Source organism: Gobio gobio (assembly GCF_949357685.1).
Source record: "Gobio gobio genome assembly, chromosome: 6".
Lineage (NCBI taxonomy): Eukaryota > Metazoa > Chordata > Actinopteri > Cypriniformes > Gobionidae > Gobio > Gobio gobio.
The window spans coordinates 37,761,094-37,812,263 of record NC_137102.1 but is presented as its reverse complement, the minus strand read 5'-3'; the positions used below and the strand labels follow the sequence as shown (position 1 = coordinate 37,812,263).

At 38.6% G+C, this 51,170-nt stretch overlaps 2 protein-coding genes across 3 annotated transcripts; both read right to left on the bottom strand.

Annotated features, from left to right (window-relative positions):
- Nucleotides 1-1,698: 1,698 nt before the first annotated feature.
- Nucleotides 1,699-37,749, bottom strand: abcf3 (ATP-binding cassette, sub-family F (GCN20), member 3). Of its 2 annotated transcripts, XM_079819533.1 has the most exons (21): nt 37,622-37,728; nt 33,338-33,479; nt 25,716-25,792; nt 25,233-25,288; nt 24,987-25,084; nt 24,040-24,162; nt 20,198-20,464; nt 19,085-19,165; nt 18,850-18,909; nt 17,409-17,465; nt 17,203-17,225; nt 17,060-17,115; nt 16,684-16,884; nt 12,185-12,261; nt 12,057-12,101; nt 11,837-11,969; nt 7,091-7,179; nt 6,922-7,013; nt 6,362-6,494; nt 4,465-4,552; nt 1,699-3,258 (listed from the first exon to the last, which is right to left on the bottom strand). In XM_079819533.1, the coding sequence occupies exons 1-21, from the start codon at nt 37,695-37,697 to the stop codon at nt 3,100-3,102; spliced, it is 2,133 nt and encodes a 710-aa protein (XP_079675659.1). In that variant the 5' UTR covers nt 37,698-37,728; the 3' UTR covers nt 1,699-3,099. The 2 variants fall into 2 exon arrangements, with proteins under 2 accessions (XP_079675659.1, XP_079675660.1); XM_079819534.1 differs by lacking the exons at nt 11,837-11,969; nt 12,057-12,101; nt 12,185-12,261 and having other exon boundaries at nt 7,091-7,140; nt 16,714-16,884; nt 37,622-37,749.
- Nucleotides 37,750-38,714: 965 nt separating this feature from the next.
- Nucleotides 38,715-46,851, bottom strand: polr2d (RNA polymerase II subunit D). The gene is made up of 4 exons (XM_079819570.1): nt 46,674-46,851; nt 45,378-45,558; nt 42,530-42,625; nt 38,715-39,612 (listed from the first exon to the last, which is right to left on the bottom strand). Exons 1-4 carry the CDS (start codon nt 46,741-46,743, stop codon nt 39,534-39,536), a joined length of 426 nt encoding a protein of 141 aa, XP_079675696.1. The 5' UTR covers nt 46,744-46,851; the 3' UTR covers nt 38,715-39,533.
- Nucleotides 46,852-51,170: the final 4,319 nt, after the last annotated feature.

Genomic DNA, 51,170 nt, shown 5'->3' with positions numbered 1-51,170 from the left:
AGCTTTGTGTTCAAGGCTGTTTAAACTGATTCTGGCTACTTTCCCCACAGCACAACCAGTGGAAGACCACCGTCATTACAATGCTCATTGGCTCCTATTCCGAGAAAATGTTCTGGAATCTAAATGAACGCAGGTGTATGCATGGATTGTATGGCACTTACGAAGGTATGAACCCGAAACGTTTTGCACTGGACACTCTTACTTTTTTGGTGGCCTTGATGGATGGTGATTTATGTGAGATTTTGCCAACATTTTTGTGTGCAGATCCTCTTTTTTTCCTTTAATTACATCTGGTTTGGATCTATGCACCTGTTGTTTAGGTTTTTGTATAGACTGATGTTCACCCTGCTGCTCTGATCAACTACTCTCTCCTCATTTGGAACTGTGACATGTATACATTTTGAACATCTAGCTTGATCCCTACTAAACCTAGACACTTCTCAATAATATAAAATGTGTAACATGCAGATAAAAGTATCACACTAATTTGTACAAGAAATTACAAAAATTCCAAGCCCTCCAAAGTTAATCAATTGCTTTGTGTGAGGAACCGACATAATAAGCTTAATCATCGTCCTTATCCAGCAAACAAAAATCCCAGATAAATCCCGGAAACATTAAAAAAAGGCAGCCCGATGAACCTTAACAATAGCCTTGATGTGAAATACCATTGGCTCTCATGTGTATTGTGACCGATTATGACATGTTAAAGTTTGCTCTATTTCCTTATATAAACTTTTCTGCATTTTACATTGACGTCATAATTTAGAAATATTTTTTAAGATTGAAAAATTCAAATGACAAGGAAGACTTGAGCCATCAAGTGTTATATAGTATTCTAGGTTATTACATGCAGAGGTTTATTGGCCCAACCATATTTTTTTAGCAGGATATTACTATTCATCCTATTTTTTATATTAATGCATTCCGGTAGTTTTGTTAATTGGTACGATATATCAGGGCGTGAAGAAGTTGAGCTGAGTATCGTCAGCATAACAATGAAAACTATCGCCATGCTTCCTAATGATATCTCCCAGTGGTAGCATGTACAGAGTGAAAAGCAACGGTCCTAGCACTGAGCCTTGCGGTACTCCATACCAAACTTGTGATCGATATGACACCTCTTCATTTACTGCTACAAACTGACAACAATCAGATAAGTATGATTTAAACCATGCTAATGCAATTCTACTAATGCCAACATCATTTTTGAGTCTATTCAAAAGAATGTTGTGGTGGATTGTATCAAATGCAGCACTAAAATCGAGTAACACTAATAGAGATACAGCCACGATCGGATGATAAGAGCAAATCATTTGTAACTCTAATGATAGCAGTCTCAGTACTATGATACGGTCTAAATCCTGACTGGAAATCCTCACAGATACCATTTCTTTCTAAGAAGGAACATAGTAGAATCAGACAATCTGGGTTTTTGTTTTTTTTGAAAGCCAGATTGTCTGCTCTTTCTTTCCCTCCATGATTGCTGGAGCTGAGTGATTACAGAGTGCTTTAAGAGCTTGGAGACCAAATCTGTCAATCTACTCGTACACTCTGTTCCAGAGTGGTTTTTAATATAAGTTGACATGCAAAAATTGTATGTTTCGGCTTCTTTTGGTACAATTTTTGTTGACAGATAAAGGATAATCAACCTTATTATTCAAAATTACGTATAATGATGACAGAATTTAAATTTTTGGGTGAACTATCCTTTTAATGCATGTTCAGATGTGCAAAATGTCAGATTAAAATCAATTTGAGGTAAATTACACACAACTACAGCATACACGTCAGTGAGTAAAACGGGCCATCTTCAACTTTATTTAATGTGTTAAGTGTGTCGACTATATTTAGTGCTCCTATTATGCTTTTTTGAATGACCTTTCATGTAGTGTGTAATAAAGGTGTTTGTGAATGTACAAAGGTCTGCAAAGTTTCAAAGATCAAAATGCAGATAAATGGAGTTAGTGTATACCAAAATAAAAGCGATTCTGAACTGCCTGAAACGAGTCTCGTCAGTAATTCCATTATCATTTCCTGTTCGAACCTACATTGGTTTGTGACTAATTTGTATAATGCCAGCCTATGGTCTTCATTGGCTGCCCCGCCCTCAAACACTGTAGTTGTAGCCGAGACTGGAAGTGTTTGATTTGTGTTGCCGACATGTAGAAAAAACAATCCACTTTGATGCGCTTTCAAAGGATCAGGACTTGTTCTGGAATTGATATGGTAAAACCGACACCATCGTTACTGTTCATATCACTGTGTATCAAGTGCTGATGAAGAAGAGCTGAAATTCAGATATGGTAATGGCCATTTCAATTCTGACACACTGTAAGCTATCGACCAATCACAACAGATTGGTCCATTTGACCAATCAGAGCAGAGTAGGCTCTCAAAAAAAGGCTGGGTTTAGAGAGAATGAATCCATTGCAGACACTGTGAGAAAAGAGATGATGCTGCAATGTATATTATGAGAATATCAAAGTGTTTTTTGACCTTGGATGCATGTAAACCTATTGTAGGAGAGTTATTAAACAAAATTAGGAGCATTTAAAATAATATAATAGGGGCACTTTAAAAGTTAGAAACTATCTCAGGAAGTATGATTGGTTTATATAAATAAATAGAACATTTGCCTAGTCAGTGAGAAGATACAAAATGCATTATTTTAAGCAAGTGAACTACATTTGATGGATCAGGTTATCAAATGAAGAAATACACTCAAATGAAACCATAAGTAATAGTGACCAGACACAAAATTAAAAATGTTGGAGAGTTATTTTTTTATTACTGTATTTTGAGTGATTTTTAAAAGCGGTATGGTGTATAACATCTGTTAGTGCATATGTCCACTTCGCCTTTCTTTATTCTTTAATATGTCGTTCTACATAAAAGTTCAGGAAGCGTCCAGCCATGAACCCGGGGAACGTGTCTGAGCCGCATGAGTTAGGGAGTTTGAATGGGTTTGAGAGAGAACATCCAACTGGAAAGTAAGAACATCCAACCTGCTGGCCACGAGACTATGGACGCTCTCATCAAATGGCAGTTTTGGTGTTTGTAATGCAGAGCAGGTAAACAGATGTCTCGAGGAGACCATCACAAGTATCCTTCCAGACGAAACTGTTCCTGTAAGATATCCTTGTACTCATCAAAGCCTCCGTCCACACGGTGCACTCGCCCGGCCTCACAAACCCAGAGCTCCTTACAGACTATCCGGATTAGACGCTCGTCGTGGGAAACCAGAACCACACCGCCCTGACAGAAAAACACACGTCAAGTTTCTGCAGACAACACTTAATTAGCTCCTGCTACTTCCTGCTGTTTTGTTTTACATCAAGTGATTACAATTACATAATAAAGCAGCTTTTGACAAATGCTGTAAACACCTCAGAACACATCGGGGGTCCGTTCTTCGTACCTCGCTTAATACATCTGAGATGATTTTACAGATCCCAGATCTTTTACTCGTGATAACTGATCTCTGGCTAATTTGGTTCTTCAAACTAATTTGCGGATTGGATTAAGTTATCTAAGATTACTGCACATTCCTGTGTTTCCTGAAGAGAGCAGATGTATCGATACTCAAAACCACAATCAGCAATGCAGCGATTGGCTGGCGTCAAGACAGCAACGTAATAACGTCATATAATTAAAAAAGCCACCTGGCAAAAAAAACTTGACAAATTAAACAAAAAAAACCCCACACAGCCAAACGACCAAACCAACATAAAAGTTATAATAGATAAATGTTTTTTTAATTTTTTTTAACATGATTCACAATTATTTATATTCACGATTTTATAGTATTTGTACATCCTTTGCATTTTTATTTCAATGTTGTACTTAGCAATTCATTTAATTTTTCATTAAATTTGAAGCACATTTGTTACGTGACAGTATTAAAGTTTCTTAAGGGTCAAGATCAAGTTATCTGCATCTCCTGCGCTACATCAAGCCAATCCCATAATATCTGTCATCACTGAAATTAATGCACGGCTCAGAGTAACTATACAGCATGTGTGTAAGACTGCAATAACATTATAAAGTAATTATTCTATCAAAAATAAATCTCTAAATCAAGTGGCTGTGTCTATAGTATTATACAAAACATTATAATATTATTTTCAAATACATTTTTATATTATTATTGCCCCTAGTTCAGTAAGGAACTCTTGTAATAAAGTAGCAGTGGTTGGGACAAATTTTAAGTATCAACGCCGCTTAAAAAGTTGCAATCTAATCCTGTTTACATGAAATAAACCTGCTTGCGAGCAGGTTTAAGCTTACAGACCTGTTGCTATGACAGCAAGTCTAGGATGAGCGTTGAAGAACCAAACAATCCAAGATCATGCCAAATCGTCAACAATCAAATCCGGCTAACTGAGTTAGCGAGGTACAAAGAACGGACCCTAGATCTGCTTGTTCAACATGGAGGACAACATTAGCAGATTCGGCACATACTTTGAAAATGTTGAGGGCTTTTGCCAAGGACTCAATCGTCTCCATGTCCAGATGATTTGTGGGTTCATCCAGAATGTAGAAGTTGGGGCTATAAAAGAAAGTCAGACTTGTTAAAATCTGAAAATGAGGGTCAGAATACAGTTGAGGCCAGAATTATTAGCCCCCTTGGTAAATATAAAATCAAAGATGGCTGTAAGATTAAATCTGCATTTTTTTATCCTTTTGATCTTTCATTTAAAAAATAAAAAAAAAACAGACCAGGGTAACTAGGAACATGAAATTGTCCAGCTATGACTTCTAAGGATCACAGATGGAGAATTGCAGAGATTAGTTGAGTCTTGGGGTCAGAAAGACTAAACAAATGATCAAACAACCCCTACATCACATGTTGTTTGGGAAAAATCCTCCTTGCTCATCCAAAAACAAAAACTCCAGCATATTGAGTTGTCAGACACGACTGGAACTTCAGACGGGACCTGGTTCTGTGGTCAGAAGAAACTAAAACAAAGAGCTTTTTGGCAGCAAACCCACCAGATGGCTTTGGTGCTAACAGGGATAAAAAGTGCCACATGCCTAGGGTTAAATAAACTACTGGATTTCTGAAATTTTTGCCCTATTTTGTTTGCTAGAGGTCCTGGACATCTTGTTCAGATACATGGCATCATGGATTCAGGCAAATACCAGCTTAAAAAAAAAATCTAAACTTCTGCTAGAAATCTTATAATGGGCCATGGTTGGATTTTCCACGCAAAAATGTGTCACTGAGCACAAAATTAAGCTTCTGCCATGACCATCCCAGTCCCCTGACCTGAAGAGAAGAGCTGGGAATTTGAGGGATCTGGAGAGATTCTGTATGAAGGAATGGTCTCTGATTTCCAAACTCAGCACTATAGAAGAAGACTCAGAGCGGTTAACTTGGTAAAAAGAGGTTGAAAGGTTGAAAAAGTATTAAATAAAAGGGTGCTAATTATGTCCAAAGTGTTTTGGAGAAAAACATTTATTTCATAATGTGATTTCCCCCCACATACAATTATTTTACTTCAATCAAAGGTTAGATTTTTGTGAATTTTCTGAATAAAAGATCAAAAGGATAAACAATGCAGATTTATTTTTACAGCCATCTTTGATCATATTTACCAAAGGGGCTAATAATTCTGAACTCAACTGGCATTAAGATGATCGGATCACAAGTAGATGATACAATTTTTTAGACCCTGTATACACCTGTATTTTGCGAGCTGGTCCACTTTTGACCACTTCCAGGAGGTAGTTGAAAACGCATCTGACCGGATTGCTTCTTAGTGTAAACGCTCATGTGGTCGAATGTGTTCAAACAGCCACTAAAGACCCCCTACTCTCCGCCTACTGACCTAATGCTTGAACATTATGAGAAGAGCGCTAGCCAGACGGAATTTAAACTTTGTCTAAACTTGTCCTAACTTAAAGTTTGTTCTGAAGATGAAAAACATACCAAGCACAATGTTCTCTCACCATTCCTGATTTCTAACACAAACTCACAGCCTTCGGCTGTCAGAACAGAAACGAAAGCTGCTGTTCTCCGTATGTTTTTGTTGTCTCCGGTCGCGTTCATATGTAAATTTTGTGAGCTTATTTCATTTATTAGATCAAGAGATCTGAAAAAACCCATACATTTACTCGCCCATAGACCCTCCCCTCGAAGAAATCAGGACAGAAGTGGTTGAAAGTGGACAAAAGAGACAGATTAAAACACCAGGTGTAAACAGGAATGTGTCTCCCTCATCTACTTGTGATTCGATCGACCAAAACACATCTTAATAGCAGTCGTAAACGGGGTCTGAGGGTCAGGTGTAAATGAGGGCTAGAGACAGGGTTATTGCAGGAGCAAAAACAAAGCCATGCGAGAGTAGAGTTTTACCAGGGCATGGTCATCTGAGCGAAAGCCACACGGCTCTTCTGTCCTCCTGACAGACTCGCCACCGGCCGCGTGGCCAGTTCCCCCGTGATGCCATACCGACCCAGCTGATGACGGTACTCTTCCTCTGTTTGACCTGATCACAGCAACACAGAGGAGACTTTTGAAAGTTCAGCTAAATGTACTTGATATTAGATTGTAAATTAAAGCATGAAACAAAAGAAGCATTATAAATTATTTTTGTAATATACAGAAAACACATCAAAACAGCATTCACCAAGTATTTAACTTCCATAATGTGGCATATTTCTTTGAGTTTTAATAAAGTCAAAGACAAAAAAAAACGTTTTTGTTCTAATATTGATTTCATGTTGACTGTGAAAATGCGGCTATCACACAGATGATGTGACACGAGTAACAAAGGCCTAGAAAAACTGCTCGACATTCTCAGAGTGGATATCTTCATTAAAGACACTTGAGCCATCAGAAGGGTCTCTGTAGGGGTCAGGGGTGTAATCCTGATGATTTTTGATGAGAATGTAAGTGCCAGTTTGAGTCAGTACCAGGAAATCTCTTCAGCAGCAGTTCTATTGAGCAGACATTGAGGTCCAGTTGATCCACGTGATGTTGACTGAAATAACCAATCTTCAAGTTTCTGTTCGAAAAGACACAAAAATGTGAGACAGAAAGACAGATGTGTTATAGTCTCTTCAGTGTCGCAGTGTAGCTCACCTGTGGGCGTATCTGACACCGTTGATAGGCGTCAACTCTCCCATTAGCAGCTTCAGTACAGTGGATTTACCCGCTCCATTCTCACCCACCTACAGAGACAAAGTCAATGAACGAATTAATGTGCTCTCTGTTAACTGATAAGAGTTACTAAAACATATACAAATATTGTTAGCGCTTTATTTTACAGGGTAACACATTTTAAGGTGATGTAGTTACATGGTACTACACGTACTTACTATAGTAATAACGGTAAATTATGCATAATTACAGGTAACACTAAACCAAACCTTAACCGTAACTCTAAAGTACATGTAGTTAATTAAATTTCACGCAGTTCTCTGAGTAAGTACAATGTAACTACGTCACCTTAAAATAAAGTGTAACCTTTTACAGTCCCGCATCTATTGTACATACTACGTACTAGGGATGAAACGATTACCGGTTTCACGATAAACCACGATAAAATGTAGTGACGGTTAGTAATATCGTATAAAATGTAATTATCATTAAAACCGCGTGTGATTATCACGATTTTAAAACTCGCGGTAAATCTTGTCCAGTCAGCGTCAGTCTGGCTGCAGCGCTGTTTTCTGAATGAGAAGAAATGGCAGAAGGCAGTGACAGCACCGGGAGATTTTTCAGATATCTAAAAGGACCAAATCTGAGGCGTTGTCATATTTTGGCTTTTACAAAAGTCCTGAGGGAAACTTAATCGAAGATGGTCACCCTGTCTGCAGAACATGCCAGAATAAAGTCGCTGTAATAGGGGAAACACTTCAAAACTACGAACGCAAGGCAAGTGGACTTTGACCTGAATACCAAAACTACGTCTGGGAAATAATAACGTGAAGCGAACGAACAAGTTCAGACAAGACTAGGGTGACATTTAAGGGATAATAATCAGGGTTTGCCATTAACAACCGCCATTTGCGGGTGTAAGTTAACGTTATTTCGGCTGCACACTAGCCACTCTGCTGTTGAACTTATTATAGTCTTCTCAAAATCCATCTGTTATAATCGCGTTGCGCATTATAACCACTCACACGTGTTTATATTGAGTTTATGAATGCAATGTCTCAATCAGAGGCGTTCAGATTATCCGGAATTTTGTTCAGAGCGCGCGCCGCTCTCACGCGCTGAAATCTACACTAAAAGCAGAGATGTGTGTGTGATGTACGCAAGAGATTCACTCATCATACAGTGGTTGACTGTTTTTATTCTATTTCAGCAGCGAAAATAGTTTCAAACAAACACAGCAGAACCACAGCGCGTCTGATGTGACTGGCATAAAGTTGGTGAATTTAGGGACCGTCTCTAAAGTTACACAACATTGGTAACGTTATACACGTTTGAAACTTTAATAGCATTTGAAGAGAATGAAAGTCATAAAACTGGCTGTAAAGTGATCATCTAGGTGTCAGGTATGATGCAGACATTTTGATATTTAATAAAATAAACTGTCAAATCATATGGAAATATGGATATGCATTATTTCACTAGGATACTGTTTGGGCTTTTACACAAAACATGCTAGATTTAAATGCATCATTGTTGAACACTGATGAGAATATTGCTTGAGAATATATTTACAGAGATAATATTAGAGATTATATTTACGATAAATTATTGTTATTTATGCGTTGATATTGACGACGGCCATTGTAAGGAAAAAAATCCCACAGAATCTTGCTTAAAAAAGTGCATAGAGCTGCTTTAGTTTGTTTGTTGATTTTCAAATATAAAACTTGAACAAAACCGTGATAATATTGATAACCGTGATAATTTGGGTCACTATAATCGTGATGTTAAATTTCCATACCGTTTCATCCCTACTACATACTTATTATAGTAATTACAACACAGGGATCCACACTGCAACCAAATGGTCAAATTTTGCATCCTTCTTTCTTGCCAGTGTGACTAAATTTCGTAATAGGACGCATTGGTGCCACCACCACATTGCCTGATAAGTGCTGCCACTTCTGTTGCTTATGAGAAACATCAAACGAAAGCGAAACAAAAGCGCGCTTCTCGTTTGATCTGCGCAGCGTGGACCGTTTATCAGCTAGGAGCAATAATACACAGCACAGCGAGCTCAGAACAGGTTTACACAAGGGCCAATCTCAATTATGCGTTACAACACAGGAGATCATGTGAGAAAGCGTTCAAATTTGCCACAAAATTAATAACAGCTGCAAGATCTAGTGGGAGGCGTTCAAATTCAGTGCAGAATTCTCTGTTAGAAACCATATCTGATCAAACAGGGCTGATGTGGAAACCAGGAGAAACATTGTGCCATGAACGAACAAGTTAAAGAAGGCTTTACAATCCACAAATCACCAACACTCACCATGGATTTAATGTAGTGACACTAACTGTAACCATGGTATTGTGGCGGAAATAGTGGAATATTTTTACATTATTCATCTCAGGGTTCATACAACATTTTGAGAGTGAAATTCGAGCACTTTTCAAGGGCTCCACACTTTTCCAGCTCCTCAAAGCTCTCAATATTATCCAATTTAAACATTATTTTTAATGTGATGATTTTTCACATTAGTTTTTTTTAAGTTTCATATTCACAGTAACGAATATGTGCTTTCTGTTAACTGATAGGAGTTACTATAACTAACCAGACCAAAAGGGGGAAAAAATCCTTTAAAATGAAGCATGGCGGCAACAGACAAATGTTGCATAACATATCCATTACATATATTTAAAGTACATAAACAACAGTATGATGGTTTAAAGCCATACTTTAGATTTCAAATGGATATTTTTTATTCAAACCTTTTAAAGGAAACTATTTCAGCATAGGTTTCGTGTTGACAATCAACTTGTTAAGTCTCTTGAATTAGTGACATTAATCAGGGACAATGACTTTAAATAAAATTAAATGAATACGTTTTCTTGGGGGGGGGGGAAACCCCAGCTAAATGTATATTTATAACCATCTAAGTTTTACTGTAAAAAAATAAATAAAAAAAAGAGGCTAAATTATAAAGAACGGTAATAGTGATCGCCTCAGAAAAAGACCAGTAAGCTCTGGAGTAGTGCTGGGCGGTAAACCGATTCATACCGAACACCGGTATTTATTTTTATTATACCACAATACCGGTGTATGTCGCTTAAACAATGTTTGGAACACGGCACAGCATGGAGCGCCGCGAGGAGTTTAAACAACGCTCACCATGTGGATCATAGATCAGATACAGACCGGAGTGATCGCGTTTAAGTTTTTTTTTATGGATATGTCATATACTCTAGTGCTCTAAACATGAACCGGCACAGTGGATGTGAAGCAGTGGATGTGAATAGTGTGAAGCTGCTTTGAATCAATTGGCATTGTAAAAAGCCCTATAAAAATAAAAGGTGACTTGACTTCACATATTTAACTTGACGTGCACATATTTAAATCACGTCGTCTTCAAATGAAATACATGTGCAAATAAGGACAATGATACAGCCGTACGTCTGATCATGAACGCGATGGCACGATGGATTATTCTAATACACAGAAGACAATGATGTAGACCGAAAATTAGAATTAAGAATTAAATAAGAATGGGCAAAAAAGTAACTATGTCTTTATTATTTCCGTGTTAAACTGACATGTGTAGTTTGTTCAGAGACTGTAGTGCTCTTAAATGTACTGAAAATATCATTAGACCTTCTAAATGTTATTCCGTGTTTCTCCCTCGTTTTGGCAGTTGGTTGTTATATAGGGTTAGATTTTTAAAATGCATCAAGGTGCTCTCAACGCTGTTTTTTTCTCTCTGTGGTCATATTTTAATATTTATGTGTCTGTAATGAGTGTGTTGCAGGTCTTGTGTTTTATTGGTTCTTGCCGTCTGCCCACAGCATCATTTTGTGGGGCCTTGCAAACCTGTATTAATTCTAGTGTGGAATTTTTCTACAATAAGGGCATTCTAAGTCAATCTACTGCAGTATTTCCTTTCTCAATCAGTAGAAAATGTGGTTACCACCCGGTCATGCATGGGGAAAAAAAAGCCCTATTTGGACATTAATTGTTTCTCACGTGGAAGTCTGTAAAAATGAATTTGCATGCCACCTCAGTGATTAAACGTGTTAAACATAATGCTGCTTGGTTATTTTAACATATATAATTGCTGCCGTAATAACGGCCCATTTCAAATGTTTACATGCTTTTCTCCTTTTTATTTTTCGAGCGCTGATGAAATATATTGCTCTTGTAAATACTTGCCAGCATTTCATTAATAAAAGTCCAGATCTTTAAAGTGCATCCAAATTACAGCGAAAGCGCAACCGTGCGGTGCTCTGCAGTGGTCAAAAATTATATAAACAGCTAATTTTTAAGTGATATATTCTTGAAAACACAGAGATGTGGATTTGGACGGCAATTAATTTACAACATGACCGTGGTATTTGTCAAAAAACTGTAGGTAATTCGACCGGGATTTTTACGCGGGTGGTGGGAGGCAATAAAATAACTAGCCCCTGTCAATGATGAAAATACCTTATGACCCCAAGAGAAACAATTACCGTCCGAATAGGGCAATATACTGCGAAACCGGTATAATTTTGAAAAATACAGTGAAATTAATTTTTAGTCATACCGCCCAGCACTAGTCTGGAGTTTGTTTGTAGATCGAGTTGTTTTAAGTTCACTCATGTAAATGCGCATAATCAAAATAATTACTACTCATTGAAATTATACGAGCAGAACATTCACACAACATCAGATCTTCTATTGCAAACACGTACGATGCAAATGCGAGACTCAAGATCAGCCGAGACGCTGAGACCGCTGAAGAGCCGCTGGTCGGGCGAGTAGCCGAACTCCACCTCGTCCAGCTGCAGGATCGGAGGAGACAGCTTCTCAAAGTTATCCGGAAAACTGTTGGGAGATCAGAACAAAACACGCATTGACTTCTGACAGGCGGTAATCTGCTACCCAAACACAGGAATCTGGAGCGACACTGACCGTAAGATGACTTCCGCCTCCTTCACGAGGGGCTTGAGTTCAGGCCTGTGACACACAGACAGATGGTGAGAGAGAGTGAGTGTGTGTTTGATTAGTGAGTAAACGTGAGCTGCTTGCGTCACACTTACAGTTTCTCCAGCAGCTTGAGTTTGCTCTGCACTTGAGCGGCTCTGTTGGCGTTATATCTGAAGCGGTCAATGAACACCTGACAGAAACACAACATTAACAGGAGTTTCAGCTGGCAGCTTTCTCAATGGATAATAAACTGTCAAATTTTTGTGAATTGAGAAAACATTGTGTAAAAAGTAATTTTGGCAAATCAGCGTCAGGCAATGAAAAACCGTCGTTGATCAACTAATACTCGCAATATTTGTAATTATAGCAGACACGAACAATGCATTGAGAAAATATTCACTTTTTATTTTGTTGTTGCAGCCATAATTCAAATAGAAATTACACTACTTCAATATATATGACTGAAGTGTGGAATCATTAAGATATTTTAATGGTTTTTGAAAGAAGTTTCTTCTGCTCAGCAAAGCTTCACTTTGACAACCTCCGTCGCCCCCCCAGACTGCCTGCTCCTGCCTCGTCGTCACGTCAGAACTTTAATATTGGTCACCTAAATGCGCGCTCAATCACAAACAAAACGGCCCTAATAAATGATCTCATCCTTGACAAAAAATGTAACTTGTTTTGTCTCTCAGAGACCTGGCAACAACCTGGTGATTGTATTAATTTGAATATGCTGACTCCCCCAGGCTACTGCTACATATCCAAACCCAGATCTGTAGGGAGAGGGGGCGGGTTGGCTGTAGTTTACCGCGCTGATCTAACTGTTAAAGAACTAAGGCCATTTGAAGTGACATCTTTTGAATACATTGCTGTAAAGGTTGTTTCTACCCTACCACTATTACTACTGCTAATCTACCGCCCCCCCAAACTGTCTGCAAATTTTTTGTCTGAACTGAATGAACTGCTCACTGTTATTTCATCTCTTTGTTCTGCTATGATTATGTTAGGGGATTTTAACATTCATGTGGATACTAATTGTTCTTACACCTCAGAGTTTAACTCTGTATTGGACTGTTTTAGTTTGACACAGCATGTGGACTTTCCTACTCACACCCATGGCCACACTCTGGATCTGCTCTGCTCTTCTGGTCTGAATGACATCTCTGTCTCTGGTTCCATTTCTGGTGTCTCTGATCATAAGCTCATTGAATGCTGTTTTCATATGATCATTCCTCCCCCCTCCTCTGAGAAAACAACTATCACAGGTCGTAACATCAGGTCAATTGACCACAGCATACTTGCTGCCGCTATACAGGCCTCGCCGCTGTTTGACCTAGACGAGCTCTCGTCCCCAGATAACCTGGTTGCCATGTACAATGGCACATTGACCAGCCTGCTTGATAGCTTAGCCCCTGTCAGGACTAGGCTTGTACCAGCAAACCGTAAATGCCCCTGGTTCACCCCAGAGCTCAGGCAAATAAAAGCCGCTGGCCGCCGTCTTGAACGGCTATATAAGAAAACTGGCCTTAAAATTCACTCCATGCTCTACACCGAACATACTCAGACATATAGGGATGCCCTCAATGCTGCCCGCTCAAACTATTACTCTTCTCTCATAACCTCCTCCATGTCCAGGCCAAAAACTCTATTCAGGACCGTAGACAAACTCCTCAAACCACTTGTCATTGCCTGTCCTAAGACCCCGGAGCAGTGCCAGGCCTTCTTACACTTCTTTGAAGATAAAATTAGCCAAATTTACCACTCCTTCAACTCCACTGCTATTACTCTCTCTTCTTCTCCACCATCTATGGGCCCTCAGCTCTCCCATTTCATCACTATTGACTCCCTCACTATCACTGACATCATTACTAAGTCAAATTCCTCATCATGTCAGCTTGACCCTGTCCCGACCCCTCTACTTAAGGCCTGTGCCACATTCCTATCTAAACCCATTACACTGATTGTAAATACCTGCCTCAACTCTGGTGTTGTGCCTGCTGCTCTCAAGACTGCTGCAGTTACACCCATTCTCAAAAAACCTGATTCCGACCCAACATCACTGTCAAACTACCGCCCTATCTCCAACCTACCCTTCTTGGCCAAGGTACTGGAAAGAGTGGTGGCGTCACAATTACACACCTTTCTTAACAACCACGACCTGTATGACCCTTTTCAATCAGGCTTCCGTTCATGTCACAGTACAGAGACTGCCCTACTACGCATAGTTAACGACCTCCTCCTGTCCGCTGACTCTGGTTCATTTAACATTCTCATCCTCCTTGACCTTAGTGCTGCTTTTGATACCATCAACCACAGTGTTCTAATCTCCCGTCTGTCTGCTATTGGTGTTTCTGGCACAGCCCTCAATTGGTTTCAGTCATACCTCACTAACAGAAAACAGTTTGTCACACTTGGTCCACATCAGTCTACCAAGTCTCCAGTCACTCGTGGTGTCCCCCAGGGTTCTGTTCTTGGGCCCCTCCTCTTTCTCATATACATCCTCCCTCTTGGCCAGATCATCCGCAGACACGGTCTAAATTTCCACTGCTATGCAGATGACATTCAACTCTATCTTACCACTACCTCTCCCTCTGACCCCCCACCACGCTCCCTCACTGACTGCCTTTCTGATTTAAAATCCTGGATGCAAAACAACTTTCTCAAACTCAATACAGATAAAACAGAAATTCTGCTGATTGGCCCCAAAAGCATGCTCTCCAAACCTCAAACTGTCTCTCTTAACATTGATGGTTCACTTTTCCACTCCACCCCGGTTGTCAAAAACCTTGGCATTCACCTTGATTCAACCCTCACCTTTGACCACCATATCAAATCACTCACTAAGACTGCCTTCTTTCACCTCCGCAACATTGCCCGCCTCCGCCCCTTCCTCTCTGTTAGTGATGCACAGACTTTGTCCACTCATTCATTATGTCCCGTCTAGATTACTGCAACTCACTCTTCCTTGGTCTCCCCTCTAAATCCCTTCAAAGATTACAATACATTCAAAACTCTGCAGCCAGGCTCCTCACCCATACCAAACGATCAGCACACATCACCCCCATTCTCCATCAACTTCATTGGCTACCAGTTCGGTCTCGGATTAAATACAAAGTACTACTACTCACTTTCAAAGCACTCCACAACCTTGCTCCCCCATACATCTGCGACCTCTTGACCCCTTATACTCCCTCCCGCTCACTCAGATCCTCTGATCAAAACCGCCTAGTCATCCCCCGTACCAGACTCTCCACTCTGGGTGGCAGGTCCTTTAGTGCCTTGGCCCCCAAATTCTGGAACTCCCTCCCCCAACCTCTTCGTGACTGTCCATCTCTTCCCCTCTTCAAAGCACATCTCAAGACCTTTTTGTTTAATGATCACTTCTCTTCTACACCCAACACATAGCTCCATACACAGCTTATTTTGTTGTATTGTTATTGCTATTATTTTGTTTGTCTGTTTGTTGCTATGCCTCCTTCTGCTATGTTAAGCGACCTTGGGTTTGAGAAAGGCGCTAAATAAAATAAACTTATTATAAACTTATTATTATTCATTTATTTGATAAAAAATGCAGTAAAAACAGTAATATTGTGAAACCTTGTTCTTATTTTATTACTTTTTTTTGTAAATTTAGTTCAAACTAATTGCAAACGATGCACAAATAAATAAAACAGAATAAAGAGACAAATTAAATAAACATGACTACGTTTTCAGGTGGGTCTAACACTATATTAATGTAAGAAATACAACAGAAGTGAAAGTAATCAAATGTAAAAGAACGCTGGATTGGTTTCATTGTAAAAATTAAATACAGAATAATGCTTACATTTAAAGTTACAAAAGTTATTCAGTCAAGAGCAGCGAGTGATTTTCTCTTGTCTTTTGTACTTTGCTGAACATGACAGACAGCAGCAGGAATATTAGGCTGCTGTCACTTTAAGAGCTTATGCATGGATCCAATGCACTTACACAACATGCGTTTTATTTTTTGTAAGCGCAATAAACCACAAAAAAGGTACTCAATTTGGTACTCGTGAGCTGTTTGAGAGGCGCGCTATATGTGCGTTCCACTTGTATAGATCAGTGGTGTGCAGGCTTTTGTTGTGAGCGAAAAACCTGCAGGAAACACACAAATTATGTGCAATAACTGCAACCCTGTGCCGAACTTCAGGCCCTGTAACACTATTCAACCGGAGAGAATGAGACAAGTGAGTGAGAGGAGGCGGTGCGTGTCAATTCACCGTCGGAGAGAAGAGATTGAGAACGAACAGCTGGTATCAGTGTATCGATACTGCAGGAAAGGTGTATTGGAACCTTTTCAGATACTTCAGTATAAATACATATCAAAATATAGATATTTTGACAACACTACTTACATAAAACATTTGAATGGTAGTGTATCATAGTTTGCACAAAAATATTTAGCAGAAAAACCTTTAACATTAATAATCACACTAAAACACTAATAAGCACTAAATAAGCTTTAAGGACCTGGGTGAAATTTATGATTTCACACAAGTGTATGCTCTCTGTCAGACTTCCTCCTCCTTTAGACATACAGTCTAGGTAAGGAAAATGATCTGCAGAGGAGTTGGTTGATCTGCTGTGATACCTGTATATGTTCTCTGTACTGAAACTGAGCTTCATATTCTCTCTGCTGGTTCTTCAGTCGGTCTTCTTTGGTCTTGATGAAGTTCTCATAATCGCCGCGGTAACTCTCCAGCCGCTGAGAGTGCAGGTGTATGATGTCCGTAACCACGGCATTCAAGAAGTTACGATCGTGAGACACCACAAGGATGGTGGACTGCCATGTCTAGGGTAAAAGACAGGTACAATTACGTCCAAAGCTTTTGTAGTTACTACAATCTTACCAGAGTTTAGCCATTAAAAAATGTTGTTCCATTAGTTTTCTTTTAGAACTGCTAAATGCAGAAATGTCAGCCATTAAAGCAAACTGTCGAACTATGTCTGTCTTAGAAGACACTTACTTGTAAATAGTTTTCCAGCCACAGAATGGCTCTAACGTCCAACATGTTTGTGGGCTCTGTATAGAAGTGATTAATATAAGATATGCATCAATATTTAACACAGAATATCAATATTACCACCATATGCAGTACATTTAACTCACCATCAAGTAACAAAAGATCAGGTCTGAAAAATAGCATCAGAAAAAACAATCATTATGATCACAAAGAAATTTGAATACTCTGATTAGTTAATCAAGCAACCTTATAAATTATTCTTAATTCATAAAATTATAATCTAGTTTAATAAATTCATTTGTAATATAGAATGCACCATCATATAATACTTAATTATGAATAATAAACTCACCGTGCAAACAGGGCTCTTGCTAAAGCTAACCTCATCCTCCAGCCTCCAGAAAACTCCCTACAGGAAACACACACATCAAGAACCACTGCAGCAATTAGGGCTGTAATCAACCAAAGAAAATCTTGGTCGACTGAAGTCCTGAAATTTTCGACTAAAAATCGACTAAAAATGACGTTAGGAAAAAAAAGTTAAATTAATTAGCTGCGCACTGTGCGCAGTACTTGGTAGCCTTGTTGTCTGCATAAATTAATTATAAATAAACATAAAAAACTAGTAGGCTATTTGCAGTATATTAAATCGTTTTTGAGCTGATTATTTTGCACTGAAATGAGTCTGACACACGAGTCTGTCGGCTCTGACAGCGTCGCATCAAGTGCACCTGCGCAATATCATAGCCAATGACTTCCCAAAATATAGTACTATTGTCAACTAGATATCATCACAAGAACTTTTGAGGAATATGCAACATAATTTAGACAATTGTTTTTGTCATATGTATTATAATAACTGACAGACAGTATAATTTCAGCCGCTCTGTGCAGCTCGAACGTAGGAGCTCAGCTGAGCGGCTGAGACACGAATAGACTATTAACTTAAAGCTTTTACTCTTAAACACAAAAGGCACGTCCACTTTAATAAAAAAGGAATATTTATTAAACAAGCCAGATCAAGAACAGAAAAAACGCTCACAATTAAATAAATAATATAAGTTACAGAAAACTAGCCTTCTTCAATCTGTCTCTCTTCTCCAGTGGGTTGGGCTAATCCAAAAGTGAAAACAATGGGGGTGTTCTGAAGGCAGACTCATACCTGTGAAACAGGGGTGCTCTGAAAACACCCCCATTAGCAATTAGTGTTTTCCACCTGTTGAAATGAACGCGGCGCGGCAAAACTGATGAAATGAACGCGGCAAAACGGACAGTACAGATCCACTTTTGCGGCACGACTGAAGCGCGGTGTTGTGACGCTTCCCCTCATGTGTATGTTGATGGGCGTTCCTCAAGTTTACCGCTATGGGTGTGCGTTTGAGCCAGCGGGAATGAAAAACAAAGGACCGGCGAGAGACTTCTCTTCGCCAGTTGGTTGGGCCAATCCAAAAGAAGTGAAAACAATGGGGGTGTTCTGAAGGCAGACTGATACCTGTGAAACAGGGGTGCTCTGAAAACACCCCCATTAGCAATTAGTGCTTTCCACCTGATGAAATGAACGCGGCGCAGCAAAACTGATGAAATGAACGCGGCAAAAACTAATGAAATGAACGCTGGAAAAAATCGACCAATCAAAATTTTGGTCGAGCCAGAACGTATCGACCAATAATCGACTAATCGACTGGGAGATTACAGCCCTAGCAGCAATTTATAAATCAACACATATTCACTTATAAAAAGAGAAGATTTATAAGAGAAAAACAACAGCCATCATTGCATGGCTATATACTCACTTGGTTGTTTGCTGTTGCATTTTAGGTGAAAAGCCTAAACCAGCAAGGATGACTGATGCTCTGAAAGAGTGTGGGAGGGAGGGAAAAAAGCATCACATGACCTTTTCATCAGACTGTTTGACTATGCTTGCATGTCCCTAGTCTGATCTCCAAATACATACAAATGATGTGTAAAATGATCTCTAAACATGAATTCCAATTTATTTGATTAACATGCAAGTCATTTTCCACTCACCTGGCAGGTGCTTTATCAGCTTCAATTTCTTCCAGTTTAGCATAAATTTCAGAAAGACGGACACTTTCCAACCCCTCGGCACTAAAAGATTGAATAAAAGACACAGAAAAAGGAGTTTTAGCTAAAAGTAGAATATATTAAAGAGGACCCTTTTACAAAGTCTGTTTGTTTTTGGGCTCTACTAGAATTTTGCACATATTTACAGCTCCGTCAGTAACGCTCTGTTTAGTTCCTGTCTCTATGAAGCCCCTCCTTCTGAAGGGCACAATGTGCTCTGATTGGTCTGCTGGAGCAGTGTGTTGTGATTGGTCAAGCTCTTCCAGCGGGTTTGGGAAATGCCCCACCCCTTACCATAACCACTAGTTTCAACACACTACTGACTAACTCAACCAAGCTCCGCCCTTTTATTCTGTGTGTGAATTATTTAAATGAGGAATATGTTTACGTGTTGGTTCCCGGAAGAAAACTCAAGACTGTTTTGTAACATTATAATCTGCAGTTGAAAAGGGTCAGGTGATATACTTTACAAATCTTTTACGCAGTGTTTGAATACCAAAAAGGTAAAAATCGCAAATAATTTGCAAATCAAATTTGGTAGAGAAAAATTTCTTATTTAATGAACGGTTTTCAGTCACATTTGTACTTGTGCTATTCAGGACAAAAACAGCACACGTGTGATTTTGCTTAACTATATCATATGACACAAATATGAGACGACAATCTCATACGGAGGCATTTTTTGGCAATTTTAAAGGCATATAACTGCATCCCATAGGCTTCATCACGCAGGGAGTTGTTGCCCAGCTTCGTGTTAGTCACCAATCAACTTTATGAAACTATGAAATGTCCGTCACTTTATGAAATGCAAGATGAACGACGTAGGTCTAGGGATGGCAGGCGCATTAATAATTTGAAAATATTTTTTTTCCCACAACTAATTAAATTAAATGAACATGTTAAATCAACAGCCCTAGTTTATACGTAAAATAACTCAAGCTGCTGCCAAACTGAGGTTACAGAATATAGGATTAAAACAGCACAGCGTCCAGCACATGGCACTATATGACACAAACACACAACAACATATTTAATTGGTCAATGTAGTTGACGTACGTTCCGTTGGCGATGTGTGCGTTGAGTGTACGCTCTTCCTTCAGCAGCGCCTCTCGAACGGTGTCACTCTCTAGAACGCTCTGTAGAGCCATGGTGTCGTCTCCAGCCACTTCCTGCTCCACGTGCAGAATGGAAATGTGCAATGGGACGCGTAGGCTCCGACTCGCCAACATCTTCAACAGAGTGGTCTTACCGAGTCCGTTACGACCAATGAGACCGTAGCGCCTGCCAGTGGCCAGAGACAGTTCAGCACCCTGCAGCAGACACCTGCACAAGGGAAAAACATAACTTGTGTTTAAACACACAACAAATGCATTTCTATTAAAAAAGTTGTTAAAGCAATAAGGCACAAAAAGGGCCATGCAGACATTTTTCAAAGTGTGAGGGTTGTCTAATGCGAGAGTAAAGGCCCCAATATACTCACGGGGAAGCTCTTTTAAAACAAAGTTTGAAATACATGAGCAGCGATATACTGTTAGAAAACATCCGACGACGCCCATACTGCTGAGTGCGGTGTTTAGATGAATATGGAAATATGTGCCATGCTCTTCACTCTCAATAACAAAATAAACACTCAACAAAATTGAGAAAACAGCGAGCATTTTAATAAAGCATAAATAAAGCCCCTGATCATAGCAATGTGGATATGTTTGCACGAGCTCAGCAATTCTAAAGCAGCTCCACAGGTGTGTTCATGTTTTCACTCGTGGACGTCTGACCTCGACCGACTCAACAGGAAGATTTCCTGTGAAAGAAGGCGGAGCCTCCGCGCACATCTACATATTACGTAATCGCCACAGACCAACAGCAGTACAAACGGCAGTACCTGCCTTAGTGAATTTTTCCTGAAAGTTCGCTTTGGCAACAGTTTCAAACTCTTGATTTTGCCTGATTTTGTTCGAAATTATGTCACATCAGTTCTTTCTTCGATTTTGCTTGAAAAATCGAACATTGAAGATTAAAAATGTCCCAAGCACAATGTTCTCTCCAATCCTGATTTCTAACATACACTCGTAGCGCTCGGCTGGTCTTGCGGCTGTCAGAGCAGAAACTAAGGCCACCAAAGCGTTTTTTTCACGCAGCTGGCTGACGTATTCAATTGTTTTCAAAGGGAGCGCCACGTTTTTTGAACGGCATGAGCGTAACGAGACGCTAAGCGAGTATTGCACGCTCAAGCGCTGAGCGTTCAGCGTTTTTTACTGGTCGCCGAGAGTTGAAGAATGTTCAACTTTGAGTAAAACGCAGCGCTCATCACGGTCACTTTTCACCCAGGCTTTCCTGTAGCTCAAACAGTAGAGCATGGCGCTAGCAACGCCAAGGTCATGGGTTCGATTCCCAGAGAAAGCAAGAACTGACAAAATGTAAAAATGTGTACCTTGAATGCAATGCAAGTCGCTTTGGATAAAAGCGTCTGCCAAATGCATAAATGTAAATGTCCAATCAGAGTGGAGGAGGGGCGGGACAAATAGAACACCAACCAACCGCCACATTCTGCTTGTACTGTACAACGTCAACAGATGACAACAAGCAGTATAATAATGGAACAAAATAATTTAAAACAAGAGCCAGAGCAAATACTTTACATTGCATCAGCATCTTTACATAGAATCAATACAGAAAAAAACTCTGTAAAATGAGATACTAGTCACACTTCCACAGATATTCCGTATCATAACAAACAAAGAGTCTCAACTGCAAAAAAACGCTGCGCCGCCAAAACGCTCTCAAGCACCCACAGCGAGATGTTTTCAGCAGAGCGCCTAGCGTTTCCAGCCGGCTAAAAACGCTTTGATGGACACGCGGCCTAAAGGTGCTGCTATCTGTTTGTTTTTCTGACGTATGTAAATTAGATTGAGAGATCTGAAAAGCCCATACATATTAGTGTTAGACCGATATATCAGCCAGCCGATATATCGGGCCGATATTTGCGATTTTTACGTGTAACGGCATCGGCCGATACAAGGCTGCTGCGTTCGCCCATATTTTTTCCCCGGCATTATTTACAGACAGGCATCCACAGGCAGCTCTGTGTTGCTGGAGACGCTGCAGTTCATGCACTGCCCCTCCCCCACTAGCAGTGCTGGGGAATTAAGTTTTAAACTTTCTCGCGCATATTAATCAAAATCAATTGAGAATTGACACGATGGTAAAAGGTCGGAAGACCAAAGTTTCACAGAGCATTGGGAGATTTTTTCCTGAATTACCGCTGGTGTTGCTCTACAAGAGATTAAGTTAAGTACACCGAAGGCTTAAATTACTAGGTTGTAAATAGTTTTAAAATTAAGTATAGTACAGTAGGTGTGCACTTTATTATGCTGCTTGCTTGTTGCTACTGTGTGCAATAGTGTAATTATTTTATTTATGCTTAAATATTTATTTTCACCACTGAACTCTTTTTCTTTTCTTGTTCTACCTCACCTGTTTTTGCTATTTGTTAAATATTATTTTGTTTTTTTTTGTTCAATAAATGTTCCTTTTTTAAAAATTGAGACTTGTAAAATTATCATCATGATCATTGTGTCCTTTTTATGATGTAAATTTAGGGAGCAAAAGCAGTATCGGCTCCAAATATCGGCTCAAGAAAATCGTCAGCCTGTATCGGTCATCGGCTAAGGCTGATGAAAAAAAAAAATCGGTATCGGCATCGGTCGATCCCTAATACGTATACCCGCCTATAGACCCTTCCCCTTGAAGAAATCAGGACAGAAGTGGACCAAAGAGATAGATTAAAACACCAACGGAAATGTAAACGGAAATGTGTCTCCCTCGTCTACTTGTGATACGATCGATCAAAACGCACGTTTTCAAAACACTTACTCATGTGCAATAGCATGTGGGTGCTGATACTGTTTCCTATGCAATGATGTTAGCCAATCATAACAGTGGGCATTTACTAACAAACATTAAAGGACCACGCCTTAAAAACAGGTTATTTTAGACAGAGGGGCAGAATGAGGGTTGACAATAATCCTTTTTCCGCATATATATTTGTTTTTTTGTGCACTATTTTTTTATTAACATTATAAGTGAACCTCAAGGAACATATTTTTTTTTAAAAATCCGTCAAGACCCCTTTAAGTCATATTGTTGAGTTGTGAATGTCGGTTTGCAGTCCGAATGGATGTGATGAGATCAACAGACAGTGTCCTACAAACTAATTTAATATCATCCAATATGGTCCCAATATATTAGTTAGTCTGTTAAAGGAAATGTATGTAAGATTGTGGCCAAAACTGGTACTGCAATCACTTTCAAATTACTGTAGAGCGGTGTATCCCCTCTCCCCCTCCCCCTGACTCGAGGTTGCCAGATAGGCTGCAGAATCCAGCAGGAATGTAGGCTGCTACAAGGAGCTTCCAATGGCAAGTGACGAGTCCTACACAGGAAGTTTTTTTTTTCATTGTCACAACGTTTTTCTGATTCATAACGAGGTCTTTTAGATTTCGTAAAGTTTTATTTTTTATCCAAAAGGTTTGTAGCTCAACATAACATAACATCAGTTGAGGGCTGCAACTTCACTTTTAAAATGACAATATCCTGGCTGGACAACTGTTGTCAGTGATATAAGTATTTGAAATTAACATGATTTCTTAATGTCTAGTGACATATCAGGGCCATTTTATGATTAATTGAAATACATTTCTTACATACAGTTCCTTTAAATCTTCACTGAATTAACTCACTGTTTCCATCAGAGCAGTTACTGTGTGCTTAAGGTTACATCCATTTGTAAATATGTAGTTAACAAATATCTCAAACTTTTTAGAAGCATAATATTTTATATTTTAATAGTTTTGGTCGTTTAGATACCAGTGTTTCTGTTAAATCAAGTGATTTCTCACCTCTCCCCAAAAGACACGTCAAAATTCTCAATGCGGATGTCATAACTCCGATTCTTCCCAGATGAGTCGACACGATTTTCCTTCTTACTGCTTGCCTGACTGGCTGAGGCCTCCTCCAAAACCCTGGAAAACACGTTCATAAACAGAACAACAGTCATTCACTGATCTCAATGAAAGGGTTTTATCATTAGTGCACTTTTTGCATGAAGTTCATTTGAACATTATGGCCCAATCCCAATTCTATTTTATACCCCTTTGCCTTCCCCTACCCCTACCCCTACCCGTTCCCCTTGCCCCTTGAAACAGAGTGCCAAGGCGTAGGGGTGAAAATATTCCCCTAAGAAATGGGACACCACTACTATACCATTACACGTCATCACACTTCATCATACCCCGTTTCTTTTATTAGAGTCCTGTGACATTTAACCAGTATGAACAGCAATGAAGTGCATAGGCTATATCTAACAGAAAAAAGGCGCGAGCACGTTTAACAAATTACTCACTCAGAACAGAGTTTTGCGCTGTATTTGGACTTAATAAAACAGCGCTCGTTTTCAGTTCAAAAACATATGAGCCAGAGTTTCCTAAGATGATACAGAATGATACAGAACATACAAGACTAGTGAAGCCACTTTTCCATAGGGCCAAACTGTTCTCTTTGTTTATTAACCTTTCCATTCCGTGCTGATCCGAGCCGGCCAGTACAGATATGGTTTCGTTATCTACTGTGGTGCTGACCCTTCCCCTTACCCCTACCACTCCAGCCAAAAGAGAATCGAGACACCCCTACCCCTTCACGTGAAGCGAAGGGGTAGGGGAAAGGGCTAAGGGGTAGAAATGGGATTGGGCCTAAATCATGTCCATCTTAAAACTGGGAGAAAAACAGCTCATAATTCCAACAGTCAAGGACAGAAACTGGTCTATCCCAGCGATGAAGCAGAACTCACAGTGGAGATGATGTTTTCTGTGAGTCCTTCTCATTCCTGCGCTCATGTTTGGCTTTCAGTTTGGCTTCTGCTTTCTCTAGTTTCTTTGCATTCACAGTCTAACATGAACAGAAGAGATTAATAAAGTTACATTTTACCAGAAGTAAAATATCTCACAGTTGATGGTGCTGAACATATACAAAACATAATTTCAACATCTTGTTACTCAAGTTTGACAGTTTGTATAGGCAGATGAGATGATCTTACTGTACTTGGATTCCTCTTCATCATCCAGATGCCATGAACATCATTAACAGATGTCGCTGAAAGAGCAGAAACATTTGAGACACTCTTTTGATATTAAACTGGACTAGACTAGGGCTGTCACTAACGATTATTTTAGTAATCTGATGTTTATTTTAACAATTAATTAGATTTGTTTTGTGGTAATAAAGACAGACCCAAGCAAACAATGTATATATTTAAGATGTATACTTGCATGCATATATGCATATATATATATATATATATATATACACATAATAATTATGCACAGTAAACAGTACTGTTTTTAGAAACCTTTTTTTTATAAATGGGCCTAAGAGGAAATTATAAAATAATATTAGTTTTATTAAGCATTACCCTTTTTGCCAAAACTGGAATCCATCACCTGCATGCTTTTATGTCATCTAGGTGTTGTCTATCACCACTGCGAGTGTAAAAAATGAAGTTGAAATAAATCACACTCACCTGCGTCAGCAGACACCTGTGATAACTGCACTGGAGCCTCTAGCAGCACCTGCTGCTGACCAGAGTCACACTTACTCCTGACAACAACAAACACAATCATGGATTTTACGTGGTTTGCTTATCCGTCAACAGAAATTTAATAAAAAGGTGCTTTGATCTTTAAGGGTGATCAATGTCACATCAAAGACACGCAGAACAAAAAAGCAGGCACATCATGTCATCCATCAAGTGATTTACTGACTAAATGAATTTAGCATGCATCCATTATATTTTTTTATCATTTTCTATTTGCTGAAGTCTTAAATGTGCACACGCAGATTGACAGCTAATTTTTAAAGGTGACATTGGATTCAATTTTCACTTTTGTAGCTTTTTTTGCATTTGCGTTTCTGCCAGAAAAGCTGAAAAAGAAAACATGCAGCCAGTTTGTTATAAACTGTCTGAGTTTGAAAATGTGTCATCCAGTGTCCTGTTTCAATTTGGTGCTGGTTTTGACACAACTAGCTATTTATTTGAATATGACTGCCTCTGAGCAACATACGGAGTCCGACCTCTTCCCACCCCGCTTTGTACACAGATAGCGAAGCGGCTAACGAAGGTGCCTTTCGTTTTACTACGTTTAAACAATAAGGCGATCCTGGCATGCAACCTGCTCTGTGTTCGGATCACAGGTGTCCTTACACAGAATCCCAGCTTTAGAAGAAACAAAAGCAAAATGGCTTGATTTTATTCATGAAGGTAATGCCCCAGACAGAGTGGGCAGGAACTTGCTTGTGTGTGCAAAGCATTTTTCGCCTGACTGTTTTTCAAACCTCGGGCAATACGAAGCTAGACTCACATCGAAGTTGCATTTAAAGGATGGAGCTGTACCTACAATTCGTACCGAGCCGAGCAGCTCCCTCGCGGGGGGTACTTTCTGTATTTTGCCTTGTTTTTAATTAGGGCTGCACGATATGAGGAAAAGCTGCGATGTGCGATAACATTGTTTAATATTGCGATGACGATATGACTTGCGATAAATATTCAAATGTGAATGTTAGCTATACTGTTCCCATGTCTCAGTGCTTTAATAGGTCGTGTTCAGTGTTGGGCAGTAAAGGAATACATGTACCGGCATTACGTATTCAGAATACATATTATGAGTAACTGTATTCCGTTACAGTTACAATTTAAATACTTGATATTTAGAATACAGTTACATTGATGAAATCAATGGATAACATTAACCATACCTCTGTTTCATGAGTTTATTTACTCTCTAAATAAATTAAGGCAACTCAATGCATTTCTCAGAACGCCCCAATATGAAAACGAAAAAATGCACAGTTTGCGTGATCAGTCACAATGGAGTCAGAGATGAGCAGCGGGAGCTAGAGGTAGAGATGGAGCCAGAACAACAGAGCCAGGGCAAGAAATCGTTTCTATCTTGGAAATTCAAACAGCATTTCATATTAAAGAAAGAGAAGGGAGAACGAAATACAACACGGCAGTGCAACTGTGCAGTGCCGCGGTGGTTGGGGTGGCGGCTATACACGCACGCACGCCTATATATTTTTTTTATATAGCCTATATTATATATATATAAATTCGTTATATATTCATTAAATATATTATTCATTTATATTTTTTATTTTCAAAATGTAGACTATTTAATTGAGATTGACATGTATATATAGTCTACCTCAATTAAATAGCCTACATTTTGAAAAAAAAAAAATATATATATATATATACACAGGGTATATACAGAACTTCTTAAGTTGAATTTAATACCTTTTACTACCTTTTTTAATACCTTCAAAATATTTTTTAATACCAGCGCGACTTCAAGCTGCAACTATAGTAGCGTAAATGAAATATCTTTCCAAATGGAATAACATATTGCATTACAATGTAACGAGGTCATTATAACTTAACATCAACTGCCCACAGAGATGAGAATAGAAATAAAGACAGAAGAGGAAGGAGACATCTTCTTCATAGTTCATGCAGTGTACAGAGGGAAACGAGAGCAATTTTCACGGCGCAATATAGATTTTTTTTCTTTTTCGTTATAAATCATGAAGGCGAGTCAGTGGAAATCACACAAAAACGCAATGTGCGCGAGAGTCGGTGAAGTCTCAAACCTGGTCAATTATTCACTACTGAAAGTGAACGTAAAATCTGACAAGCTTTCGGCGCATATTCTCACAGAGGCAAGAGATATCTCTTTATTTATATAAATCTGCTTTAAAAGGTCCCATGGCATGAAATTTTCATTTTATGAGGTATTTCAACATTAATTTGAGTTCCCCTAGCCTGAATATTGTCCCCAAGTGGATAGAAATGTTGATCGGTGTAAAACCGAGTTCTGGCTGTCTCTCTCTGCCTTTGAGAAAATGACAGGCCAGACGAGCCAATCCTGAAGTCTCCTGGTTTGACGTCCAAGCAGGAACGGTTTCCTCCCTTTCCTCCGCCCAGAGAATCTGGCACGCCCATGCAAACGCTCGAGAGATCATGGCTTGTGAACGAGTGAACGCTGGCAGTTTCTCAGTGTTTGGATGTACAAATGAAAACAGAAGTCTTTCTTCAGTTCCTTCTGATCTGTGATCAGTGATTTCTGATGTGTAGCTAATTATTTATTATTCGTGCACACGCTGCGGCTTCTCTCTCTCCCAACAGAAAGGTGTTTTCTATCTTGTGAGTCAGTGTTTTTGTACGTCCTCGTCGCGTCTATCTGTTCTTAAATGTGCATATAGTCTTTTCTGCTCAACACCAGCAGAGTCACGTCTTTAGAGATAAACCTCACACACGCCGAAGCTCGGCCTTCAACATCCCCGACCCCCAGTACTGCATCTGGCCCACAGCGGAGGCACCAAACGCGGCGAGAGATTAAGCAGAAGGGGGGTAAGCGTGAACATATCTGGGCTAGGCTAGCCAGCTTTCCCCACAATAAACTGGATTACATTCGATTACTGCTGTTGTGTCTTTGTTTGCGCAGTGTAACGTAACTCAATGCGCGTCACTAACGCTTATCATATGATTGGAACATATCTAGAAATAATGCTATACTCAACACTTACTAACTCGTTCATCTCGCTGTAATGGTACATTGCTGTATATAATGATGAAGACGGACTCGGCGTAAATGGGACTAGTGTTTATTCAGAACTCTCAGATACAAACACAATAAACTCGCGCTGACAGACAGCGCTCTCATAACTCAGTAGTTACTATAAATAACTTTGTTAGCAATCGCTCCGTCTCCGTGATGTCCGGTTCGCGAACGAATCATTCTTTTGAATCGGTTCTTTTTAGTGAACCGAACCAGTTCACCAAATCGGACTGAATCGTTCTAAACGGTTCGCGTCTCGAGTTAGCGCTGATCCATAATTAACTAAAGTTACTAACTTTCTGACATGAGTGACAGCCCCTCCGACTAGAAATAAACTAATAACCTGAAGTATATTCTAGTAACTACAACAGTTCACCCTGAACTGAGACATGCTGAGAGAACTGATGAGAAGTGAACACAGGTCCATCCGTCTCTGGCAGACTCGTGCCTGCTCGTGCCTCGTTAAACCACGCCCCCTCCGCTCATTTAAAATGCAAAGATGTCAGCCAATCACAACAGTGGGCGTTTTTACTGAAGTCTCACAGCAGACACGCCTCTTGAAACAGGGCATTCAGCCACAGGGCAAACAGCCACAGGGCAAACAGCAGTATAGAAAAAATTCCTTTTATTTCTAAATTATGACATTTTATGATGTAAAAATCATACTAACAATATAAGTACACCTCAGGAAACACTATAAAATAATAGAAAAATGCCATGCCATGGGACCTTTAACATATGCTGATAACGTATAGCCTATAACTGTCTGAATTTATATTCTTAATATTTCTCTTGTGGCCCATATTGTGAAACAAATTAGAAGAGAAGTATAGGCCCATTTCGTGTTAAACAAGTTGTTTTTGAAATAAAGCTGCTCTTACTTTCTGATAATACTGATATTATTGTAGTGTTCTGACATATTATAGACTGATAATCATTTTAATTATAGGCCTATAATTACTTGTTTAATTGGGCAAAATTTATTTAAATAATGAGGAGTAAGCTAATCTATCTATTCTTTTATTATGCAGCGTTGGTTATGCATTGATACATTACGAAATTATCACAGGGGCAAATTAAATGTAATCTCAATTTAATAATAAAAGTAGGCCTACCCTAATAATAATAATAATCATTTATATACATCAATTGTAAATGCTAAATCCTCTTGATATCGATAGCTAATGCATTTGATAGGCTATCTCTCTGTTATAGGTTTTTCGCGCATATTTCACGTGAGCTTTGGCTTTACATCGCATGCGATCTACTCGTACAGTGTGAGTAGATAACCTTGCTGAAATCGCACAGTGTATGCCCAGCTTTAAGCAACTTGCATATATCGAAACAGCTCTTCAATGCCATCGCTCAAATATAAAGAGTGGTGTTTAGTTGCAAGGTCTAAACACCACAGCACCTCAGCTCGCAATGTAGTGGTGGTGATAGGGCATAGCGTCCGCTGTCTGACACGCACCTGTTGATGAAGCTGCTAGACTAACGTTACTGCTGACTGCAGTGGTTTGAATCGGGAGAGCAGTCGGGGTTGAGGGCAAAGCAGTGGAGGTTGAGGTCGTTGATGCATCCGTAGCGTAGAACATTATGGGAAGCTGCTCGCTACGTCCGCGCATCCTAGCTTGGTGGCTGCTATATGATTACATATGCGATTTGACGCCATTCACCCCCACCCAGGTTATATTAATTGTCTTCTTGCAAACTACTGGCCAAAGCCAGTCTTTAAATCGTGAGTCCTCCAGCCAGAGGTCCGAGAACTTGCATTTCCCCGTGCTTTAATTACTGAATGGAAGCGAGCTCGCGTACATGCTTGGCAGCAAGCCAGCCGCGGACCCAGTTTGTTTCAGCGCGCGCGCGAATGAACACCACCTCACATGATATCGCGCAGGTCCTACTCTCAACATATAAATAAATCCACGCAAATTTTAGAAAAAAAAAGGCCTGTACTTCACACTAATTGAAAATGTATCTAAAAATAATTGGGCTCGAAAATGTAATACCTCGTCAGATGATGTTTACTACTTTTTACTACTTTTTATTGCCCTTAATTTTGGCTAATTTCATTTACTACCTTTTACTACCTTTTACAACCCCGCGGACACCCTGATATACATGATAAACATGCATGTTTATTTTAGTAGGCCTACTTCCGTCAGTGAAACAACAAACTACAGTCTGTAAAACATTTAAATAAATATCTGTAAATAATCTAAATATAAATAGTATAAGTTAAATATTAGTTAAAGAAAAAAATCGTTTATATTTCCTCACAGACGTGCGTCGTGCGTCATGCCTCTTTGCGCTGAAAGGGAAGACACGAGCAGGAAAGAAGCATCTTTTTCTAATATCTTAATGTTTTCTCCTGATGTTCCAAAACGGATAGGCTACTTGTAGTAAAATGTGAAGAACGAAATTATCTTCCGCAGGGTCAAGAACTGAGGCTTTGTTTGATTATGCGCTTTGAGAGAAAGCGAAACTAAAAATCTCCGGCGTGTCTAATAGCCAGCACAAACTGTGTTTAATAAAGTAAAGTTTGAAGTAAATGTATCTGTCCTACTCCGTTTTCTACTTTACCATAGTAAATGATGCGAATATAGCCTATAGGCTACTCCTAAATTAATCAAACAAGGAAGACACGTTTAATCCCCTGTGAGAGACATAAATGAGGATGTGGGGAGATTCCATGTCCAGTAGAATAAAATGGAGTAAACCTAAGCCTATTGTTAAATTCGAGGAAAATCGTGTGACCAGATAGCAAAACGCAAGCAATCTTAAATTTGTCTCACCACACAAAGCTTCCTCTCTCGTTCGGCCTGAATCCTTATGGTTCCATGGCTGCGATGTAACATTTAATTGCAAACCTATTATTTATTTTGTAAATGAAGCTTTGTGCTTCACTCGTGTCATTAATATTCACATAAAACAGCATTCACAAACAAAAAAAGGTGTTTTGGCCGCCCACCGCCGGTGCTCCAGCTTAGTTGACGTGCAACTTTACATTCTCCTATGTGCTGATTTACTAGCCCAAGCGCCGTTGGCCCCGTTGACAGCAGCTAAATATTTTATAATATATGTTTAGTAAGCAGGATTTGATGGCCGCATTCCTAGACTTATAAAATGCAATTCAATGTGGAAGTAATCCAAGTATTCAGAATACGTTACTCAGATTGGCGCATGTAATAAACTGTTTTCCCTTATTCATCCTGTCAGGCTGTCGGTTGCGATGTGTTCATCGCGCGAGTTCATATCGCGATGACGATGAAAATTCGATGTATCGTTCAGCCCTATTTTTAATGCACTTTAATGTACTGTATGGAAAATAATGTCTTAAATGAACTTGAGAGAAAATTAGATGCGCGGGACAGCACGTCAAATACATGTTCTGTAGTTATTCACAATCACGAAAGTTCATTATTTGCATGCGTTTTAAATTCTTGCCGGTTAAACATTTTTATTCGCGTGCTTAATGCACGGTTTTAACATGCGCTTTTCCAAGCGCGCGCACTAAACGCCTGTCAAAAACGCGATTACTGGACAAAGTAGTCGTCTTACTACGCTAATACGGTCAAATACACATTTCATTTTTGAGTGAACTATCCCTTTAATGTTAATACAACAACAAAAGACAAAAAGAAAATCACTCTCTGCTCTTGACTGAAAAACTTTAATACAGTAGCTTTAATAAGAATCAATGTATATTTTACAGTGAAGTCAATGTATTGTTTTATTTTTACATTTATTAATTAAATTTCATACTTAAATGCTGCTGTACTGCTCTTAGCTGCCAGTGTAAATCTTTATATATATTTATTTTATATTTTACAATACACTAGGAATGTGTACAAGGGTTTTTTTAAGTAAAGTTTTAAGTTCAAGTAAGGTTTTTCAATTCTTTTAAGTAAAATAAAGAAAGAGTATTGCAATAAAGAAAGTCTTTTTTCTCCTTAACCTCTTGCTGTTCCTGTCGCTTAAGAATAGAATAGCAAAAAACTGATGTGACAAGCCATCAGAACTGAACCGAACCGAAACCGTGGTTAAAAACCGAGGTATGTTTTGAACCGTGGACTAACTGTATTGTTGCATCCCTAGTGTAGACTGTCTAACAGGGAAGGCCATGGACCTATAACATTTATTATAATGGGTTTATGTAAAGATTGTTTTAAGTTCAATTAAATTAAAAGTTTTTATTTTTTAAAGCCTAATAAATGTTGAAATTGGTAGCTTTCAGTTATACTGCAATGTAACGTCATTCATGTTTCATAGAGTCATTCGTATCTGCGATACTGGCCTTCATTCATAAAAAGATGCCATTACAACAAATATTTAAAATATGTTTCTTCATTAATTTGGAGAGTAACTGAAATTATTACAATATCAAAATATTAAAACTTTTTATAGGATTTTATAGTGCCCAACATCAGCGGACAGAATTCATTATTAACAAGTTCCCCACTCTCGGTTTCTTTGCGAATGTTTTTATTTTAGAAAGATAATGAACAGAGGGATCATTGGCACTTACAGTCGGAGTGTGTTGAACATCTGGAAGCAGATGTTTCGAATGTCGTCTTCATTCTTGTCACCAACCTCTTGCAGAACATCGCCGATGGCATCGAACACTTCCTCCGCATCCTCGAAATCTGAGTCACCACTGCCCAACACGCCTGCGCAATAAAACACACGTCACACAGTCAGACAATGCATCTGATACTAAACGTCTCCAATCGACCTGCGTCACAATATTGTTCTGGATTTGTGAGAACAACATGAAAAAGAAGTTCAAGCTGATCTGAATCACTTTTGCAAGGGTAACATACCGTACCCGCATGAAAAAGTACAGTTTCAAAACTGTTATCACACTTTACACATGCTTTTATTGTGCGATGCTTTCATTTCCCACTTTGTCCATTGAATGTTCCAGTGTGATCATACTTGTCAAAATTCAATAGACACAGGTGAATCGTTGACATTTAGGAATGAGATCGCGTGGGTGTGTGAATCGAGATTGCGCTCTTTTAACTATTAATTAGTGCAGCTCTTTATATACACCGATCAGGCATAACATTATGACTGACAGGTGAAGTGAATAACAGTAGGTGCGTTTACATGGAGCACTGTAATCGGTTTAAAAGTCCAATCCGAATAAAAATACTCCATATAAACACCTCAATCGGAATAAAAATGGCCAAACCGAATGAAATTGTAATCGGTTTGAGAGGGGTGGGATAAACCTTTTCATGAACCGATCAAACGAAAAATTCCACCATGTAAACGATCTGATCCGATTGCTTTGAGTGCACGTCTTTCTGTGACGTGATATACAGCACGCACCTCCTCAACTGAAGAGCGCGCGCCGCGCTCACACCAGGTTAATGTTGACAAGAAAGGAAAGTTCATTTTTCTGAGGTATTAAACTTTTTATTTCGTAACATGTTATGAACATGATGTTGGAATAATGATACAGACATAGCCTGGCAACAGCATCTCATCTTGACAGCGTTTGTCCGAGGCTTCAACTGCGCCTGACAGAATACATTTTTTTTCTGAGGTGATTCTTACACTTTACGACAAATAATAAATAGCTTTTATAAAACTCTACAAGTCCTGGTGGCCGTTGAGAGCTGCCATTTCAACGGGGAACATTCAAGCTGCTCTCTGTTTCTCGTTAGTTAAGTTAGCTATAAAAAAAAATTTGAATCAACAACTGCTTCAAATTGGTTAAGTAACATTACCCACAGTCTAGTTTAATTACTTTTGTTAATATTTATACCTTTGTGATTATGGTATCTTTCCTTAATCATCTGAAATATATATGTTTAGTACTACTAGTAATGATGCTGAGCACGTCTTTAATGCTTCATTCATGTTTCACCGTATATCCTATGTTTTTATTAATAATTTGAGTGCATTTTATTGTTAATTTTGTGTTTTTCAAAATAAATGAATTGAATTAATTTTTGATTCCGCATTCATCATTCACAGCTGTTGAAATAGCCATTGTATAGGACATAAATTAGGTTAAACTACTGCATGTCCGCCCACAGAAAAATAAATAAATATAAAAATTACCAACACAGAACTATTGATCCACGATACGTAACGAATCTGAGGCGGCAGACAAACTGTGTGCGCATGTCACAAAATGATTCCTACTGAAAGTCAGCACATGTAAACACCAGATCGGTTTAGATAACGTCTCATGTAAACAGTCCACCGAATCTTTCAATCAGAATGATTTTAATCGGAATGACAAAAAAGTGCGCATGTAAACGTGGCTAGTGATTATCTTTTCATCACGGCACCTGTTAGTGGGTGGGATATATTATGCACTAATATTATTTAATACAGTTGTTATTTCTCAACGTAAATTATTTAATTTGATTGATAATAGCCAATCAGTGTCTTAATCTAATTGAATTTATTGATAAAATTTAGGAATTTGAAAAGAAAGATAAAACAGACATTTAATAAGATCAGGAAAAAATAAAAAAGGTAAAGGAAAGGTCCCTTTATAAAGTTAAAAAGAAAATGGCCTCAGGCTAAACATCACAAATATACAGATTTAATAATGTCAAAGTTGATAAAATACTTATAGAACCATTTCAGAATAAATTATTTTTAGACCACAAAAGTTTTTTTTTCTCCAGACAAGCAGCTTTTTTACTCGGACAAGTGAATGATAGATTAACTTGTCTGAAGGACAAACACATGACAAGGCTTAATGTCGAGCACTGAAAAGGCTTGACATTAAAAGCACTTCAACATAAATAAAACATATATAAAGTACAGTAGCCTAGTTTGAACCAGTGTACATTTTTAAAATGAACTGTTTAATACGTTTTACAGTTTCAGCTTCCCGGTGTTCATTCAGTTCTTCAGCATTAATATCTCTCTGCATTATAGCTATATCAGAAAGGGGTGAAGCGCCACCAGATCATCAATGTCCCCTAAACCCTCCTAATATGGAGCTAACTTGTAGTATTTCACTTTAAAGGGTTAGTTCACCCAAAAATGAAAATTCTGTCATTAATTACTCACCCTCATGTCGTTGGACACCAGTAAGACCTCCGTTCATATTCGGAACACAAATGAAGATATTTTAGTTGAAAGCTGATGGCTGAGAAAGGCTTCAGACAGGCCTCCATTGGCATTCAGTACATTGACACTTCCAAGATCCATGAAAGGCACTTAAAACGTCGTTACAAAGTCTATCTCACCACAGTGGCTCTACAATAATTTTACGATGCGACGACAATAGTTTTTGTGCGAAAAAAAAAAAATCAAAATAACACCTTTATCCAACTTGTTCTCGACTTCCTTGTGTGCCTCCACGACGCATGCGCGAGAATATGACGTAGCGCCGGCATTCGGGAATCCATGAAATACACACTTAAGCCCCATTTTGAGCACTACGCCGAGACCTAAAGCACGATCAATGTAGAATCCAACAGCTTAGACACGAGCGTCTTCCTCTGCTCGTAAACAAATCGCTTCTGGGTCATATGTCCGAACGCCGGATCTGCGTCATATTCTCGCGCATGCGTCGTGGAGGCACACACGGAAGTCGAGAACAAGTTGGATAAAGGTGTTATTTTGATTTTTTTTGCGCACAAAAACTATTGTCGTCGCACCGTAAAATTATTGTAGAGCCACTGTGGTGAGATAGACTTTGTAACGACGTTTTAAGTGCCTTTCATGGATCTTGGAAGTGTCAATGTACTGAATGCCAATGGAGGCCTATCTGAAGCCTTTCTCAGCCATCAGCTTTCAACTAAAATATCTTCATTTGTGTTCCGAATATGAACGGAGGTCTTACGGGTGTCCAACGACATGAGGGTGAGTAATTAATAACAGAATTTTCATTTTTGGGTGAACTAACCCTTTAAGATCATTATATGACACTAGTTCAACAAATAAGCAAGTCATGTTGCTATAAAAAAAAACTAATTAATATGGCATTCATGCAAGTCACCGTTTTATATTACCAGTGCTCACAACTTAATTACGTCTATAGTTTCAATCATTTAATTGCCTACCAGCCCTTCTATTAAGGGCCCTAAAAGAGTCTGTTCTCACCTGAAGAAATAGAGCATTATGTATTGCATACATACACCATTTTATTTCATGATATATTAATTTATAATTAACGTTAGTTGACACTGTATATAAATCTTTTAGGAGAAAATATATTAGCAAATTAAGGCATAATGAAGATTTGTTCATTCATTCATTTCATACATTTTGACAAATGACGCCTGGGACACACTGACATGATTCATGAACCATGATTATATTTATGTTAATGATCATATAATCTGTGTGATTCTCTATCATTCACATACATGACGTAGGCTAATTTATCAAGACTATCAATCAATGAATATTTCGCTCATAAGAACTCGTGTATCACGTGATCTATCACAAAGTTGACGTATTGTACAAGAAAATCGTCTGTCAGGCACAAACTATTATATTATATGAATGAGGATACCGTAAATCATCTGTCTGTCTTGAAACATGATACCGGTGTCACTGTCAAACTTCACTGAGCTGCTTTATTTCACAAACATGAACTTATAACGCGATTACGCTTTGATTGAACTGATAACTCGCGTCCACGAAATTGTTAAAGCGCTAATGTCAGTAACTCGTCCGATTTATGTGATACTGTCTGCTAGCATGATCAGCACATCATCAGAACTGTTAAATATAATGAATGAACTCCTATCATTAACGCGAGACTTGACACTAACAGCGTATATAAGGCATTACATATGTATATTAATGTCATGTATTTGTACAGTACCAGTGATATATTCGAAGAGTTCAGAGTCGATCTGTGGAAACTCGTTCTTCAGTATCTCCACATACGCCGCCATCATACACACACTCACCGGGCCGGACACGTGGCGCATGCGCACAGGCGCACCAATAACACGTGGACGAACGTTGCAACAATCGCTCGAGCAGAAGTGCATGTTACATTAAAATCTGACGTTTTATGTCTAATGTACAAACATGTACAAAGACAAAATTGGAGACTGACATACAAATTAAAAGCCACTTCAGCAATCTCATTAAATTAATTCTCTAATTACATGAAAACGCCTTCAATATTTACCAGAATGCACTGTGATTGGTGCATATTGACCAGCGCTGAAAAAAGTAATAGGTACCTCGCGACAACGCAGTCCATGTATGCAGAGATGGCTCTGTATATAATAAATAATAAAATAATAAAAACACAGAGAAACTTTAATGGCACACAGTTTATACATTAAATATGAGAATTATTTAAATATCCATTAGATAATAATGAACTATTATAACATATTCATATAACATATATCATATTACATATTATTTACAATATATAACTTATATATAACATATTAGAGCAAATATTATATTCTTTCGTAATTTAGCCTCGACTACTCTTAAAAAGCACTTTCTTGTTTTGTTTTTTTGTCCAAACTCATTTATTTTTTATTTATTGTATTTTCAGACTCTCCCAAGATTTGTCACTGCCGAAATACTATAGAAATCCATCTGAAGACTATATAGAAATGCATTAAATAACAAACATATTATATTAGGCCGATCTGTTAAGAAACATTTCACAGCAAATTTTATCATATTGATTTCAGATTAATGATGAAAAATGATAGATATGTTTATCAATCATTATTATAAACTTTTTGACACATCACGTGTCGGTAGTGACCATGATATTTTGTTTGCACATTCATTCTTCCATAAAAAAAAAAACCTTAACTCATGGAATTGAAAACATTACAAGCGAAACAATGAAAAATAATTAATTAATTGATGTGTCAATTGTCTGTGGTTGTAAGGGCAAACAATGCATGCTAAAAACAGACAGAAATCACCACAATAAAAATCTTTACACAAACTTTTACTGAAATTAGTCAAAGTCAAACTTCAGACTTTGAGTGCTGCATCATCTTCAGAAATAACACAAACATGTATCTATACTGTCTAGATTTGCAGTATCAATATTTTAGCATCTGCATCACCACCTCGGGTGTGCATTATTTTTCCAATAATTCAACAGCCCGTCGTCAATTATTCCTTACTTAATGCATGATAAAGTTTTGGAAGTGACTTGATTATTTTAATAGTCACAATTTTAGGTATTTTTAGCATAACTGAGCACATGCCTGACAAACAAAACAATTGTACATGCACACCATATTTTAGATTAAAACCAAAAAACTTAATTTTAATAGCATTAAATGTGTTATTTTTTTTTTTATAAATTTACTTCAAAATGATGGGATCTAGCCAAGATGGACAGGGATGCAGTCTCACTGTATAGTTAAAAAAATCAGCGAGGTGGCTAGAATCAGGCTAAAACTTTTATTTTGGTAGTGAAATGAACTTTTTTTGTTGTTAAAACTTCAAATTTAAATTAATACTTTGGGTTTCAGTAGACCATAACATTCTCATGATAGACAATATCTGAATTAATATCATAATTATTAATAGTTCTTTTTGTACATTCTGTACAGACACACATTGAAATACACTGTCAATTTTATCAAAAACACTTTATTTTTCCAAAACAATAGCATGTTAAGCAACTACAGAAGTGAGTAATGGTGGCAATTTATAAAGACGTATGAAGGAGAGAAACTGTGAAAGAGAAACATCAGAGAAAGCAGGGAGCATCAATGTGATGGAGGAGAGACGGCAGATCAGTACTGGAAGCTGCGCTTGGTCTGAATGTCATCCAGGATTTGTTGTAACTCGTCATCCTCAAACCGGCCTTCCAAACTAGACAGAGAAAACACACACTAAATGAATGATGTAAACCAACATTAGATTGTGACTGTTCTCTAAGAAAAAAAATACTCTTACAGTTAAGCCAATAGGTTTAAAGAGAAAACAAGAATCTGTCAACGTCAATTAGTGTTTAAGAAATCTAGGATCGGGGTTCAATTTCACTCTGCAAGTGTCGCATGTAACACCTGTTGATCAGGTTTCTGAAGTGCCCCTTCTATGCTATTACAAAGGTTTTGTTTTGGGTTCAGGTTTACATCAAAAAACACTTTAATAGTCACATATCCACTGCAGCATTAGCTCTTTTCTCAGTGTCTGAAACCATCCAGTCTCACTAAACCCCCTCCTTTCCGAGTGCCTACACTGATCTGATTGATCAGACGGTCCAGTCTGTTATGATTGATCTACTCTGCTCTGATTGGTCAGATGGCCCAGTCTGTTGTGATTGGTCTACTCTGCTCTGATTGGTCAGATGGCCCAGTCTGTTGTGATTGGTCTACTCTGCTCTGATTGGTCAGATGGCCCAGTCTGTTGTGATTGGTCTACTCTGCTCTGATTGGTCAGATGGCCCAGTCTGTTGTGATTGGTCTACTCTGCTCTGATTGATCAGATGGTCTAGTCTGTTGTAATTGGTCGACCACTTACACGTGATGGAAACTAAACGGCCATTAGCTTATCAGAATTTCAGCTCACGCTTTTCCTCAGCACGCGATACAATAACAGTAAAGATGGCGTCGGTTTTACAGCATCAATCTCATCCTTTGGAAGTTAATCAAAGTACATTTTCTTTGGCAGCAGAAAACAGTTGCTGCGTCCAAATTCGCCTACCATTTTTATTAAGAAAAAGTACATACTTTTGAGTGTGTAGCAGAAGAGTAAACAAGCTTTGGGACATACTACTTCATCATAATTACGTCTTTAACGGACAGCTCTGTCTCTTTGGTACGTGCATCCTGACGCAGTTAGAATCCTCCACATTCAATTCAATTTAATTTCCTATCATTTCGGAGAGAAATGTAGTAGCATGTTGAACCTGCCAGTCGTGGGTCTTTAATGCGGAGACTCTCACTCAAACCCGATTATCTTAACCTCTCTACTTTTTTTAAACACTTTTTATCCGTATTACTTTGTAGTTCTAATCGAATCCTCATCCAGCTCACAATATGTTGTGGGTAATATTAGCCGTTAACTCTTTCCCTGCCAAACACAGAATTTTCCATGTTTTCACAGTAAGATGCTAGGGGGGCGCTATTATGGATCTTCTGAATGAGTACAGAATCTCCAGATCAAAACACAGATGAAGAAGAAGAAGGAAAAAAAACAAGCGATCGTATGCAAGCAGATGCATATGTAAAATAATGTGATCATCAACATTAAACATCATATAAATCAAAACTAAAAAACTAAACTATCTAATGTTACTGAATTAAATGTTGACCCAGGACGAGATATAGGACTGTGAAGCTTTGGGGGTGTTGATGGATGCTATCTAATCCATCTGTGTTTGATCATCGCTCTGAATCTGATCTGGATGAAGTCTTTAAAGTCCCAGAGAATCGGAAGTTGCAACTGATTTTATTTCAGTGCTGTGAGGCATTTCCAAGTGAAACGTAATATTAAATAGAGGGCAGGGTTTTACTTCAGCGCACCTCCTCTCCATCTCACGCTCATAGCAGACTAACGGTTGGAGGGGAATGGTTAAGGATATTCAGACCCAAGCCGTCAAACTGTTGTCATTGGAAAGGGAACGCCATTCCAGACGGGAAGTTACTTTTCAGATTTTGATTAAAGATTACCACGGCAAACAATTTTTTTCTGTGTATTAACTTGCACGGATTAATTGTTCACCCTAATGTGTGCTGACAAAGTAAATAAGATCGATTTCATGAGGACTTTAACAAAAAAATATTTTTGTTCAAAATGTAGCTTTTTCTATGAAACTTACCCATATTTAAGTGCTGATAAAAAAGGAATGCATGAAGCTAGAATAAAAGCTTTTTTTGTGGTTTGTTTAAAATCAGAGGGTCTTTTCTTTCTTTTGATATATTGCATGTTCAGATATTCATACAAGAAAATATTCTATGGGCCATTACATTTTTTTTTTAAATGATCAAAAACCCTGGCATGGCTGGCAAATGTTTTATTTATTTTTTACGCTGCCGGGGAAAGAGTTAAGAGTGTGCACGGATCTGCACTTCGGATTCTAACTGGAAATAGAAGACCATCAGGAATCTTTGGTATACGCATTTCAACATACTACAATTTGAGACAATAATTTTATTTTTAAATATTATTTAGAGTAAGCGAATTGGGACGTAGCAAGTGTCTTTTCGACACGTACAAAAACCAAACTCTTCCAGTCTCAGCTACAATAGAAGAAGCTAAAAGGAAGAATCGCTAGACACTAACTATTTATCTGCACTTGAATCTCTGAAACTTTGCAAATCTTTTACTTTCACAAACAGCTTTATTACACACTACATGAAAAGTCATATCTGAAAAAGAATAATAGGATCCTTTAAGGTTCAATAATAATGAGTTCTTCTGTTGGCCCAGTTGGGCCAGTAGTGCAGATTTTTATTTGCTCTGGCAAAATTTTCACTGTGGCCAAATAGTGTAAATCAGTTCCGGGCTGCGTTTCCCAAAAGCATTGTGAGCCAACTTGATCGTAGAGACCATTGGTGGCAATGTTTCTACAATATACTTAGGTTTAATGATTCTTTTGGGAAACGCAGCCCTGGTCCGTATCATTGAACTCTGGTCAAGATCTGCAGTTAATGCACAATCCAAGACAACATTATTAATTAAATGACTAAGATACTCATGTGAGATGTGTTACTCAGTGCTCATGTATAATATACAGGCATGAGATTGTCCAAACTAAGCAAATCTCCACATTATAATGACCAACCTTGGGATGAGGGCTTTGGCCTCCTCTGCCGCCTCAGGACACAGATTGGCTAAACTTGCCAACTCAAACTTGTGAAGCTTCTTCTGCAGAAGTAAGCTGTGAAACACGGCCACAGTTAACAGCAATGCAACAAACTCATAAGAATGCCATTCACTAAAGTACAATTATACAAGCACAAGAAAACTAAATCTCAGAAACATTCCATTTAGTTTATATTAAGATTTTGGGATAAAAATACACACACCCATTAACTAAAAAAAAAGTCAAATTTATAGCGCGCATATATATATATATATATGTATGCATGTGTGATTGATTGATTGATTGATTGATTGATTGCATTGATCATCTGAAGCACATGCACTGCCGGAATGACACTCCTCAAAGTGAAAGCGCAAACATAATTTAAATCACCATATCACATTTAGTTTAGTTGTATGATTATTCAAAGCGTTTTAGCTTTTTTTCCCCAAAGCATTTAGCATTTTATTTGTATATAGTGCATTAATAGCAGGAGGGGTGGAGCAAGCACCGGGAGAGTGTGCGCGAGTACTGCATGAGAAATCTTTTTAAATTTTGCGGAGTTTCAGTGACATTATTACATTAAAGTACTATAATGTATAGTAATGCAATGGGGGAATATTTGTGTGCCCTGATAATAATAATATAATAACAATAACAATAATATAATAACAATAACTTATATATATATATATATATATATATATAAAATAAAAAAGTAATAAAATAAATAAAAAAACTCTTTATTTTGACTTAAAATATTACATTGTGAGTTTAGTATCGAATCGTGACACGAGTGTATCGTTACACCCCTAGCGTCTAGTGTAGACACCTTGTTTTGGTAGTTGTGCCGTTTGAAGTAGATTTGCTTAGGAGCCGGATAAGCAGGGTAATTTCATAATGGGGTCTTTTATTACCATGAAGAGGTTTATTTTGCATAACAATCGGCTGACTGCATCATTTATGTCCGGTACACATTGTATGATTTTGGGCTGTCCCAGATGAAAGATGACTAATCGTGGTGATTTCTGTGGTAAAGGCTCCTAAACGATGATCCTACGCTGTACAGTGAGAGCGGTTCAAAGACGACCACCGCCACAGTCGTGCGACCAAAGATAGCCTGTGATAATTTTCTGACAGAAGTTTAGCATGATCATCTCACTGTGTGTTTGCTGCTACGACCTACACCTACTGACCAGCCAATAAAAATGTTTCACCACTAGTGCTTGCTGATGAGGTTTTATTCTTCCATAATAACTTGCGTCGTAGCCTACGATAGGTCTCATCATCATACAGTCTACATACAAGTTTATAAGATCCATGTCGTACAGTGTGATTTGTAATGATCTTATAGGACTAACGAAATCACTGTCTTGGACTATAAAAATTTAAAAACGGAATTAAAAAGAATAATAGTGAGTTTATATCTCACAATTCAGACTTTCCACCCTCAGAATAGTGAGTTTATATCTCACAATTCAGACTTTCCCCCCTCAGAATAGGGAGTTTATATCTCACAATTCAGACTTTTCCCCCCTCAGAATAGTGAGTTTATATCTCACAATTCAGACTTTCCCCCCTCAGAATAGTGAGTTTATATCTCACAATTCAGACTTTCCACCCTCAGAATAGTGAGTTTATATCTCACAATTCAGACCTCACAATTCAGACTTTCCCCCCTCAGAATAGTGAGTTTATATCTCACAATTCAGACTTTCCCCCCTCAGAATAGTGAGTTTATATCTCACAATTCAGACTTTCCCCCCTCAGAATAGTGAGTTTATATCTCACAATTCAGACTTTCCCCCCTCAGAATAGTGAGTTTATATCTCACAATTCAGACTTTTCCCCCCTCAGAATAGTGAGTTTCTCACAATTCAGACTTTCCCCCCTCAGAATAGTGAGTTTATATCTCACAATCCAGACTTTCCCCCCTCAGAATAGTGAGTTTCTCACAATTCAGACTTTCCCCCCTCAGAATAGTGAGTTTATATCTCACAATTCAGACTTTTCCCCCCTCAGAATAGTGAGTTTCTCACAATTCAGACTTTCCCCCCTCAGAATAGTGAGTTTATATCTCACAATTCAGACTTTCCCCCCTCAGAATAGTGAGTTTATATCTCACAATTCAGACTTTCCCCCCTCAGAATAGTGAGTTTATATCTCACAATTCAGACTTTCCCCCCTCAGAATAGTGAGTTTATATCTCACAATTCAGACTTTCCCCCCTCAGAATAGTGAGTTTATATCTCACAATTCAGACTTTCCCCCCTCAGAATAGTGAGTTTATATCTCACAATTCAGACTTTCCCCCCTCAGAATAGTGAGTTTATATCTCACAATTCAGACCTCACAATTCAGACTTTCCCCCCTCAGAATAGTGAGTTTATATCTCACAATTCAGACTTTCCCCCCTCAGAATAGTGAGTTTATATCTCACAATTCAGACTTTCCCCCCTCAGAATAGTGAGTTTATATCTCACAATTCAGACTTTCCACCCTCAGAATAGTGAGTTTAAATCTCACAATTCAGACTTTCCACCCTCAGAATAGTGAGTTTAAATCTCACAATTCAGACTTTACCCCCTCAGAATAGTGAGTTTATAGCTCACAATTCAGACTTTCCCCCTCAGAATAGTGAGTTTATATCTAAAAATATCTATTAAAAAAAAATTGTGATGAAAAGGCACAATTACCTTTTTTTTTTCTTCAAAAAAACAAGCTTTCATAGGAAACAGGAAAACCATCCACACTAGAACAAACTTGTTCTATCTGCATCCCTCAGTGATTAGTGTACTGTGTGTGTGCTTGTGGGAAGCATGCTGACCTGCGCACACTGGCGATGGTCTCTCTGTTCTTGAAGCGACTGAATCTGGCGGTGTAGTTGAGGGTCTTCATGAAGACCTCTGACAGCTCCTGCTCGTCCTCCGCACTTTCATTCTGCTGCTTGCGATGCTCCAGCAACATGTGAACCTCCGAGTTCAGCAGCGTCTCTGAGTTCTCGAACTCTGAGACAAATCAAACATCAATCAGGATCTCAAATGAACAACACTTTAAAAACAAGACGCAAAACCACACCTAACCAATCAAGAAACCCAGAAAATAACATGCAACCTGATAGACTCTAACCAAACACAATCGGGGCATTTGCTCCAAGGAGGCGGCAATAGAAGCAGTGCCTCCTCAAAAAAATTGAATATGAAAATAATCCATATTAGAAAATTAATACAATACAAATATTACAAAATGGGACATTAAAAGAGTATAAAATCACTGTTTTTTTTTTCTAAAATAACACTGCCCAAGAGCGACAGTTACAGCGGGATGCCATGTTACTCTTGCCTCCCCTGAGCCCATTGACTTTTAACAGAACCCCCTTAAGCGTGAGAATCAATGGGGGAAGTCCATATGATTGGATGTGATTGAATATGATTGGTTTGTGCGAAAAATCCCATCTCTTGTTTTCATGCGCCTTCTTGAATTGACCCGAATGAAGAAAATGATGGCGTTAATGAGAAGACTAACTAAAAAGTATACAAACAACTCAGTTCGATATCACCACTTTATGTAATGTCAAAATCAAACTTGAAATGGCCTGAAAACATGATGACTGTGGGGGTTTTAGTGAGCAAACAGCTTGGGGAAATTAAAGGTGTATCTTTGTGTCTGTGACCAGTGTTTATCAAGCTTGATGACTGATGCAAATAAGTAATTAATAAAAAGAAAAGCTAAACATTAGTTCACAAAAAAAAAACATAACATGGTTTAAATTGTGCCTTTAGTTATTATTTTGGAATAAATGTAAAAATGCTTTAAAAAACTTCATGAGATTTGCACTTGGTTTTATCAAATAGAGCATTAATTATTACACAGTTCAGTGTTTCCCACACCTAAAGAAGTTTGGAAACTGTACTATTTTAAATGTTTTTTGAAAGAAGTCTCTTCTGCTCATCAAGGCTGCATTTATTGAATAGGCACTGCGGGGTGTGTGATAGTCAGATAAAATGGAATTATCCCAGTACATTAAATATACAGTACAAACTCAGAGCGAGTGTGTGACACACGTTTGCTGTCCATGATGGAGCTGATGCTGTCGATAGTGTTTGTGATGTGTGAATCTCACCTTTAGGAAACATGAGCTGAGACGCGTCCTCCTCCACATCCCCGACATTCGTCGCTCCTCCTGCCGCCATCACACAATAACAACTGAGAATATGAGAAAATCTTCAGTGTGCTGCAAACAGTCACATCACTACAGCGACCGCCGTTCAATGAAACACATTCTACTTCCGGTTATCTTCTTCTTGTTGTTAATGGCTGTTCACTCCTAGGAGCATTACCGCCACCTACCGTATTTTGTAACATATTTCCTATCACCTCCTACTGAACTGTGGCTGCCATGGGCGTCAGTTTGGTTTGAAATGTGCTGGGGACAGAGACGCATTCAGAAGTGCATTTTCAGAAGTGCTGGGTACATTTTTTTTTCTCTTTCGCGCAGGTCATGTTTTGAAAGACTATGTCCAGCAGCTTACTAATGTAAATAAATAAAAATGTCAGATGAGAGACATAGCTATTGCGGGTCTTATAGCCTATCTTACTCATGCCGACGAAAGCGCCCCGCGAATTCTTTAATATTTTTCATTTTTGCAATTTTTTTACCACTTCATTATCAGAGTCCGACTGGAGCCCGTGTTTTTTTTTATCCTCCCTATTACACATTAGTTACAGCCATTAAAATAGTTCAGTTTTGTTTTTAATGTCAAAGTAGATATATTTCGTTTTGTTTCTTTATTAAGTTAATTTAGAAAAATGTTTAAAGCATTTAATGTTTGTTAAACTAAAGTTTTTGCTTTTTAAAGTGACGACCAAGCGGCCAGCGGCCGACAGTGAGTTAACCCAACACTTTAGCCTCTGAAATCAACACTTGACTTGTCTTGCTTATTAAATCCATAAAAAACACTTAAAGCATCGTTTAAACGTTTAGCCTATTATCACCACCATCACAGTAAAAAGGCATTTTTGACAAGATGAGGCAGGCAGATCGCAACGGCGCGCGCAAACAAAACGGGCTACACAATCTAAACAAATAATAAAAAAAAAAAAACATGCTGGTTGTCTTACCTTAGGCTACACATCTCCGCGAAATGAATATATATCCGATCTTCAATTCCCGTGCTATATGCACATTTAACGGAGTTCATGTCAACGAAATCAACCGATATGAGTATTTTATTCATCAGCTCTTTTCAACATCAAAGACCGCATTATGAGAACGAGCGACCTAAACACTGGTAAGAGCATTTAGTCTCATTAATTTTAATGAAGATGATTGTGCTTTTGAGCATCTAAAACTTAGCTTATTTTCAGTTTCACTTGTGGCAGTTTGCTTGTTGGCTTTCTTTACTCATTTGCGGCGATGCGTGTTGCATAGCGCCGTCCTATAGCCTAAAAAAGCCCGAAGCCCGGCCCGCGTCTGAGGTAGGCTATGACTGGAAAATTGGCCCGAAGCCCGGCCCTAGGGCGTAAAAAAGTCGGGGCCCGTCGGGCTCGGGCAGAAATGTAGAGCTCTACTTTGAGTAAGGCTGAAAGCGTCTTTCTTTTTAATACATTTCTTGAATGTCTCAATTACAGTAGGCCTAGCCTATAGATAATTATGATATTTGTGGCTGCACCGGAGTCCGTCATTACGCTAAATCATGACCGGTCCATGGCACCTGCTACCCATGGCTGTTAAGAACTGTATAGGCTACATCAATCCATTACAACAATTTCGTGTTATGGGCACTGCCACTGATACAGGCAGCGGAAGAGCCTATTTTACGGAGCTTGCTTCTGCTTTTCAAACGTTTTTACAACAAAAGATGTCGTTAAAACAACATAAGATCTCGTTATTATGAGAAAAGATGTAGTTAAAACGACATAAGATATCGTTATTACGACACAATTGAGTGGAAAAAATAATATGTGTGTGTCAGCAATGCTTCACCGCAAAATTGAACTCGAGGTTTAAAAAAAAAAAAAAAAAGTGGTGGGTACAAAAGGACTCATGACGAAATCTGGTGGGTACGCGCCCCCCCCGAAATCGACGCCTATGGTGGCTGCGTCCCAATTCGCATACTATCCGTACTAAATAGTATTCGAAAAAAGAATTAGTATGTCCCAAATCTTAGTATGTTGAAAAAAGTATTCCAAAGATTCCCGGATGGTTTACTATTTCCGGTCAGAATCCGAAGTGCAGATCGATGCGCACTCTAACGGCTGTTATTGCCCACAACCCATTGCGAGATGGACGAGGATTCGATTAGAACTACAAACGCGGATAAAAAGTGTTAAAAAACTACAAACATGACGGAGTCTGACGGTTAAGTGGAGAGGATTATGCCGCGTTCCAGGCAACCTGTAACCCGTGTTTTTCCAACTTTCTACCCGTGAAAGTGCACTGGGACAGCAGTCAAACCCGTGACTTCCCACCCGTGAACTCGTACTAGATCGATGTACTACCAGTTACGAGATCTGACGTCACATAGCCCGCGAAGCAACAATGGCAGCCCCTATGGATGCGGTGTTTATGAAAATCGCACATTAAAAACCAAATATAAGGTATTGCTCTAACGTTATTTATCCACAAATGTTATGCATTATCAGCAGCTTTTCTAGTGTTAGCTAGTTTTCAGGCCATTGAGTGCAAGAATAAATTAATACCAAATACATTTCCAAATATACAAATAATGTAAAATAAAAGGTATAACAGCTTCTATTGTCTTATGCGCCTTTTTTCTCCCCCGTTTCCCTTAAATAAGCGTGGTGTAAGCACCTTTGGCGATAGAAATTATTGTAAATGAGTATAATCCCCGTAAGGTTCGCCATTCTTTGTTTACATCTAGCTACTGCTCAGGCAGTTTGCCGTGACTTTGCCTGGAATGCTACAAAGTCGTGAGTCGTGGTTTGAAGTCGTAACTTACAGGCTCAAAAACCTGCCTGGAACGCAGCATTAGATAAAATGGTTTGAGTGAGCAATTATCAGTATTTAACCTGACAAAAAGATATTTATTCAATATTATCCACATTATATTTCTCCTTCAGCAGCATTGAGAACTTTTGTAATGATACGTTTGGCCATTAACTTTGCAAACACATGAGAGGAGTCTCTGCATTAAAGACCCACGAAAGGCAGATCATCGAGCGACTACATTTCTCTCCGATACGGTAGGAAATTAAATTGAAAGTGGGGGATTTGAACTGTGACGATGATTGACAGGGCAGTTTAAACGGAGGCGGGACGCACGTAACAGAGTCCGTTAAAGATGACGAAGTAGTATGTCCCAAAGCTTGCATACTCTTCTGCTACACACTCAAAAGTATGTACTTTTTCTTCACAAAAAGAGTACATACTTTTAGGACATAGTATAAGTAGGCGAATTGGGACGCAGCCTGTGTGTTTATAAAGCACTACATCAAGAGCAAACTGAGTGATTCGGGGTCCGTTTCAGAAAGGTGGTTAAGTGAAAACTCTGAGTAGGCTACCTTTCTGAAAGAGAGGTAACGTATGCTGCATTCCAGGCAGGTTTTTGAGCCCGTAAGTTACAACTTCAAACCACGACTCACGACTTTGTAGCGTTCCAGGCAAAGTCACGCCAAACTGCCTGAGCGCAAGGAATCGTGTGGTAGCTAGATGTAAACAAAGCATGGCAGTCCGGTGAGGCTTATGCTAAATTTACAATCATTTATGTCGCCAAAGTTCCTTACTTGCTTATTTGAGGGAAACGAAGGGGAAAAAACGGCAAGAGAAGCTGTTATACCTTTTATTCTACGTCAATTGTATATTTGTTTCATAAACACCGCATCCGTAAGGGGCTGTCATTGTTGTTTCGCGAGCTATGTGACATCAGATCTCGTAACTGGGAGTACATCGATCTAGTAAGAGTTCACGGGTGGGAAGTCACGGGTTTGGCTGCCGTTCCAATCCACTTTCACGGGTAGAAGGTTGGAAAAACACGGGTTACCGGTTGCCTGGAACGCGGCATTATACTCAGAGTCTGTTACCAGGGTAACTTACTCTGTGAACCTAACCTGGGGCCTGTACCATGATGGTAGTTTAACAAACTCAGGATTACAGGATTAGTTTCGAGTTGACAAAACCAAACCAATCTATTCAGGCTTTGTTGGTCCCATGATGCTGATCATCAGCTTTCTCTGTCAACTCAGGCTTCGATCCTGAGTTTAGGATTTTAGCTGTGACATCAGTAGTGAACAGCCAATCACACAATGTGGATCAATGAAACTGACATCTACTTCTCGCGAGAGAAGCAGCGAAATTGATTTCTCTCAGAATATTACATGATTGAAAATATAAAAAATTTAAACAAATTTACACAGGAAGAAGAAAAGAGCTGTCTATGAAAGTGGACAACTTAAAAAAAATCTTACTTAGTCAGTGCAAGTAAAAGTTGTGAAGTTAGTTTAGTTGATATATAGAGAGAATTGAACATTTAAACTCACATGTAGTCATTTGTATAGCTTTATTTATTGATTTTAAAGCTTATTTGTATGACCTTTTATATAGGCTATTTATATTAATTTTAACTATGTGTCTATTAATGATTGATTAACTAAAATTATA

Bases quoted from the DNA above. Each gene is read 5' to 3' on its own strand.
- abcf3 (XM_079819533.1), bottom strand. From the start codon at position 37,697: ATGATGGCGGCGTATGTGGAGATACTGAAGAACGAGTTTCCACAGATC. The intron at 33,480-37,621 runs GTACTGTACAAA...TTTATTGCGCAG, and splicing joins ACTCTTCGAATATATCACTG to GCGTGTTGGGCAGTGGTGAC. The intron at 12,102-12,184 runs GTAAGTGTGACG...TGTGTGTCACAG, and splicing joins CTCAAGCTGCTGGAGAAACT to GCCTGAACTCAAGCCCCTCG.
- polr2d (XM_079819570.1), bottom strand. From the start codon at position 46,743: ATGGCGGCAGGAGGAGCGACGAATGTCGGGGATGTGGAGGAGGACGCG. The intron at 42,626-45,377 runs GTCAGCATGCTT...CGTGTTTCACAG, and splicing joins ACCATCGCCAGTGTGCGCAG to CTTACTTCTGCAGAAGAAGC. The intron at 39,613-42,529 runs GTTGGTCATTAT...TTCTCTGTCTAG, and splicing joins GCCAAAGCCCTCATCCCAAG to TTTGGAAGGCCGGTTTGAGG.